The sequence below is a fragment of the Grampus griseus genome (assembly GCF_964374135.1).
Source record: "Grampus griseus genome assembly, chromosome: 10".
Lineage (NCBI taxonomy): Eukaryota > Metazoa > Chordata > Mammalia > Artiodactyla > Delphinidae > Grampus > Grampus griseus.
In genome coordinates, this window is record NC_139004.1 from 17518037 (window position 1) to 17590125 (window position 72089).

At 37.3% G+C, this 72089-nt stretch overlaps 1 protein-coding gene across 2 annotated transcripts; it reads right to left on the minus strand.

Moving 5' to 3' along the window:
• Nucleotides 1–7628: 7628 nt before the first annotated feature.
• On the minus strand, nucleotides 7629–17945 carry PRL (prolactin; the record flags this gene model as incomplete). 2 transcript variants are annotated; one of them, XM_082664382.1, is made up of 5 exons in its annotated part: nucleotides 7629–7820; nucleotides 9952–10131; nucleotides 13517–13624; nucleotides 15414–15595; nucleotides 17918–17945. In XM_082664382.1, 5 exons carry the CDS (start codon nucleotides 17943–17945, stop codon nucleotides 7629–7631), a joined length of 690 nt encoding a protein of 229 aa, XP_082520508.1. The 2 variants fall into 2 exon arrangements, with proteins under 2 accessions (XP_082520508.1, XP_082520507.1); XM_082664381.1 differs by having other exon boundaries at nucleotides 15414–15598.
• Between the last annotated feature and the right edge of the window lie 54144 nt (nucleotides 17946–72089).

Genomic DNA, 72089 nt, shown 5'->3' on the forward strand with positions numbered 1-72089 from the left:
CAAGACAATATGGTACTGGCACCAAAACAGAAATATAGGTCAATGGAACAGGATAGAAAGCCCAGAGATAAACCCATGCACCTGTGGTCAACTAATCTATGACAAATGAGGCAAAGATATACAATGGAGAAAAGACCGTCTCTTCAATAAGTGGTGCTGGGAAAACTGGACAGCTACATGTAAAAGAATGAAATTAGAACGCTCCCTAACACCATACACAAAAATAAACTCAAAATGGAGACCAGACACTGTAAAACTCTTAGAGGAAAACATAGGAAGAACACTCTTTGACACAGCAAGATCTTTTTTGATCCACCTCCTAGAGTAATGGAAATAAAAACAAAAATAAACAAATGGGACCTAATGGAACGTTAAAGCTTTTGCACAGCAAAGGAAACTGTAAACAAGATGAAGAGACAACTCTTAGAATGGGAGAAAATATTTACAAGTGAATCAACGGACAAAGGATTAATCTCCAAAATACACAAACAGCTCATGCAGCTCAATATTAAAAAAACCCACCCAATCCAAAAATGGGCAGAAGACCTAAATAGACATTTCTCTAAGAAGACATACGGATGGCCAAGAGGCACATGAAAAGCTGCTCAACATCACTAATTATTGGAGAAATGCAAATCAAAAGTACAATGAGGTATCACCTCACACCAGTTAGAATGGACATCATCAGAAAATTTAGAAACAACCAATGCTGGAGAGGTTGTGGAGAAAAGGGAACCCTCTTGCACTGTTGGTGGGAATGTAAATTGATACAACCACTATGGAGAATAGTATGGAGGACCTTAAAAAACTAAAAATAGAATTACTATATGACCCAGCAATCCTACTACTGGCCATATACCCAGAGAAAACCATAATTGAAAAAGACACATGCTCATTGCAGCGCTATTTACAATAGCCAGTTCACGGAAGCAACCTAAATGCCGATCGGCAGATGAATGGATAATGAAGATGTGGTACGTGTATACAATGGAATAGTACTCAGCCATAAAAAGGAACGAAATTGGGTCATTTGTAGAGCCGTGGATAGACCAAGAGACTGTCATACAGAGTGAAGTAAGTCAGAAAGAGAAAAACAAATATCGTATATTACATATATGTGGAATCCAGAAAAATGGTACAGATGAACTGGTTTGCAAGGCAGGAATAGAGACACAGATGTAGAGAGCAAACATATGGACACTTAGGGGGGAAAACGGGTGGGGGGTGGTAGTGGTGGGATGAATTGGGAGATTGGGATTGACATGTATACACTGATGTGTATAAAACAGGTAACTAATAAGAACCTGCTGTATAAAAAAATTAACTTGAAAAAGAAGTGAGTGTCCTCATCCTTTGGGAAGAAGATATTAGTATTTCTATTTCTATTTATTTTTATGTTTATTTTATTTAATTTATATTTTGTGTATATTTTTTAAAAGTCACAGTAAATTAGAAGAGCAGTACATATATAATATTTTTACATTATATAATTTTTGGCACTGATAGTTGTAAAATGAAAATAATTTAGAGATTAGTTGTTCAGGAAACAGAAAATTATCAAAATCTGTTGCATGTTACTTAGTTTGGGGGAGTTTCCTCCAAATTACTTTTAAAATCTTTCAGTTCAAGTGACGAGAGGCAGAACGTTCAGAATATTCATGTTTGCATAGAGCCTCAAAGATGGAAACCTTTCTGAAGTTGTGCAGAAGAAGAAGAAGTCTGACTGGATGAGGCAAAACTTGGATCTGGAATGCAGGGGAGCACGTTTGCATGATTTAACAGAGGAAATGCTGCTGCTCGCAATGCATTCTAAGTTGTCTTTTTAAATCACTTCCCTTTCTTCACCATTACTCCCTAAAACCCTTCCTCTGCTTTACTATTTCTCTTTCCATAGTACAGATCACCTGTTAACCTACTATATAATGTATTTGTATTCATGTTTATTGTGTGTTGTCGGTCTTCCCCCCCCAGCGAGAATATAAGTTCTGTGAGGACAAGCGTCTGCCTGCTTTGTTTATTGTTGTAAACCAAGCACCAACAATAGTGCCTGAGTCAAGTGGGAATTAAGTAAATATTTGTTCAGTGATCAATAGCGGAGTACTCGGCTGGCCTATAGGTTTTAGGATTTAGTGGTTTTTATTAACTATTGTAACTGAACTCATCTGCAGTTAATGTTACAGGGTTAGGACACTTTTCTGTTTTCTTTATCAGCATAAACATAAACAACATTTGGAGATAAGGTTTTAGACCCAATATGCTAGCTAGAATGTACTTTTGAAAAAAACCCAAAAAATATTAGTTGATTTGCTTTCTTTATTCAATATATAAAGTATATTTCTTTAAAAAACTTTACATATATATTGATGTGTATACACACGCACATATAAGTTTTAGGTATACAGCATAATGATTATATAATCATTATGCATATGTAACATTGACATATAACATTATATTAGTTTCAGGGGTACAGTGTAATGATTTGACGTATGTATATATTGCAAAGTGATACCACAATAAGTCTATATATAGTTACTGTCTGTCACTATATATAGTTACAAATTTTTTTTCTTGTGATGAGAACTTTTCAGATCTCTTAGCAACTTTCAAATATGCAATAAGTATATTCCTTTTTTGACTTAGTGCAGTTAAGTGGGACGAGTGGCTCTGAGTCTTAGAATCAAAGAATCATATTTAAACAGTTGAGCTGAATAAGACTTCTCAGTGCTAATTGATATAGAGCTTTCTTGCAAACTCCACCCCCGATTAGGCCCACCTGGCTCCCATCACACTGGTATGGTGTGCAAGCATGGATCTGTGTTTAAAACATATGGTATCTTTTCCACTTGTCCATGCATTTCTTTCTAAATGCCTTTCATTGCCTCATTTGTCTTTCCTGTCTTTACTATCCAAATAGGTTATAATTACAGCAGAAGATTTCTAAGTAGCTAGAGTCACATCTGGCTGCCTACTGGGCATTTTGGGAAGAGGCTGGGGAGGAGTCATTCCAATATTAGAGTTTTATTTTCAGAGGATTAGAAAGCTTTTCAGTTTCAAGACTCCTTCAATATGAATATTAGGAGTGAGCACTTTTTAATTATTTATGTGATTAGTGATTAGCTGACCATCTGCTGAGAGGAAGAGAACAAAAGGACAGTAAACAAGGGTGGATTCAGGAGAAAGGAATGAGAAACTCTTGGAGAAAGTGGGCACATGTTGAAAGAGAACATTACTTACGTTTTGTTTAGGTTTTGGGTCGGGCTGGCTCTGTGAAGGAGTGGATTGTTTTCATTTTATTTCCATTCATCCACTATGCTTTACAATGCATGTCTTATTTAAGTGTTGAAAGTGACTAGTGACTTACTACCTGTTATCACTGGGCAGTGATGCTTTGGTTCTGGTATTTGATAGAGTCTAGCAGGGGCTCTTGAGTGTACTTACTTCTGTGATATGCTATAGTAAGTTAACATTTTTGATGAATTCTTGTACAGAGTTGATGAAATACAGGAAAATAAAGTTCAGATGCTTTTGGACAGAACCTCAATTTATCTCCTGTCTTCTCTCTGACTTCCCAATCATTTATTTACTCATCCAGTCCCATGTTCTTGGATGCCTTTTTGACTCTTAGGCCTGCCTCATTCCCTCTGTGTAGTCAAGCCTATTTCTTTTCCTATCTCTCTCACATCCTCTGCTTCTTTTTGCTTGGCAATTTGATTTTTCTTTGATTTTCTTCTAGTGTCATAATATTACAAGCTGTTTCTGGACTGCTGCTTTTTCTCCATCAGCCCCATACTCCTACTACCCCTCAGACCAGGTTAATGTTTCTATTTTCCAATTCTGGACATACTTCCCTCTTGCACTAAAGTTTCCTGGTTTCCTGTTGCCTTGCTGAATAAATACAAGCTCTCCAAATTGGCATAAATGATCTTCCACAATGCATAAACAATCCTTACAAGATTTTCCCCATAACAGTAATATATGTAGAATAACGTGTATAGCACATAGTGGGAGCATAATAATGAGAGACATTACATGTCTGTTAAAAAAAAGAGCATTTCTTGTGTTTTGGTCAAACTTGATTATCCACTGATACCTTATAATGCTATATGTATTAATATCTCAGTTCCTTTTGCCCAGGATATAGGAGACACTTAGGATTCTAAATGAATTGACAGATATGCTGTCTTCCTGTTTTTCTGTATCAACATCCCATCAACCTTTCAAAACTCCATCATGAAGCCATCACAACTGTGTCACTCCAAAAAGCTTCCTGTTCTCACAACCAGATGTCTCCTAGCTGTACTTCAATTCACTGTAGCACTTTGTTTGGCATCGCCTCTTATACTTACTTTTCTTTACCATATAATATAGTAATTTGCATGTTTATGTCACCCTCTCTTTCTCCACAGCTTGAGAGCCAACTTCTGGAAAATAGAGATTTTTTTTTTTAAACCTCAGTTTAAGTCTTTGTTGTATCCATGACACGTGATTTACTAATCTGTGAGGTCAGTGAACTTCAAGGGTTTTTCATTTGTTTGTTTCCGTTCGGTAACCTCTGCTACTATTCTTGCTGTAGCAGGGTCGTTTCTTCAAATGTAATCTTACATGGAAATCTGTAAAAAGAGGAAAAAAATAGACTCACTCTGGTTGTCAGGGGAGTGACTGTTATATTCTTCCCCAATATCCTCTTTTCAGCTACCCCTTGCTGACTCTACAGGACACCTAGGGCTCTGCTCAGTATTGTCTGAAATCTAGAGTATTCAGTTTATATGTCACGGTCAAGCAGGGAGAGGCCTTTCAATATCACCTCCTCCGTTGTTTATCTACAGTGTTAAATTTGTGCTTGGAATAAACTTCATAAGAGAAGAATACATGAAGATGTGTGTGGGCTAGTGGTGAATGTATGTTTCATACAATTGCATTGTCGCCCTTATTGCCAAATTTCCCCTCTGATAAATACCATCCTCTCTGTTGGAAATATCTAGACACTGAAAGAAAGAAAGTTAAGTGGGTAACACAATAGAATTAGATGTTTGCAGCAACAAATGACTTAGAAAGAAAGTGCATACGTGTTTTTCCCATAGTCTTCTGCCTTTTGAAAGAAGAAAGTGGAAATACGAGAAAGCTGACATTTTGCATGCATGCAGGAACAAAGGGAGAGATTGATAGATTGGTTTGGGGCAGAGTATTCTGTTGTGTTCTGAAAGGTTTGGGTCATCACAGCTAGAGGCAGGAGCAGGACTCAGACAAAAATAACCCTGGCTATGAGGGAAGAGGTTGGTTTTGCTGGACTGTGTCCCTATACGTGTATGAAAAGTTTCTTTGCATGACAGAAGAAAATTGCCTTGAGTTCTGATCTGAAGAGGTGCCCAGTTTTGTTCATCTCTAGAACTATGGCAACTCATTTGGTAGCAGCAAAAGAATACTCCTCATACAAAGGACAATTTCAGAAAAAGAGGAGAGGAGAGGAAATAGAAATAAAAGGAGAATATGAGGTGATATTTGCTCTTAGGGTATAAAAATTAAAGCATATATGTTTGGGTCTTCGCCAAATACAGTATTCCAATAGCATCTCACCCTGCACGACCCGTCTTTTACTCACTTTCTCTCTCCTGTATTTCCTTCCTTTCATCTTCTCCTTCTTTCATTCCTCTTCATTCTCCTTCCCTTCTACCTTTTTTATTTCGTCTCTATCAGGATGTTGGATGAAATATTTCCCATTGACTGTTGTCTAAGAATTCCTGCTAAAGCCATAAAGATGCTGCAAAACCAGCCTGGCGACACCACCGCCAGGAGAGCTGGCAACGAGATTGGCCCTCATCCCAGGTTGTTTTGAGGCAGTTGAACAAGCTGAGCTACCCTAATCCAGTCATGTCTTTCCAGTCTCACTGGAAACTAAGTCTATGAGGAGGGTTTTGCAATTCAGGCACCTAGTAGGGAATGTTTGTAAGGCCAACTACCTAATTATTGACGAAGATAGTTACTCATGGTTCTGAAAGGAGGAAAGAATGGTATCTCACTCAGATTAATGTCTGTCTATGAATCCAACTTTCTAATCTACTCTGTGTTCACCAGGTGGAGAATTGTCCAGAGACCCCAGGATGGGGTCAGATGCACACCGGTGTTACTGCCATTCAGTTGTTTGGAGTGTCTGTGATGCATGGCTTTCCTATGGGTCAGCTAGTAGGTAGCTGACCTTAAGCCAATTAATTTTCTCCAGTAGGGTGCTTGCAGAGTGAGGGAAACAGACAGACTGTGGAGAATACTGCAGGTGGCTGAGCTGTGGGGTGCCAGAATATTTCCCTTGGTCAAAAAAAGCAACAGCTATGCAGTGGGGTATCCCCAACTTGCAGATGTCCTGGAAAATCACAGGGGTGCCGCACAAGAGAGACACTTGTCATTCAGGGGAATTCCAGATTGGTCCCTCTTGGCCATGGGACAGCTACAATAGCACCACGTAAGTCAGTGATGTCAGAGGTTTTCCATCTCGTTATCCTCTACCCCCTTCCAACATGGCCGGAGGAATGAAGATCCAGAGAGTAAGGGAGAAGAATCCTTGCAGAAACGGTCATATCTGCTTTCCCTGGTAGGTTCCCTGGGCCTCAGTATGGTAGGGGGAAACAGTAAGTAGGCTGAACATGAGGTGGAGTTGAAACTTGACCGGACTGAACTTGTTAAACCCAGCGTGACCAGAACGTATGGCATGTGTGCAAGATGATGCCAAGGAGATGGGGATGCAGTTGAGCACGGCTGAAGACAGCCAGTGGAGGAGGATGAAGCCAGTTCACGTTTCTATCAGCTATGGCCTCAACCTTTGTGTCCCCCAGAAATTTCATATGTCGAAATCCTAACTCCCAAAGGTGATGGTGTTCATGGGTGGAGCCTTTGGGAGGTGATTAAGTTATAAGGATGGAGCCTCATGAATGAGATTAGTGCTTTTATATATGAGAGCTCCCTAGTCCCTCCCCCCATGTGAGGATCCAGTAAGAAGTGTGTGACCGGAAGAGGGCCCCACCTGACCACGCTGTGGAAATCGATTTCTGTTGTTTACAAATCTGTGATATTTTGTAATAGCAGCCTAGAAGGACTAAGATGGTATCCTAATAATTTTTAGACTGTTCGGTAAACCTCACGCTATTTGGGTACATCACAGTTTCATAGCACTTAATTGTCTGTTGTAACACTGTGAAAATTGGCTGACAGTACGTGGCTGGCTTTCATAAAGAATCCCGAGAATTCAGTCTTCTCGGTAGCATGACCAGCACGATAAATAATTATCTAATTCTTTGATTCTAATAACCTGACCCAGAATAATTTGCTGTGATGCTAAAGTAAGCTGTTAATGGTCTTCTTTGTAATGCCAGATTCTGCTATCTGTGACAGATTTTAATACGAACTTTTCTCAACGGTAGGGATGGATTTTCTTTTGATTTTCTGTTAAAATGAAGATAAGAAACTTTGACAAATTGCCTTCTTAGATTTTGACATCTCTGTGGAGTCTGTTTTTATTTTTTAAGATGAGACCCATTACACCCAAGCATGCATTCAAAAGCTATAAAACTAAAAGAAGACTGCTATGGGATGGATCATTAAGAACCATCTCAGAAATGAAAGGAATGGCTGTGGGCTTAGCAGTTGCTGTCGTAGATGATTCGGCACTTCAGGAGCTTGAGATAACTGTCAATCTTATGTGAATCCCTGCGTAGGCAGTGGAGCAGGTTATAAAAAGCAAAAAGGCGCGTATCTTCATCGGCCATCTGCAGGGATGGAAGTCCCGACCACACCGAGTAGACCTCATTCTCCTTGACTCCAGGATGAACCTAAGCACCCAAAGATAATGACTTATTATGAGTTTTATTAGTATTTGCTTATCTTCGTTCCTTCTAATTATCAAATTAAGTTTTGGGGAGGACACATGAATATAAAACTCTGTAGACATAGGTTTTGGAGCCAGCGTATCAGAAATCTGTTAGTAATTTACAAACTAGAAGCAGAACTCAAGTGTAAGTTTTCTTACATGTATGTGATCACAGATTAAGGATATTTGTGCAGGAGTAAAACGATGGAGAAACAAAGCTGCTGTTTGAATATTCATATGAATGTGATCAAGGGACACTGTTGTATCACTTGAACTGTTTGATGTCCTGAATCTGTTCTCTGAAATGTACTTTTTACCTTATTTCTTCTGAAGGTCACCATCATTACATTTATGTTTCCCCTGCTTTGAACTGATTCTCTTCTCCATAGAGCATGTGTTTAAAGACCTTAGAAACGATGCGGATTGTACTAGATGGTTTAAGGGGCAGATAATCTAGCGATGGCTGTGACTGACAAGATCTTCTGAAATAGTCAGGAGGCATTCACATTCCACCCAGGACAGATAACCCCCTGATGTCCATGAGAAATATCTGCTTTCTCTTGATGTCTCTTAAGTGGAAGGTACTGGGAAAACTGCCTATAAAAAGGGGGTGCTGACAGCAACCCCCCAGTGGTGAGAGGTGGGTGGTAGGGTGGGGACTGTGAGCAACTGAGCACCTTGCATCTTCATGCTTGTTACCCTCTGTGGGCTGGGAACCCCCGGAGAACCAAGAGACCAAGTAACCAGCTTGGCAACTAGGGATGTCATCTAGTTTGGAGAGCTTCTAGGTATAAACGTGGGATAACTGTAGACCCTGCCACACTAACTTTCTGCTGCAGAGTAAGACCATTTTTTAAACCTGGGATTCCTTATTGGAATTTGTGTGTGTTGCCTTGCTTTTATTTTAGTGCTTGAGCCCTAAGACAAAATTTACTGTGCAAAGGGCAATGATATGAATAAGAATAAATAAGTAAGCGGTAAAAAAGAACAAAATGAAGTATTATAGAACAAATTAGTGACCTCAGAAAATAGACCCACAGGAATGAGGACAATAACCTGAAAATCTAGGTGTTTATTTCATATGTCCCAGGGTTAAAATGTGCTTTGTATTTGTGATGGATATATTCTTCTCCCCTGAAAATGACAAAAATGTCACAGGATTAACATGTACTTTGTACACAATAAGAGAAATATAAAATTGCTCCTATTATTAGGTCTATAATCATATATTTTTATTTAGATTATATATTATTTCTGAGAACTTCAGGAAGCTGCTTAGATGTTCCCTCCCTCATGTTGAAATTATCCCATCTAAATGGAGATTTATTTATCCCATTTATTTATCCCATCTAAATGCATATATCAATCTAAATATGATAAATTATTTGGGGAGATTAAATGCAATGATTAGAGTTTTTATTTTTGGAGCCCCCTCCCAAAGCAAATTTCAGATGGGAAAACTTTGTGTAAATTACAAAATAAAAAAACATTCCAGAAAAGGAGCATCTCCATCTTTTGTGACCCACTGAAACCTAGTGCTTGTGGGACAGCATTCATGCTGTGGCCTCCTCTTTTCAATCTCCTTCCTTCCCTGACAGATATCTCCAGAAGAGCAGGGAGGAGTGGGGACAAACACCATCCAATCTGGTTTTGACTTTCTCTTTTCTTCCTTCCCACTCTCATCCTTTGGTTTGAGGAGGACAGAGAAAGAATACAAGCAGAATTTCAGTAGCAGATGTCCTGGGATACTTTGAAGAAAACATTTATTTTGCAAATTCTATTCTGTAGTTCTCTTACCCTTGAAAATATTTCAACCACCTGTGCCCAGGAAAAGGCAAGCTTTTGGTGGAATTGTGTGCAATGCAGGGAAGGCTGCACCTGTCAAAAATCGTAGTAGAATTCTGCTTCACTTACAATAGAATCTATCACTATGATGAATGACTAGGCTCTTGCTTTATTTAATAGCAGTCTAGAATATAGGAGGCCTGCATCTTGTTCTTGCAAAGTGAGATATTTCAAAACTCATTCCTCATCACAGAGGTCACTTCTTTCATTCATGAGAAAACCAAGGAAGCCTTCAAGAGGCTGCTCACCTGGCCAACTATCTTCTCCATGCCTTCTAGAAGTCGTTTGTTCTGTTCCTCAATCTCTATGGCTCTTGATAGGATAGACTCTGGGGCTTCTTGCATACCCCGCACCTCAGTGACCAGGTGGTACAGAGGGTCATTCCAGGAGCGCAGCACGCCAAGGATCATGCTCAGAAGGACTTCATGCTAAGCGACCATCGGAAGCAATTTCATTAAAATAAGCATAATACAGTGGGTTTAGTCACATGTGATTTTTGTGCAGAGAGGCTGACCTAAAAAAACCTCTTTGTTATTCCTGTGTGTATACAAAATTTTTTGAAGGTGGTAAAAGTTGTAAAAGTATAAAATGTAAGCTATTTGTTTACATTTTGCTAAAATTTAAAAATATCTGGCTTATTTTTTTCAATGCTTTTATTTTTACTTACTTGAATTTTTGAATTTAATTTTATTTTTTTATATAGCAGGTTCTAATTAGTTATCTATTTTATACATATTACTATGTATATGTCAGTCCCAATCCCCCAATTCATCCCACCCCCCACCACCACTTTCCCCTCTTGGTGTCCATATGTTTGTTCTCTACTTCTGTGTCTCTATTTCTACCCTGCAAACCGGTTCATCTGTACCATTTTTTCTAGGTTCCACATATATGCCTTAATACACGATATTTGTTTTTCTCTTTCTGACTTACTTCACTCTGTAGGACAGTCTCTAGATCCATCCACGTCTCTACAAATGACCCAATTTCATTCCTTTTTATGGCTGAGTAATGTTCCATTGTATATATGTACCACACCGTCTTTATCCATTCGTCTTTTCGATGGGCACTTAGGTTACTTCCATGACCTGGCTGTTGTAAACAGTGCTGCAGTGAACATTGGGGTGCATGTGTCTTTTTGAATTATGGTTTTCTCTGGGTATATGCCCAGTAGTGGGATTGCTGAGTCATATGGTAATTCTATTTTTACTTTTTTAAGGAACCTCCATACTGTTCTCCATAGTGGCTGTATCAATTTACATTCCCACCAACAGTGCAAGAGGGTTCCCTTTTCTCCACACCCTCTCCAGCATTTGTTGTTTGTAAATTTTCTGATGACGGCCATTCTGACCCGTGTGAGGTGATACCTCATTGTACTTTTGATTTGCATTTCTCTAATAATTAGTGATGTTGAGCAGCTTTTCATGTGCTTCTTGGCCATCTGTATGTCTTCTTTGGAGAAATGTCTATTTAGGTCTTCTGCCCATTTTTGGATTGGGTTGTTTGTTTTTTTTAATATTGAGCTGCATGAGCTGTTTATACGTTTTGGAGATTAATTCTTTGTTGATTCATTTGCAAATATTTTCTCCCATTCTGAGGGTTATCTTTTCATCTTGTTTGTAGTTTCCTTTGCTTTGCAAAAGCTTTTAAGTTTCATTAGGTCCCATTTGTTTACTTTTGTTTTTATTTCCATTACTCTAGGAGGTGGATCAAAAAAGATCTTGCTGTGATTTATGTCAAAGAGTGTTCTTCCTATGTTTTCCTCTAAGAGGTTTATAGTGTCCGGTCTTACATTTAGGTCTCTAATCCATTTTGAGTTTATTTTTGTGTATGGTGTTAGGGAGTGTTCTAATTTCATTCTTTTACATGTAGCTGTCCAGTTTTCCCAGCACCATTTATGGAAGAGACTGTCTTTTCTCCATTATATATCCTTGCCTCCTTTGTCATAGATTAGTTGACCATAGGTGCATGGGTTTATCTCTGGGTCTGCCTTATGCAAATAACTAATTCTTCTAACGAGTTCTAATTTATAATGTAAAGAATTTTGTTTTTACCTCGGAAATTCGACCATCTACTTAGTGAGTTCTTTATATTTGAATACTTTGCTTGTCCAGGGAAAGAAACCTAAGTATTTTGTTGGAACTCAGTATGTGCCTGGAGTATCTACCCAAGAAAGATTCCACCCATGCCCACATCATTTTCACCCAAAGATTCATTTGTATTAATGAATCAAATCATGTATTAATATATTCATTTTTTGATTGGTAATTTTATTTTATGATATTGGAACAAAGAGGCAGTGAAGAAGACGTGGCATTTAAAAACATGCTTTCCTTAATCTATCCCAACACCAAGCCCCATGCTGCTATCAGAGCAGTCTATTTTGTTGACACGTGTAGGTGCAGAAAATGGCGCAGTACTGTCTTTAGTAACAGCATCAATGGGATTCACAATGGAGGGTGTTGCCCCCTAGTTTGCTACTACCAGGATCAGGCATGAAACTCCAAGGGGCTGAGCATCTCTGATTTAAAATGCTTACTTTCTTGATGTCCATGAACTAATCTACTGGTAAAGGAAATGAAGAGTGGAGAAGAATCAAATAGACGTTGCAATGGAAGCATGACTAGAATGTGAGAGAAGGAGTTGTAAAGAAATACAGGCTATATGGTGAGTGGCACATATGCACTGGGCCATTGTAGCTCAGTGGTTAAAAGTGAGAGCTCTGAGTTGGATGAAACCCAGACTCACTGCTTCCTAGCTGTGTGACAGGTGCAAATTCCATAACTTCTCTGAGCCTCGGTTTCCTTATCTCAGGAAGTGTAATAGCAGTACCCGTGTTACAGGATTTTTTGTGATGACTGAGTATAATAACGCACATAAAGTGCTTTGTAAAATGTATGGCAATGTAGTCGCTCTCAATAAATTTTAAATTTATAAAAAATTCCTTCTCCTCCTTCTTCACCTTCTTCCTTCATTTTATCATCATCGTTATTAATGAGCTTACTAGACTGAAAGAATGCTGGTATCATTAACCAAGTTGTAGAGAGAGAACAGATTGTATTTAAGAGGGTATATATGTGAAAGTATTTAAAATCATGTGAGGACAGTGGTTCGGGCCGGGAATCAGAAGGGAGAGATTATGATGATAAAAAAATGGAGCTGGGATAAATGAACAGGACTTGATGTACAGACTTTGTTGTCATCAGAACAGAGGCAATAGTTAAGGTCATGAGAAGCAAACCATTTTATAGGACCTGATTTGGGGAGAGACCTGTAATTAAGAATGAGAGGTGACAGAGGAGTCAGTGAAGAATGAAGTAGGTGTCAGAGAAGTAGAAGCAGAATCAGGAGAGCCTTGAAAGTCAGAAGCAATGGCTCGAATGGTACAGTGGTCCGTCATGGTAAATGCTGCCCATGTAAGAGTCGCTAGTAATGGGGGATACATCAACTGGGTTTGCGTTTCTTAAGTACCCATGAATTTTGCAAATTTAATATTTTACACATGGAAGTCCCATTCAGTTCATGCTTTCATGAAGTAAAGTATATGCAATCCTAGGTCTAATGCATTGGTTGAAGTAATGTTGTCTGCATGGACAATTTATAGATCATTTATTTTGCTGCTATCGATCTTTAGTCAGCACTTGATTTTACTCATACTTCATCAAGTGCAGAATGTAATTTCTCTTCGATAGCTTGCTCTTCCTCCACCTTCCTTTGCATGTGCCGTTACCATTACTTCTAATAATCTGCAGCCTGGTAACACCCGTGGACTATCTCATTTGTTTAGGTGAAAAACCTGGATAAAAGACTCACATGGACCTGTTGGGCTTGTTCTTTGTCTTCAGGGGTGGAGAGGGAGGAGGTGTGGCAGCTGTTGATAGCCTTGGTAATGAACCCTCTGCCCTGGGCGTACCGTTTATCCTGGAAGTGATCAAGCAGATTTACTGAGTTAGTGTTGTTTGGGCATTGAATAAATGAACCCATTACCAGAATAGTAACACATTTGATAGATGTATCATTTTTTTAATGAAAGCCACGTAAAAGTCATTCTTTGTCCTACTTTTTCTTTCCATTATCTCTGTAAAAATTTTTTTTTTCATCTAACTTTTCTAAATTCCAAGCTCTTCCCTTTGCTATTCCCTTGTTTAATTTCACCCTTCCCACAAGTTATTATCTGGAGAGCAAACACTAAAAATACCTCAAATATGAAATATTAAATGTTTTATTAAGTATCATCTTTTTTAAAAGTATTTGAACCAAATATAGTGCATATGTACCTGTATTTAGCCATTTAATCTTTTGTTCACTGTGGGTCGGAACCAATATACTTCCTTAATAGGAGTTATAAAATGATAACTTTTCTTTGACTAATCTCTGAATCCACATGCCTATAGCTTAGTGTTCATCATAGATGCAGACTACAATTTTGCTGATGGTGACAAAATGGTAAGTCAGAGAAACGTGGCATAAAATTCTAAGGAATACTAAGCAATGGACTGAGAATGAGAATAGAAAAAACTAGCTAACACGTTGATAGAGAAAAACTAATCTTTAGTAAAACTTGTGAACATTTAAAGGGATTATTTGTAAGGTTTGGAAAAAAGGTGGCCAGTTAAAAATGGAGAAGGAAAGAGAAACTGATGAGTAAAAAGAACTACATGAATTTAATACAAACATTGAATACCATTTTTTATCAGCTGTTTGCTCTACTATGTGCTCCTTGATTGTCCTAAAAGAGTTAACATACAACTTTCAAAGTACCTTCATCAGAAAGAGAATAATTGTTTCCAGTTCTAAACCAACCCTTCTAGTTGGTTCTAAACCTATTCACTGCAAATCTTAGAACAATAATTTGTAGCATTTAAGAAACTATCATTATTTGTTTTCCTGACATGGATTCAGCTTCATTTACCATGTTCCATCCACCCAATTCACTGCAGTGCAGTTATTTATCGGGTATCTACTGTGTGCTAGGTGAAGAATGCCCAGAGAGACCCTTAAGGACAAAAAAGTCAACATACTTCCTTTTCCTCAGCCCCACCTAAAAGTGCTTTAGGTCAGGTGCTGTTATGGACTGAAGGTTTGTGTCTCCCCCAGATTCCTGTGTTGAAGCCCCAACCCTCAATGTACTGTATTTGGAGAAGGACCTTTATGAAGGTAATTAACGTTCAATGGGCTCATAGGCTAGAACCCTGATCCAATGTGATTAGTGTCTTTATAAGAGAGTTTTCTTTTTTCTCTGTATCTCTGTCTCTTTCTCCCCCGCTTACCATGTGAGGACACATGGAGGAACCAGACTGGGAAGAGAGATCCCTTACAAGAACCTGACCGTGCTGGCACCCTGATCTGGGACTTCCAGACCCCAGAACTGTGAGGAAATAAACTTCTGCTATTTAATCCACCTAGTCTGTGGTATTCTGTTATGGCACTCCAAGCTGACTAATACAGGTGCTTTAAAAGTTATTTTGGAAATTAAAACAATAAAATGAAGTAAAGGAAATTGAAAAAAAATTATTACACTCTTTAAGAATCTTCGAGATTTCCTGAAACTGACCCTTTCTCCTACATCTTACGAGCTGATGCCTTCTTTGACCCAGAAAGTGTATCATTTGAAATTTGGCTGGTGCAGCTTTCTTGTTTGCAGTGTGGTTTAGCCCAGTCACTTACGTGAAGGCTCTTTCTGGAAAGAGGCATGAAGTGCAGTACTTACAAATTCGTTGAACATTTCCGAGGAGAGGTTATGGATGTAGTGGGACAGGATGACTGCGCGGTCAAACAGGTCTCGAAGGGACACCTGGCAGTTGACAGCCCCGCTGGGACAGATGGGAAGGGAGGCCACACTCTTGCACAAGAGCAGATTTGACACCAGCAACAGCAGGAGCAGGAGTGACCCTGCTTAAATAAAAAAATGAGCCACTCTGAGATGATCTATTCAACTGAGGTTATCAAAAGCCATCCTGTCAAGGGAAGCCTTATCTCTCCCCATTGCCCTCTGCATGATTTGGTACTGAAATAGCTGGGGTGGGAAAGAATCAACACCTTCCACTGTGTAAATTTGGATGTATAATCATATTTGCACAGATAGGTAGTTTGAGAAGTAGGTTACTCCCTGCATTTTTGTATTGCTCCCAGAAGCGCTTCTGTGCTTTGCAAACATTTGGAGCTGAAATTAATTCTGAGCTGGAGTGTTTAGGTCATTCTCTTAAGATAGTTTAATGTGTTGGAACTTTCTGCAGATTCTCAGCAGCCAGGCTCTCTAGGAGTTTGTAATTTTTTTAACTCTATGTTGACGAATGCTTGCATTCTAGACACTGAAATGTCAAGAATAGCACAGTTGATCTCTCTGGTTTACTGTCGTGCCTGATAATAATAAACACATGACCGACTGATTGCTAATATTGAGCACTAAGATAAAAAGGATACTGTAGCCTGGGTCTGCTAACTCACCTTAATAACCCCATGCATTTCCTTGATGCTTTGCCCAAAGCTTTAAAAATTTTTTTAAATTTGTGTTTCACAATAACCCTGTGAGGTAGCCTTGACTTTATCTTCAAATTATATTAATGAAACAAGAAGACTTAGAGAGGGTGAGTAATTTTCCCCAAGTCCCATTATTAGCAGATGGAGGCGGCTGGGTGCCAGTGTCATCTTTTCACTTCCTCATGTCACATCACACACGCGTGTGGCCTCTCGGTCTGTGTGTAACAGGGACCACATCGGTAGCTATGATGACTCAGAGCTAGCAGAGGTCATCGCCGTTACTAGTAGAGAAAAATACTTTGATTGCATGACAATAGTGAACCTAGAAAGTTGATTTTATCAATTTGTTCTGCTCTATCTAAAAAACACTCTCTTTAAAAATATTTGACAATTATCAGAGATGATTTACTCACCAATTTACTATCTCAGAAGATGGACAAATAAGAACCACTAACATATCAATAATTTACACTTCCAAAAGGAAAGAAACAATATATTAAAATCACTTTTAACTTCAAACTACTCCAAAAGACTATAAAGAATATAAAATATAAAAATGTGTTTATCAGAAAACTCATTTGCTATGGAATCTTCAATAAATGTAACTGGAAATGTCCAAGATAAAGCTAGGCAAGTGCTAAAAAGATTTATGGTGAAAAAATACCTAGCCCCAAATACCTGAAAATATATAAAAGAATATTTAGCATAGAATGTAGCTAAACAACCTTTTAGCTGCAAAATAAAAAATATTAATGTTGTGAGATGATTCATGTAACAGACGTTTAATTTTTCAAAAACATGTTTCCAAAGAGTTTGTTTTAGGTACATTACAGTCATGTAACATAGCTGATTAGATGTTTTATCTACAAGTATAAATAAAAAGTAGAGGTAGAGGCATTGGAATAGTATTGGTTCTAGGAAATTCATGACTGGACAGATATTCTTTAATTCTTTCTACATTTGTCTGTACCTTTATCATCTGAAGGATTTTCATAGTCTAAGATGAGATAAAAGAGATAAATGTTTCTGTTGTTTCATGAAATAAATTTTGTTACTAATTTCCTTGTCTTGCAATTTCTTTTTCTTGCAAATGTCAACCAAGAAAGTAAAGGTAATTAGTTATTACTAGCCTGTTTTTTCTTTTATAATGTCATTTGGCTTAAACCCAGTCGACAAAGTATTGTAGGAGACAACTCTGCTATCATTGTCTATATTATGGCTTCAGAGTTAAAAGTTTCATCAGGCTGACTCATCTTGGCCAAACCACAAAAGAGGCCTGGGAACTAGAAAATGTTTGTTTCTACCTTCTGGAGTTGTGATGACTTGGACTCAGAGACACTTTTGGTCTTATTCCAGTCCAGGGTTTCTCACCTTTGGCTGATTGACATTTTGAGCTGGATAATTCCTTGTTCTGGGGGCTGTCCTGTGTATTGTAGTATATTTAGCAACATCTCTGACCTCTACCCACTAGAGACCAGTAGCGCCCCTGCCCCAAATTAAGACAACCAAAACCATCTCCAGACATTAACCAAATGTCTCTGGAAGACACTCCCCCATTTGGGAACCACTTTCCTAGTCCCTTAAACAATTGATTTCTAGAGCAGTGATTAGATAGCTCTTCTAAACTCTGTAATGCTGAAACCTCTGAATGAGAGAATATTAGCTACAATTTCAAATTAATACCGCCACAGGAGTGTTGATAAAGCTAGCAGCTCCGTGAGTTGCTGCACATACCTTTCTGTGATGAACCTTTGTTGTCCATGGTGGTGATGATTTCGAAAAACACACTTCACCAGAGAAGATCTGGTAGTCCTACAGCTTTCTCTTTCCCAGATATTGGCTTTATAAGCCTTTGACATCTTCATGAATATATTTAATCAGGCATTCCCTTCCCTTTTGCCAGTCATCTATTTCCGTCATCGAGATTACCCCCATAATTTCAAACATCAAATGGTATTCTATTTCTTATTCATATTCAGGAAGACATACTGGCCAGAAATGAACATCTAGGAAGGATTTTGATTAATTAGACCAAAAGGAAATGAGAGAGATAATGAAGGTGAGATCTGGAGACTAGTTTGGGTTAGAGGACCTGTAAAATTACAGCAGTCATTTACTTTAACATTTACCTTTATTTCTTTGCAGTTTCTTGAACATAGCATTATCTTTCACTAAGGTGTCGCATGTATTATCAAAGGTTATTTTTTTTTCATTCAGAATTGCTGGGTGAAGTCAAAATTTCAAAACTTACACACTAAATACCAAGAAATATAGAATAAGGATGAGTAAGATTTTCAGTTCCTGTTACACTCAATACATTTCCCTCATTTTTTCTTGATTTTTACACATTCTGTTTTGTTCTTTTAAAAATGACATACCTCTGTGGTAAAATGTACATTTTCATTTATCTCTTTTGATTTTAACATTTAGGTAAAGTTATATTTTCATCCCCAGTTTACAGATTGAAAAACAGAGGATTGGAGATATTAAATGTCAAGGATATAGAAGAAGTAATTAGTCAAGTTAGATGCTGAAAGGATTGTCGTTTCAAGAGGAATCAGGAGGGATGTGAAGAAGGCTGGAAAATGAATCCTTTAACACACGTTGCCCCTCTTCTAACATGAAGAAAAAAGCCACTCCCTGCTTCCCTGGTGGCGCAGTGGTTTAGAGTCCGCCTGCCGATGCAGGGGACAGGGGTTTGTGCCCCAGTCCGGGAAGATCCTACATGCTGGGCCCGTGAGCCACGGCCACTGAGCCCGCGCGTCCGGAGACTGTGCTCTGCAACGGGAGAGGCCATGGCAGTGAGAGGCCCGCGTACCGCAAAAAAAAAAAAAACCCAAAAAAACAAAAACAAACAAAAAGTCACCCCTGACCTTAGGGGGTATTCTGGGGAAGTGACACAGTGATTTTCAAGGGCAAACACACACACACACACACACACACACACACACACACACACACACACACAGAGCCTGGTATGTAATGCAGTAAAACAAAATTCTAGACAGTCATGTCCACTTTCAAGGATAGGGGTGGACAAACTGTTACTAACTTATGGTGGCTTTAGTTCTCTGACCTCGAGCTACTCTGGAGGCAAGGTGACAAAAATTCATCTTTCATGGGCTCAAAAGTTCCACTTGCCTTTTAGAGATTTCCTGAATGAAATGATTGTAATGAATATGAACTAAGTTGTTGACGACATTCTCTAATTTTTAAGTCCATGCATCTAAAGCAGCCTGTGACCTTTAGTTTCAATTTTACCATATGTCTCTCATAGTAAATTGACAGGTGAGGTAATTAAAAAAAAATAATGTCTTTCTATGGCATTCACTTTTTCTATAGTTGCTCCTGCCGTATTTATGCTTTAGCAATTATCTAAGTGCTCTTATGGGGACTTAGAAATCTCCACAAAGACTAACGTCACTTAAAAACTATCTTCCTAATTGCCTTAGCTTAGGCAATACTAGATTTTGAAATCACATGAATTAAGTATGATGACATATAGGCTCTATCAACGTAAAGCTGGGTCAGGATTCCATACGCTCATACTAGGTATCCATTTTTTTTCCCCTGGACAGTGAAAGTCTGAATTGTTAAGAGAGCAGTGCCATGTGGTAGAGAAATTAATGCTGCCCTGCCTTTCCCTCCTCTCCTGGAAACTTAAGGGTAGGAAAATCTGCCGTAAGAAGTGACAACTTAATCTTAAAATTTAAAGGTGTTGCAACGTTTGTAGATAGCCAGGAAAAGAGTAATCTAAGAAAACCCGATTTGTGTTTATTCAGTGGAGGCCAGTTGATTTATTTGACTCCAAAGAGGAACGTGTTTCTCCGTAAAGTTTCTTGTGTGCTTTCTTACTGCTTCGCAGACCCATGTTTCCTGCTAAAGGGATATTGCAGTATCTAAATAACGCAAAAGGCATATTTTATGTAAAAAGTCATAGTTGTCTTATTTTTCTTTCCTGTAGTGTCAGCCCCTTCCCACCTTAATTTTTGTATGCGTTCTTTTGCAAGTTTTTCTCTTTGTGAAAACCTGCCCTTACTTTAGAGCAGTCAAGAAGTTCACTAAGAATGGACTTGTCTGTTTCTAAATATTTACAAAAATTCATTCGTTGCCATTTTTGGTCTGAGGGTTTAGAATTAAACCTGCTGATTGATTTCTGTCAAGTAGCTGAATAAATAGCTCAAATGATGTTAAATGCTCCATGATATTTTTAGTACCTGAAACTAATAAACAAATTTGCCATCCTTTCTAAACGACTCTAATTTTTAATACTAAGTAACATCAAGTTGGATTTCATTCCTAGTTAGGAACTGAGCTTGTATGTTCTTTATATTTTCTTTTGGTCATGTATTTTTAAGTTTGGAATAATATTATTTTTTTCTTCTGTCCTTAATGATGCAAAAATATTTAAAATAATTCACATAACTTGAAAGCTGTCTACTGCAGGATATAGTAGGGAATATTAAAGAGCGAAAGAAATTAAGAGGTTTAAAAATCTGAATAAATGGATCACAAGGATGTTTCAACTTACATTAGTAATGAATTGTCTTTTTATTGTTATTATTTTTTGATTGAAGTACAGTTGACTTACAAAATTAGTTTTAGGTGTACAACATAGTTGATTAGACATTTTTTAAGTTATGCTCCATACAAAGTTATTATAATATTATTGGCTATATTCCCTGTGCCGTACATTACGTCCCTGTGACTTATTTATTTTATAACTGACATAAATAATGTTCTGAGTTTGTACCTCTGAATCCCCTTCACCTATTTTGCTCATCTCCCCTACCCCCTCCCCTCTGGTAACCACTAGTTTATTCTCTGTATCTGTGAGTCTGTTTCTGTTTTGCTATATTTGTTCTGTATGTTTTCACTTATATGTGGAGTGATGATCTTTAATAAAGTGAAATCTGCAAATGACTAAAGGCATAGTGTTCATGGGTTTAAAAATTCCAAAACTTGGACTAAAAGGTCAGATAGGAAGTTGAATCTGGAATATGCTCATTGTAATACATTAACATGCTAAGTGACACACCCACTGATGCCATGACAGTTCTGAGGCCAACCATAAAAGGCCAAAAGGGGGCGATGGCGCAATTCCTGGAAATCTCTGCCCCTTCTCCAAAATAGTTGGAATAATCCTCCCACTCCTTAGCCTATGAAATTACCCAGCCCAGAAAAAGTAACCACCCCATATTTTGGGGCCTCTCGTCTTCTGAGATGGCCTACACTCTGTGGAGTGTGTTTCTCTCTAAATAAATCCACTTCTTACCTAAAAAAAAAAAAAATCGCATAGGCTATGTATCGTGTTTTTTTGTTTGTTTTGGCTGTGCCCCCAGGCTTGCGGAATCTTAGTTCCCTGACCAGGGATTGAACCCGCGCCCCCTGCGTTGGAAGTGCGGCCTCCTAACCACTGGACCCAGGGAATTCCTAGGATATGTGTTTTTTGTTTGTGTGTTTTTTAAATTTTTATTGGAGTATACTTGATTTACGATGTTGTGTTTCAGGTGTACAGCAAAGTGAATCAGTTATACATATACATATATCCACTATTTTTTTAGATTCTTTTCCCATATAGACCATTACAGAGTATTGAGTAGAGTTCCCTGTGTCGTTTTTGATATAAAACATCAGAAAATGTAAAGGGTACATTGGAGACAAGATGAATCACAATGGGGCTTTCTTGAATTACACTGTTTTCAGGATAAGCAAAAGTAATGATTTGATTACATCCTATTATTTACATTAACCCCATTTGTATTAAGACATACAGTTTTTCCTCCCAAGTTCAATGCTTATCTCTTTGCTAGGGCTTTGCAAATCATCAGCTTCCCTAAATAACTCCAGAACCCAAGTTCTTAATCTGTCAACAGTGTCTTGAGGGCATTTGCTCCTTAAATAAGAAAGCAATAGTGTAAGCGTTTGGAAATTTCCCCTGTAATTCCTTTTTTCTTTTTCTTTTTTTCACTGACAGGATATTCATATCCTCTGATCTAGTTCCGTGAATTCTTTTGTGTTAGCTCATTCTATGAGTTTCTTATCACATGTTTGTTTTGAACCATCTGTACCTTCGGACAAGTTTTAATGCCTGATATAAGACAATGCCAGATCCAAGGATGATGTGTCTAGAGACTTCACAGATTCTCTCCTTGAGATTACATTTTTTCAGGTAGAAGTGTCAAATATTTGGCTGTATGCTAATGCTAAGTGGGGTGGATAATAACTTACCTCATGAAAGTTTCTTCGTATTTCGATATGTGCGTGTGTGTGTTTGTATGTGTGTGTGTATTCCTTGTCTAATGGGAAGTGGATCTGAAGCATGCCCACTTCCAGTGAGAGAGGGAGAGAGAGATTATCTAATAGGAAGTGGGACTCTGAGCCATGTCTTCTTCCAGGGATAATTTTAAATTTTATAATTAGCATGGGCACCACCAAGCAGAACAGAAACCTATAGCAATAGATCAGGGTCCTTGAGGCTCCCTGAACTGACAGACTTCAGTTCTTTAATTGTTCCATTGTGGTGAGACAATGGGGGTCCCAGAGGAGGGGCTGAAACCTTCAAGAGGAGTCAGGATGTGTGGGAAGACACGGCAACAAATCCGTGCTGATCTCAAGAGAAGTATTTTTATATTGTAATAACTCAATAGAGCCGTACATGTGTTGATGTGCTATCACCCCTGCCTTTCTCCACTGTACATCTTTTTCAATATATTGAAAGAATTCGGATTGGGAAATAGGGTTGGTTCTTCACAGGAAATAATATCCTCCAGTTTCAGTCTGCACCCCCCATCATCCTCTAATACATTTTTCTATTAAAATTTGTCTCCAGTATCTTAGCTGTGACCTGTCTCTATCTTTTTGTCTTATTCACTAAATGCAACACATCTTGCTAGTGTAATATATGCTTTGATATTCAGGAATTAACTGAAGTGACAATTGTTTGCAAAGCTTTTTTTTTTATCATTTGGGGTTGAAATATAAATAAGAATGAACTCTTTGATGGAATACTCTATTGACCCAAAGAAATATATATGTATATATATACACATATTTATATATGTATATATTTATATACACACATATATTTATATACTTATATAAAGTATGTTTATCTGTATATACGTAATTTATACTCTCTCCCTATCTATCTATCTCTATGTAAACAGATGATAGGTAGATATGTACTAGTGTATATACTAGTATATATGTTATATATATATTTTTTTAAACTACAAGGGGGAAGTAAAGGTACAAGGTGCTGATGAGGATTTCTGAGATAAGGATACCACACAATCTTGACTCTCCCTAATTCTAATAAAATGAGCAACAAAATAAGCTTTAAAAAAAACTAGCAAAATTGCATGTCAGTCAAAGATGGAAGAAAGTATGAGCATGTTAATTTTTTCATGGTTCAGTGCGGGGAATCAATAGATATTGTCAAGGTGATTTTTTTAAAAAAAGATGTCAACAGATGGTGCAGAGTTATCATCACAACCACTGGAAAATGGAGAACAGATTATAAACCTTTTAGCTTCTCAGAAGAAAGGAAATATCACACAAACACTCACAAGCACACACAAAATGTATTTTCTGCTTATCAAAAGATAGAAAACAAAGGAAATGTAAGCAACAAAAAATATAAAATTAGAGATCAGAATAGAATCAAACACATTATGGGATAAGTTTACTCATTAAAGAAAAAAAAGACTTAATTTCTTTAAAAGTGGCAAATCCCAATAGATGGTATTTCCAAAACAAAATAAGTGATATGTCCAAAACAGTTGTTTTCAAAGGACAAAGAGTTAGCGGTTCATTTTGAGCCCCCCCCCCCCCCCGCCCAAGAGGACATTTGCCAATGTCCGAAGACATTTCTTTTTTTAAAAAAAAATTTTTATTTATTTATTTATTTATTTTTGGCTGTGTTGGGTCTTTGTTTCTGTGTGAGGGCTTTCTCTAGTTGCGGCGAGCGGGAGCCACTCTTCATCGCGGTGCGCGGGCCTCTTCACTATCGCAGCCTCTCTTGTTGCAGAGCATAGGCTCCAGACCTGCAGGCTCAGTAGTTGTGGCTCACGGGCCCAGTTGCTCCGTGGCATGTGGGAACTTCCCAGACCAGGGCTCGAACCCGTGTCCCCTGCATTGGCAGGCAGATTCTCAACCACTGCGCCACTAGGGAAGCCCCTGAAGACATTTCTGATTGTCATAACTGAAGATGGCAGTGCTCCTGGCATGCTTTACTGGGTAGAGGCCAGAGTTGCTGCTAAATAACCTACAACACACGAAAAGCCCCCAAACCAAACTGGTATGGCATCCAAAATGTCAGTAGCTCCAATGTTGAGAAACCTAATGTTGAGATCTAAAATGAAGTGGCTAAGTAAAGTTAAAGTGTAAGTATAAAAAAACCCACAGCAAGCAAATTATTTAAAATTGCTGGACAGCGTTCCCTGGGCTATACAGTAGGTCCTGGTTGGTTATCTCTTTTAAATATAGCAGTGTGTACATGTCAATCCCAAACTCCTTATTCTTTTATTGTAGCCTGTTAATTCTTTATATAAACTTCTGTTTAATCCACACAAAAAATATAAAATTGCTGGATTAGTAAAATTACTAATAGGCAAGTTTAAATGTAAGGCAAAAAGTGTTAAAGCAAAGGGCCATCCTTTGTGATATTGTTGTATGCAGTCAACGGTGGAAACAAGGCTATCAACAATCTTTATGCATTTAATAATAGGATCCAAAACAGAAAGCATATACTAAGAAAATGCGAGGGGAAATTAACAAAGACTTAGGAGTAGGAGTTGATATGTATGTGTGTATTTCAAACACCCCTGAAACATCTACAATAAATGACATTATACTTGGCCATAATGAAAATGTAACAATTTCCTAAAAGTTAGAACACAGGGCAATAAGAATATATAAGTAGGGGGCTTCCATGGTGGCGCAGTGGTTGAGAGTCCACCTGCTGATGCAGGGGACATGGGTTTGTGCCCTGGTCCGGGAAGATCCCACATGCCGTGGAGCAGCTGGGCCCGTGAGCCATGGCCACTGAGCCTGTGCGTCTGGAGCCAGTGCTTTGCAACGGGAGAGGCCACAACAGTGAGAGGCCCGCGTACCGCAGAAAAAAAAAAAAAAAAAAAAAAAAAAAGAATATATAAGTAGTTCAGTTTGTTTTGTTTTATTTTCCTTTACTAGTCACCAGTGATTATTTAACTGCTGAATCTAAATAACTCCCTGAGTCCTTTGCAATGTCAAACCTTTTTTCTGGCATTCAACCCTCATTCTCCCCAGTGGCTGTCATATTCAGTGTCAGGATCTTACCTGTCATATCCATAAAGATGATCCAAACTCTATTTTTCTCTCCCTGACTCTCTTCTGAGCTGTCATCTACTTGCTAGACATTTCAACCTATATGTCTTCAACCAAGATATGCTGACTTATTAAAAGAAAATCTTTAACTACTCATCTTTTCTCTTAACCTACTCTCTTCTCAGTCACCCACACTTAACCTCTCAGAGCTGTGTTTCTTTCCTTTTCTTTTGTCTCCCTTGACTCACACTCAACCAGTTGGTATGGTATGTTGCAATTATTCTGCCTCTCTAACATCCATAAAATTTTCTTTTCTCCTCTCTCTAGGTTATCTTGACCTGAATATTTATAATAGCTTCTTTTCCATTTTCTCCTGATTATGTCCATTTCAGTTTCAATCTGTTTATCCATTAGGAAGATTAATCATCCTGAAGGGCAACTTCTGAACAATCTCTAATTTGTCTAAGTCATAGTATTTGAGATCAGAGGAACCACAGAGTAAATCTAACCAAATACCTCATTTTACAGGTGAAGAAAATGTGTTGAACATGTGTAATTATTGACAGAACTGGCACTGGAACTCCAGATTTTTTTGTCATACCGTTAATATTTCTTTTTACTTTCTATAATCACACTTGTACCCACTGAGCTTCTTATGCAGCTGATGGTGAGTCTTGGTGAGGAGGTACGGATGTGACCTTGAAGACAAATGGAGAAACACATTACTTCAAGGAAAAATGCCACAGTAATTGGGTTCCCAAAGAGAGAGGTGAGGGAAGTAGCATGTTTTAAACGCTTTGGAGCCTTTAAGGAAACGTTGCCACTGCCAAAGAGAACTTAAGTATGATTCTAAATTATGTTATAAAACAATACATTTGTTGAAATATTTCTTGATGAGTTATGTAGATAAGCGATGAAGAGCTATTAATTTTATTTCTTCTTCAAATTGGTCTTTGGTTTATCTGCCATTTTGGTCTCTAAGAATTCTTTTACTAATATGTGTCTTGCATATGTCATAAAATCTTCATTTAACTTTTTCACTTGTCCATTGTACATCATTAGTAGAATGAAAGTCAAAGAATTCTTGTAGATTAAAAAAAATAAAAGGTTATCTGTCGACCACTGAGAGAAGCAATATTATTATTACCTTCAGAGGTGATGTGGCATTTGAATGTTCTCTCTTTTACAGGCCATTTTGTATTCAGACCTTATAAATTAACTTAATAGATGAGAGATAGGGTATTTCTTCCAGGGCATTCATTTCATAGAGAAATAAAGAAAATGAATGTAAGTTTCCGTTAATAACTGCAGAATAAGATCTAGACAGTACTTTCAGCTGCACCTGAAAACAGGGATAATGTCCATTTGGATAAATAGAAAATCATACACGTGTATATTGGAAACAGCTACGAAACTGTGAGAACATTTTCAAGTTCAGTTTATATAAAGCTTTCTCATTAAGGTCACATCAAGTATATAGGAGCACATATTTTATCATTTAAGAACATTTTTGAAGATAAGTCTGTGAAATAACTATGTCTTCCAAACTCCTGTCTACATAAATGAAGTTTAAAAACTGAAGTAATATTCATATGATTCAATCTAAAGAGAACTTTAAGCTCAAATATCAGGACAGAAGGTTTGTTGCTGTTATTTTTTCAAGCAGTTTCAACAAGTACAGTTGTCCCTTGGTTTATCCAGGGGGCATTGGTTCCAGGACCCCATTGGATACAAGATCCATAGATGCTGAAGTCCCTATATAAAATGGTGTTGTGATATAATTGACCCTCCAAATCTGCAGGTTCTGCATCCCCAAATATGGAGGGCTGACTAAATTTGTTGCATTTGCTTGTCCAGAACTGTATCTTATTTTCATTCAGAAGCTTTTAAATTTTTGTTTGCACGTGAGCAAATTAGATAGTTAAAAACAACCAATCAAATTGTTCAGTAGGCTTTGTAGACTCTAAGCAACCGTTAGTGAAATCATTAATAATTTTTACTTTTCAAATATCTTGATGACCTAAACAATGATGATTAAAAGAGTGAAACCTGTTTTTTTTAGTGCTCTGGTCAGAATCCTATAACATACACACTGATGGGTAGATTTTATCAATGTTACTTGAATATTGTAACTTTAAAAATTCAGTAAGTCACTTTTACTCACTGTATTTAGGGGGCGAGCCATAGATGTGTGTCTGTTCTGAATTACTCAGATAATTGTCATCATCTCACCGTCTACCACAAAAATATATTACATGCAAAATGTATTTTAATTCCTTATCAGTGTTTTAAAGTTTTTAGAAAAATGTATCTTTAAAAAATTATGTGTAGCTTTCCCATTATATGAAGTATTTCTAGCAATACAACTCAAAATAAAAATTCCATAAAAATGGTGCCATTGGAGCTTTCAGTGACTCCGCAGAAAAGTCAAGGGTATGAAAGTAGAAATAAGGCAGCTTTTGATGGATTTAAAATTTTTATATAACATATATGTAAAATAAAAGGTGAAAACTTAGGTCTAGATAGCATCTTATCACCCAGGCCCATTTCCACAGATAACCACTGCTTCCTTCAAAGGTTAATTAAATTATAAACGCACACCTGCAGAATATTTGCGTATTTAAAAAAGTCATTAAAAATGGAATATAACTTCCTGTTTGGCCAATTCCTTAATGACTATATTTGCATTTAATGATAGCAGCCCACCTTTAGAGCTTTCTTGCTCATTTTCTCTGCCTTTATCCTAAGCAGCCAGCTTTCCAAGGTTAAGACCAAAGGCTTTGTGAAAATGTCATGGGTTTTTCCTTGTCCAAAAAAAACCCCCAAAACCTCAAAAGTCTTTTCTTGTCGTTTACTTCAGTGTCATCCCAAACATAGGAAACTTTATCATCCCAAACATAAACCCCCCCAAAATTTTTTTTGTAATGTTATGAAAGACTTTATTATATATATTCTCCCTTTTGACTGACACATTTTAGCACAGTTCATAAAAAATGACATTAAAACTGTTTTATTTTCATTACAATCCCAAATTACAAGTTTACATCTTAAGCCTTATTTTTTAGAAAGGGTTATTTCATAGCAAACTCCAAGACTTAGGATGAAAAAATGCTTATTCCGTGGATCAAATTGTATGTGATTGTTAAGAAATTATATAGACTTATGCATAAATCATTGACTATGAAAAAGGAGTTTTGAATTACACTGCTGACTCCTTTACTAGCTTACTGAGGCTGTACCTATATGATTGTGATAAAATAGTTACTTTAGTACCAAATTTAAGGAATGCGATTTGTCAGGTTTATGATAGTTCCTGATTCTTGCCAGCAACTTCCAGTTATATCCAGTTCTGCCCAGGCATCATGAAATAAGATAGGTCAGGTAACTCATTTGGAACAGTGACCTCTCTGCACAGGACTGATTTCATGATATGCCGAATAATGTTAAGAATATTCTTTGAGTGTTTCATAAAAGATGAATAGTTCTGATTATCTATTGTTGCAACCCCCCCCCCCCACCACCAATTTAGTGGCTTTCAACACAGTTTCTTATTTCGGATGGTTCTTGCTTAGGGTCTTTCGTGCAGGTTGCAGGCAGGTGGTAGCTGGGGTTCAGGCATCTGAAAAGCTTCCTCACTCAGATATCTGCTGGTTAATGTTGGCTGTCTGCAGGGACCTCAGCTGGGGCTGTCCAGCAAAACACCTTCTCATGGGCTCTTCATGTGGTCTGGGCTTCTTTACAGCATGGAGGCTGGGTTCCAAGGGCTACCATCCCAAGCCTGAGAAGTTATGCAGCATCACTTTCTTCATGGTCACCAGCATGCACAAATTCAAGGGGACAGACTAGATCCCGTCTATCAATAGGAGGGGTGTCAACAGTTCACTGTAAGAAAAGTGTGTGGAATGGAAAATTCTGTCATATCCATCTTGGAAAACATAATCTGCAGTAATCATTATACTTTAGTGCTGATATTATGTTTATTCCATAAATTATTCTGCAAAGGATCTTAGATATCTACCATCTAATTAATAGTTTTATACAACCAGCAGCATTATTTCCCCATATTCTACTGAGGGGTTGCCAGACAATGAAGATTCTTCCTTTGTTCCCCCAACTGTTTCTGTAGCTCTTTCTTATAACCTGAGATACAAGTCATGAAAAGGAAAGAATATCAGAAATATTTTTTTGGTCTTTCCAGACTAGATCAGGGGTTGGAAAACTTTTTCTTAAAGAGCTTGAGAGTAAATGTTTTTGACTTTGCTAGCCAAGAGGCAATATCAAGGATGCTATGTAGGTACTTATAAAATGATATTAAAATGTAAATAATATTCTTAGCTCATGAGCTGTACAAAAACAGCTTGCTCTGCTGGAGTTGGTATGCAAGCTATAGTTTGTCAACTTCTGGCCTAGATCATTTGTACCACTGTACTAATCAAATTTTGAAAACCCAGTGAATTACTTTTCATTTGGTTTTAGGGATGTGTAGATGCTGAAAACCTGACTTTACATCTACACTGGTCACTGCAAATATTCTGCCTAATGCTTTCAATTTTAATTGCTAAGAATTACTGTAACAGTAGTTTGATGTTTGATGACAAGTTTTCATAAAACTTGTTTGATGTTTGATGACAAGTTTTCATAAAACTTGTCAATCAGTTTAAGTTATAAAACTAGTGTGAAAGTGAATCCTAGCTATCCAGAACAGAAAAATAAAGAAGAGAAAAAAAAAGTGATGTTCAGAAAATGCAGTTCCTTTTCTTTTTTCTTTCCTTTTTTGAATAGACCTAGTTAGATACAAAGGTGGATTATTCATTCTCTTCATTTCATGATACATCATCGTTATTGTTCAATGCATAGCTACTCCCTTTATTTTTTCATCTATCTACCTATCCATCCATCCATCTTTTTCTATCCTCTTCTGCACTCCCTTCGTTTCCTTTCCCCAGAAATAGCCATTCTGACATGTTTATATGAATTACTTTGTATGTGTTCCTGTAAGATGTGCAGTGTTGTTGAGTTAGCACACATTTTAATTTACCTAAAAGATACGGTCTTAGAGATTTCAGTCTGATCTTTGTCTTGGTTTTTATTTACTCAGTTATGTTTAGAAGATGCATTCATCTTACTATGTGTACATCTAGTCTGTTGTTTCTAACTCTTTTATAATACATCATTGAATGCTTCCATGTTTGACTTATCTGCTTTTCCAGATTACATCTACTCCCTCTCCCACTATAAACAATACCATGATAAATATTTGCCTTTACATGCCTTTATGTGAACTAGTGATAGGAAATTCTTTTCACAATTGAATTGAAATTAGGAATCTAATTACTCTTGTAAGTCAGTGCTTTACAGATCCCTTTGAGCTAAATATTATAATTTCTGTTCTGTCATACAACACAGTTGTAACACACACTCAATATATTGAAAAGAAACAGTGTAAACAAAATTTCATTAAGAATTGTAATGCCAATTCTTGGTGGCCAAGATGGCAGAGTAGGAGGATCCTGAGCTCACCTCCTCCCTGGGGGAACACCAAAATTACAACTATTTGTAGAGCAGCTATATATGAGAATGACCTGAAGACTAGCAGAAAAAAAAAATTTTTTTTTACAACTAAAGATACAAAGAAGGAACTGCAACAAGAAGGGTAGGAGGGACAGACTGTGGTATAGGCAAGACTTACAGCCCTGGGTAGGTGACCCACAAGTGGGTCCTCCCCAAGGAATGAGGGGTATGAGCCCCACATTCATCTCCCCAGCTCAGCGGTCATGCACTGGCAAGACAAGCCCCAGAATGGCTTTGAAGGTCAGCAGGGCTTGCATATGGGAGAGCCAGAGGGCTGTAGGAAACAGAGGCTCCACTCTCAAAGGGCATGCAGACAATCTCACATACTCCGAGACCTAGCATGGAGGAAATCATATGAAAGGAGCCTGGGTCAGACCCACTTGCTGATCTTGGAAACCTCCTGGAGAAGCAGGAGGCAATTGAGACTCCTCCTGGGTATGGAGATGCTGACAGCAGCCGTTTGGGGGAGCTTGTTCTACCATGAGGACACTGGTGATGGCAGGCACCATTGTGGAATCCTCTCTTTAGCCTATTAGTGCTGAGGGCTTACCCACTCACCAGCAGGGTGGCGCCAGTCCTGGGACCCCCTCTACGCTGCAGCCAGCAACCCCAGGTATGTATGGTGAGAGATGGTAACTAGACTTATTGTGATCATTTTGTAATGTGTAAAAATAATGAATCATTATATTGTACACCTGAAACTAATATAATTGCAATATAATTATAATATAATTGTAAGTCAATTATACTTCAATTAAAATAAAGTGCAATGCCAATGATTATTCTATTGGAACTAAATTTATTCACTACCTTAGATTTGGTTGAGGTGATAGTCACTCTCTTGAAAATGAGTTATTATGGTATTTGAGCTCTCTTAATATTTTAGTAGTTGCTCTAGAGATTATAATATATACCTATAACTTTTTACAACTAGGTAGATTAATAATGTTTTATTCCACATAAAATATAGAAACCTTATAACCATATAGGTCCCTTTCTTCCCTCTCCGTCTTTTATGCAATAGTTGTCATATGTGTTATATGTACATACATTTTATAACTCAAAACAGTGTTACATTTTTTGCTTTAAATAGTTATATGTGTTACATAGAAATCAAGAGAGTAAATATTATTATATATTTATCTAGAAACTTACCATTTCTGGTGTTCTCCCTTGCTCCCTAGAGGTCCAGTTTTACCTCTGGTATTGTTTTCCATTAGATTGAGAAACTTTCTTTAGCATTTCTTATATTACAGGTTTGCTCATGACAAATCCTCTCATTTAAAAAATCTAAAATGTCTCTCTATTGCCTTTATTTTTGAGGAATAGCCTTGCTTAATATGAAGTTCTTAGTTTATATTTTTTTCTCTTCAGCACTTTGAATATGTCATTCAAATGTCTTCTGGCATTCGTATTTTTAGATGAGAAGTCATTTGTTAACTAATCACTGTTCCCCTACATTTAATGCATTTTTTTTTTCTTATTGCTTTCAGGGATTTTTCTATTTTTGGTTTAAAATAGTTTGACTATGATGTGCTTAGATATGATAGTCTTTGAATTTGTACTGCTTGTGTTTCATTCAGATTCTTGTATCCTTATTATTTTCACTGATTTGAAAACATTTTGGTTGTCATTTATTCAAGTACTTTTGCCCCATATTCTCTCCTGAGACACCAGTTAAATGTAAATTGGACCTTTTAAAATTACGCCATAGGTACCTGATGCTCTGTTTATTTTAGTTTTTCCTTGTTCTTCAGATTAGATAATTTCTATTATTCTACCTTCAAGTTCACCGACTCTTTATTTTGTCATCTTCATTCTGTGATTTTTAAAAAAAATATTTAGATATTGTAATTTTCTGGAATTTTTGTTTGGTTGTTTTTCTTTCAGTTTCTCTGCTGCGATTCCTACCTTTTCATTTATTATGAACATACTTATTTTCATATCATTGATCATAGTTACAAGAATTGTTTTAAAATTCTTGTTTGTTCAGATACCTCAGTCATCTCAAGATTGAACTCTGCTAATTGTCTTTTGAAAAGATGATCAGTGGCATTTTCCTGTTTCCTCATATGTCAAGTAATTTTGTATTGCACTCTTGTCATTGTAAATGACATATTGTGTTTGGATTTTGTTATAATCTATTGAAGAGAATTGCTTTTTGTTTGTTTGTTTTAGCTGGCGAGTAATTTAACAAGATTCAAACTTCAAACTCCAGTTCTTGGGTGGCAACTGAAACCTTTGATCAGTTCTTTAATCCTTAGCTGTGCTGCATGGAGTCTGCCACACACACAGAGGTCAGCCAGAAACTTGCACAGAATTTGTACATAAAACTGGGGACTCCTCTTCTCTGGAGAAGAGAGTCTCCCCTCCCTTTCAAGTGGCTACAGTTGCCCACAGTAACTGTGGGGCTTCTAACAGAGTTTTAGCCACTCAACGGAACATTACTGCACTCTTCTCTGAGGTTAAAAGCCATACGATACAGAAAAATCATTGTCATTTTCTTCTTCTTGATATTAACCGTCTTCTAGAAATCCACTGCATTTGTTGTTCATCTTCAATGTGTTCAAGTATGGTTTCGCTTGTTTTTTTTTTTTTTCTTTCTCCTTCTTCCTTCTTTCCTGTCTCTCCTCCTTCCTCCCTTTCCCCCTTCCTCCCTCCTTCCCTCTCTCCTTCTTCCTTGCTTCCTATCTTCCTCTCTCTCTTTCTCTTTCTTCTTTTCCCAGAGCTCATAATTGTTCTCAGCAGAAGGAAAAGGTATAGAAGATTCAAGTACATGTAAATTTGAGCATGATAGTAAATCCTCCTTTGAAGTTCAACAAAACACAAATCTTTTGATATCCTACACTGAAAAATATAAACAGTCCATGGTAATCTGTTTTATATAAAGCAGTGTTATTGCAGTTGGCTAAAAAATAATTCACAATAGTATTTTCAAAAATGTTTACTCATTTTCCTTTTTATAAAAAGGATATCAGGGGACAAGCAAATGTCCTTTTAAGCTAAAGTATTTTCATATTGTTTTAAATAATTTTATTTTAAATATCTCATCATAAAAATGTTTATGAGAAGGGAATTTAAAAAATATGTCTACAAACTCTGCCATAGTCAGGTCTGCTCTAACTTTCATGCTGCCATCAAATTTTAATAAAACTTGATTTACTTTTTGCCCGTGACACTGAAAAAATATATATATATTTATACACACACACACACACACACACACATATACACACACACACACACACATATCTATGTAGAACCTGACTTTAGAAGAATAATATAGCTAGTGACCTTTGTAAGTAAGCAGAATTTAAGACTGAAGTGAGCGAGAATTTAGCCTGGACAAGGACTGATAAATGAGAGAGATTTTATCATCCTGAATAAGATCTGAAGATGATTGTTTTTCCAATTTATCAGAAGTGGTCATTTAGTTAAGGATAAGGTATCAGCACTTACTAGGTTTTCTCTGCTCTTATTCAATTGTAAATGGGCATGGTATCTAAGTATAAAATGGTTATTTAAAATTAGGTGATGAAAACAAAAGAAGTAGCCCTTAAAAAGAAGAAATAAGTTGGAGAAATTTGGGAATATACCTCTCAACATACTAAGGGCTTATTGTGACAAGCACAGGGGAATAATAGCTCATATAACATAGACATGTTTATGTACATATATTTCTGTGTATGTATACATGTGTTATGCATAAATATAAATTCCTACATGGTACTTTGGGCCTTATCAAAATTACATTCTATAGGAGGCAGTTAAGTATAGTGGAATATCCTAAGTCCTAGTGTAATTGATCATTTTCTGGTAGATGGATAACTGTATGATCTTTTTCTGTTAAAATGTTATTTGGTGATCATATAACATATCCAGGTATCTAATATATCACCAAAGAGGATCTCAATGAGTCATCCAGACTGTAAACTGAAGGCCTCGATCATCATTGAATAACTATGCGTTAACTTTATAGTTTAATGAGAAAAATAAACACTGTTATCTTTGACTCAGTGTCACAGGAAGATATAATCCCTGCCTACTTTCACTTTTAGGTGCTATAGTGTCCAAGCATTAAAATTGGGGTTGCTCCCAGAAATGCACAGACATGAGCCCTCTCCCAGAGTTTTTGATCTTGATGCTGGAGTCTTCCATTCTCTGGTCCATCTAGTCCCAAGCTTTCACTCCTGAGCATCCTCTGGTTCTACCATTTGTGCAAGTCTTTGTATTTTGTTTTCCAATTTGATTCTCTTGTTCTTTTGATCAGACTTCCAAGCCTCTTGAGGATTTCCTTTTCAGACCCTTCTGTGCTTTGGTTTTCCTGATACTCATTAGTATATTTGCTTTCATATCTACCTCTATTCCTGAATTTCAGTATCTACGTATACCCTACTCAGCTTCTCTTACTGTCTAAATTTTGGCTTTTTAGCGTTGTCATATTTTTATGAACTTAATTTTCCTTCTGGTGCAGTTTCTGGTATACAACTTAAGCTGGTTCCTCACATCTGGCTTGCTCTTGGTGTCTCAAGCAACTTTGAGAACTTTGCTTTCTCTCTAGGCAATACTGCCCCTTACTTTGATACCATTGTTGACTTCCCTAATTTCACTTCCTGCCTCATATTCAGTCTTTGTCTTTCTCTATCCACTATAATTTCAGTACCATGTGTCTCTATGTTAGTATTAATATTCATAATATATTATTAACCTGATGTACCAGAGAATTAAAAGAAATAAAATTGCAATAGTAATGATAAATCCTCCCCAAATTATAATCCATAAATGCTCCCATTTTAAAATAATCTTCTATCCATATATTATTGAGATTCTCTAGCTCATTTTTCCTTACTAGGTGGTTCAATTTTGACATAGAATCTAGAGAAAAATGGATTGTTAAACTCTAGAAATTACCTTGCTTTTTATATGCCTCATTAGTAAGTATATAAATATTAGTTTTTGCCCAGTGGGGCTATTCTGGGGTCCATATTATAGCTCACTGTGGGGTGATTGCTATTGAGTGAAGGATGTACACTGTGGACTGCAATAGCCAAACAGATGGGTGGAGGTGAAAGAAAGCAATGCCAGGAAGACACAGGCTTTTGTTGCTCTGGAAGGAAAAGCTTGCTGTGTCTATCATCTGCAGTCTCATCTTCAGATTTATCAAAGCCCTTACTCTTCCTTTGCTCATTTAAAAAAGTGGATTCTTTGTTTTTTTGCTATTGATTTGTATGAGTCACTTATATATTTTGGATATTAAGCCCTTATTGAATATGTGGTTTGCAAATATTTTCTCTCATTCTATAGGTTGCCATTTCATTTTGTTGATGGTTTCCTTTGCTGTGCAGAAGCTTTTGAGTTTGATGTAGTCCCACTTGTTTAGTTTTGCATTTGTTGCCTTTGCTTTTGGTGTCAAACCCCAAACCTCAGTGCAAAGACCATTGTCAAAGAGATTACCCCCAATCTTTTCGTCTAGGAGTTTTATGGTTTAAGCTCTTATGTTCAAGTCTTTAATCCATTTTGAGTTGATTTTTGTGTATGCTATAAGATGGGGGTACAACTTCATTCTTTTGTATATGACTATCCAGTTTTACCAATACCATTTATTGAAGAGACTGCCCTTTCCCCATTGGATATTCTTGGCTCCTTTGTTGTAAGTTAATTGACCATACATACATGTGTGTATTTCTGGCCTCTCTATTCTGGCCTGTTGATCTATGTGTCTGTTTTTATGATACTACGATACTGTTTTGATTACTATATCTTTGTAATATAATTTGAAATCAGGAACTGTGATGCCTCCAGCTTTGTTGTTGTTTCTCAAGATCACTTTGGCTATTTTGTGTCTTTTGTATTTTTTTCTATTCCTGTGAAAAATGCCTTGGAATTTTGATAGGGATTGCATTGAATCTGTAGCTAGCTTTGGGTAGTATGGATATTTTAACAATATTAATTATTCCAGTCCATAAGCATGAAATATATCTCCTTTTATTTGTGTCTTTTTAAAAATTTCTTTCATCAATGTCTTAAAGTTTTTAGTATATAGATCTTCCAACTCCTTGCTTAAATTTATTCCTGAGTATTTTATTCTTTTTGATGCAATTGTAAATGGGATTGTTTTCTTTATTTCTCATTCTGATAGACTGTTGTTGGTATATGGATATGCACCAACGATTGAATTTTGTATATTGGGATACAATATACAAAACAGTATCCTGCAGCTTTACTGAATAGACATTTTTTTTTCCCCAAAGAAGACATACAGATGGCCAAGAGATATGTGACAAGATGCTCAACATCACTAATTATCAGGGAATGGCTGTTACCAAAAAAATAAGAAATAACAAGTGTTGGTGAGGTTGTGGAGAAAAGGGAGCTCTTGTGCATTGTTGGTAGGATTGTATATTGGTACAGCTACTGTGGAAAACCTGTGGAGGTTCATCAAGAAATTTAAAATAGAACTACAATATGATCCAGCAATCCCACTTCTGGATATATATTCAAAGAAAATGAAATCAGTATCCCAAAGAGATATCTTTAGCCCCATGTTCACTGCAGCATTATTCACAGTTGCCAAGGTATAGAAACAACCTAAGTGTCTGTCAACAGATTAAAAAAATGTGATATATATATATAATACATATATATATTTATATATATAAATATATAATATTAGCCATTAAAAAAAGAAATCCTGCCATTTGTGGCAATATGGATGAAGGCATTATGCTAAGTGAAATAAGTCAGACAGAGAAAGACAAATACTGTATGATCTCAGTTATCTGGAATTCAAAAAAAGTTGAACTCAGAAACAGAAAGTAGAAAAGTGATTGCCAAGGGCAGGAGGGTGGGAGAAATAGGGAGAGGTTTGTAAAAGGTTACACATTTTTCACTTGTAAGATTAATAAGGTCTGAGGATCTAATGTATAACGTGGTGACTATAATTGATAAGATTGTGCTATGTAATTGAAATTGTCTAAGAGAATGGAACTTAAATGTGTTCTCTTCAGAAAATAAAAGGTAAATATGTGAGGTGATGAATATGTTACTTAACTCAATAGAAAGGGGAATTCTTTTACAATATATACATATATCAAATTATCATGTTATACACTTTAAGTAATTACAGTTTTATCAGCTACACCTCAAAAATACTTTTACTCTTCCTGCTAGTCACTATTTGTGACATTTGATATATTTGTGTTGGTGTCTACGTAGGGAAAAAAAAAGAACTTGTTCTTTGCAGTATCTTCTGAGAAAGGCAGAATGGAGAAGATTTTCAATGGCTAAATACCATTTAAGCAAAAGGGTTAATATTTAAGTAGTTACCAGTGGATGAAAAACCCCTCAGCCACCTGCCTCAGTTTCAGCTGGACCCTCTTTTTTGTCTTTCTAGTATCTTTGTAGGTTCCATCACTTTCAGGACCAATTAACAGGCCAGGCTCCATAAAGATGGTCATTGGTATGACTGGGTACTTGGTCTCCAGAGGTGCCAAAGTCCCTTATCATTTGAAACAGCTTGTGTGGAATAAAAGCCTCTCCCTCTATTACTTGTGTTTTTGAGGAGTTCAAGAAGGCTGAAGTGACACAGAGGGAGGGGTTTTGTTTTCCAAGCTGGACGACTCCTGTCAGGACTAGATCGGTGGTGCATGAAATTTTTCAGGCTACTAGAGCACTGGTGGCCCTCTTATGCATGTATACATATGCCCCTCTCCAACACATACCACAACATAAAGCTATTGGCATGCAACCAAAAGTCAGGATCCCACCTTCCAGTGTGCGAAGATCAAAAATTTAGACTTCTTGTTACCTTAATTCTCTTCTTTTCAGAATAAAGTCTGGATGAAAGAAGTGAAAATGCCACACCACAAAATGTTGATATCAGAAGAGAATTTTAATTTTCTCCCTTCATTTTTTTAGAATGAATATTAAAAATATTAAAAATAGTAAAATACACATACATGCACATCAACATATACATACAGATATACAAAATTGTAGATGAAAGACCTTGTAACAAGGATGCCATTAACTTTTGTTTGGAAGGTCAGTGACAGTGTTTATGATGACCAGTCACTGAAAGGATGAACATTTTTGATGTGACCAAAATATTTTTTTTTCCTGGACACTTCAGATCATAAAGGTTTTATGGGGCTGCAAACAAAAACAGAGAAACTTGGTCTTGTGTTTCTACTACCACCTCTGTGATACAATTTTGAACCTCTTGGAGTGTCTTAGAAGTTTCATCTGAAGTGGCTGCTCTTAAAGTTTTCATTTATTGTGTAGTGCATGTTTTATTTAAAAAATATTTTTATTATTTGTTAGCATCATAGCTGGAATTTTAAATTGATTTTCCAATCTGTAGGAGATTTTACTTTTTTTTTTTTTTTTTTGCGGTACGCAGGCCTCTCACTGTTGTGGCCTCTCCCGCTGCGGAGCACAGGCTCCGGACGCACAGGCTCAGCGGCCATGGCTCACGGGCCCAGCCGCTCCGCGGCATGTGGGATCCTCCCGGACAGGGGCACAAACCCACGCCCCCTGCATCGGCAGGCGGACTCTCAACCACCGCGCCACCAGGGAAGCCCGAGATTTTACTTTTTTAAATGTGGATGTGTGTATTAAAGTTATAGGGACTTTGCATGAGGTCTTTTAAAAAATTAATACTTTGACCATTTTGGAGCTGGAAAACATGATTGGGGTGACCTAATCTACTCACTCCTTTTGCTTGGTTACAAAGTATGAACCACATCAGATGGTGATCATTCTGCTCCTTATGTAATTCCTAGGAAATCAAACCACAGTCTTCTTTAATGATTCATCCATCCCAGGACTCAACAACCCAGACAGCTGGAATTTTTTTTTATGTATACCTTGAAGCTTGAAGTCATTCCACATTTTTTTTTCCCGTTTTCCACAGAGTTTGAAAGCTCCTTAGTCTAATAATCCCTAATATACTTGAATGTAATTATTAAATGATCTTGAACCTAATTTTTTTAAAGGTAAGCAATCTTAAACATTTAGCATTTCTCATGTTTTCCTTTCCACTCTATCTTTTGTGTATTTCAGTATATGAATTAATAATCATAATTGAAATTATTACAAAGCTTCATAGTTTACAAAACAGTTTTACATCCATTATGTCTTGTATTTGGTCCTCCCAAGAACATTGTGATAAACAGGGAGACGAGGGTTTCATACGTTTACATGGGGAAGGAAGAAATCTATGGGGAGGAAGTTATGCTAATGTGCAATGAAGGGTCAGACAGAACAGGAGAGGAATGTGAGGGCATGAAATATGTGATGTCTACGTATTTCAGTGGCCAAGCTATGTAAGATAGATGGATCTGCCTAGAATACTTTACGTTATCTGATTCACGAATTTTCCTAGCAAAGTCAAAACCTCTCATTTTTTGCAGACTCTTGCCTGGTCGAATCCCATCCTGACCAAGTTGGCACACAGATACTCAACATACCAGGTGTGCACACAGGCTTTTACAAATGAAATCAGTGGGTTATTCACACTGTGGCTACCAATTGCTCTTTGGTCATCCCCTCTTTCCCTCCAGTTTTCTGTACTCTTCTTGACTGTCTGCTTCATTGCCCACTTGGTAGGCAGTGGAAAACGGAGAGCTCAAACACAGCCGTCCATTAAAAGCTTGGGGATAGAGTTGGCTCCGTTAAAAGTTAAAGTAGACCTCAGAGAAGTCATTCCCCCATCACTCCCTCTTTTCTCTGGCCACTGCTGAATATGACTTAAAAGCTGGAGATTTGGGGTTGCAATTGAAAATCAGAATTATTTGTAAAGTTTCTGACTGAAGAATGAGTCGATTAACTCAGCCCCAGAATGTTTAAAGTCTTGGAACTTCCTTAAGCTGTGATGGCCGTTGTGAGACAGTCAGGGCTGAGAAATAGAAGCTCAGGGCTTCTCTCCCCAGTGAGGTGGCTGCCAGATGACACTGTGCTCTGAGCTTGTCCTCTTTGCCTCTGTTCTGCTTGTCTCCAGCATGTAGAGCAAGAAAACTTAGAAGGCTATTAGGGTTTCATGAGTCAGATACCCAATGGCAACAATTTTCCCCACTCCCCAATCCCACAAAGAAAACAGCCTCTTTTTGAAATTGGAAACTTTAAGGGAAGATTTATGAACCTTCCGGTTTATGAAACCATCTGGTGCTTTGGAGTTTGCAGGCTGGTTGCTTTGACAGTTCAAAGTATGGAATGGCCCCCCACTCCCCCTTCTCGAATAGTTCAATTTAGTCTTTACATTGATACCTAAGAGGCTAGTCTTTTAAATTTATTGGACAACTTGTAAAAATCAGTAAGATTTAGAAGAATATACCTGTGACTTTTTAAGGGCATTTTTACTGTTTGTTACATGCTGCATTAAGGAGTCCAGTTGGTGAACTCTGAGTTTCCCCTCTGCTTAGCTTCGTTGCAGGAGCACTGTGTAATTTTGGTTTTGTTTTGACAGTTGGTGACCTTTGACTCCTCTCAGCAAAATGTTTAGGCTGAGGAGGACTGAAAAGAGCTTTCAGATGGGATATTTCCAACCTCTTTCAAGCTAGAGCAATCTTCCCCTTAGCATAGCAAACCCTTATATAGAAATGGTTTTCAGCCTCTATAGAGTGTTCTGGTGGAACAAATTAGATCAAAGCCTCGCTTAATATGTTTGAAAAATGCACATCCGCATTGCAGAGCAAAAAACATGTTATGGAAATCAATAATATCATATTCAAGCAGCTCTAACTTCAAAGTAACTCCTATGTGTGTTCTCAATTTCAAAAGAAAATGGAGAAAATGAGAACAGGGTGCATACGTTTTCTCTGCTTAATTCTATTTGTAACTGAGCTGAGATCTCAACTGTCTCTCTACTGTTATTTGACGGCCCCCCAAGGACTCTGGGCGTAGGGCAATCTGCTCATTAATTGCCTGCACCTGTGATAATCTTGCACACGTAGGTTACAAGAGTGACAAACTTTCTTCCACCCCATGCTTTTGGAATGCAAATTATTTATACTTTATTGGAGCAATAGCAATTTAGGGAAGAAAACAGAAACAGGGGTAATGTGAATTGGCCCTTTAGATTCTTTTATTCCCAGAAAATTGGTTGTATTGATAGTTTTTTTTTTCTGTTGTTACAGTATTTGTTGAATACCCATTGTATGGCTGGCTGCCATTCTCTTAGGTACAATATAATTATATCTTTAAATTGTACAACTTTTTAGGGATAGGACTTTTTTGCATGTTGACATGCTTTATAGTAACATTAGAACATGTAGTCTTATGTGTGCATCTATGCATGCATGTAAATGATTTAGTGTATTATATCAATACTTACTTGACACATGTATCATGTGTACATTATCTGATTGCTAGAAACTAAATATTAAACATATTGTGATGGAAGGGTTGTATAAAATGAACTCTGCTGACAACTTTTTTTCTTCCTGTGTTCTTTCCTGAAGTGGTGATGGTGAACTATAATATTGTGGAAGTCCATGTTCAGGATGTAAAGCTCAAAACAAGAGACTCAGAAATCTTAAATCTTGAGGTGTGATCTGTTCCTTAACTTTGCCTTAACCTGTTGGACATCATGTCAGAGGTTAGGCAAGGCAGTATTTTTCCTTCCATAACAGTAGCTCTTACTTTGCTTCTAAACCTCTGGTAAATCTACTTGTTTGCATCCTTTTTCCAGCACAGTGTTAACATGTCAAAGTTCATATGACAGACTGAGATGAAAACTGAATTGTGGGTCTTAAATAATACTACACAGTCATTTATTTAGAAAATGGAGAGACTCCAGATTGACCAGATACGATACACTGATCTTTGTCTAAATTGGTTCTGGACGTGACTCATCTGTGACTGAATCTTGGTTACCAGACCTGCATTTCATTTCTACTTAGACTCCAAAAGTGCTTCAAAGATTTTGATCAGGTACTTTTGAATTTACTTTTAGATAATCCCCTTAGTTATAGTTTATAGACTAAGGGGTGCCTCCCAACTCTTTGCAGAATGAAATTGCATCCCCTATGATGGTTCCTTCTTATACTGCTCAGTAACTGGTTTAGAAAAGCAGGCTGACTTGGGCTGCTTTCTTTCCTACTGTTTTGTAGTTGGTAGAAGAGAAAAGGGCCCTGTAAGCGTTGTTGAGTGAATACACAGATAGAGGCTCAAGATTTTAGAGTCACCTTTCACTCACTCACTCCTCCTTTACCATCTTCATATCCCATCTCTTGCCAGTTCTCTCAGGCATTTCCTCCAGAGAGCAGGTATTTCCACCCAACTCTCATGTCAAGTGCACTGAAAATATTTTTGAGTTTTGACAGATGTATCAACTTCAGTTTTTCTAACTAGCAGCATGAAATAAACTCTGTTCTGGGGATTACTGACTTTAAGTCTGCCGACTGGGTTTGATCAATGGTTGCCATCACTTTTTAGAAAAGCACATTTGAAAACATCACATGATGTGAGTCTCAATTGCAAAGTTTGGGGAACCCTCAGAATCCAGCTGTTGTCCTAACTCAGAGATTTAGAAAATCTCTGAAACTATATATATATATACAATTTTATTTACTGTTTTATATAGATACATCTAATTTATATATATAACCTGTTATATATGTGTATATATATATATATAAATTGCAAAGGTTATTTGTGTTAAAAACTTTTTATCAAGAAAGAACAAAAGAAATTCTGTTCAGTCTTTCATGTTAGTATGTTTGGTCTTTCCTCTTAAGCTTCTGACTCAAGTTCTAGTTTTCACCCTAAATTGAGTAAAATCCAGACAAAGTTTGTTACTCTTCCCCAGCTTACTAAATACATCATCATGGAGTCTTCTTCATGTGTTTTCTGACCTCTAAATTTCACCAGAGCAAACCCACAGTTTGCCTCAAAACCATCACAAGCGTCTGCCAGCCTTGACCTCTTGATCATTTGTTTGGGATTTTTATACTAACCACGCATTTCTGCGTAAGTGAGCACACATATCCATGCTCTTCTGCAATATTATGGTAAAAGCCTCGGTCAGTGGTTTTCACAGGGGTTGGGGAAGCTGTATTTTTAGTATTAGAGTGACCCCTGGGTCCTGGGTAAAATGCAGATTGCAGAAAAGAAGACATGACCAACCCAGGAACTTTGGACTTTGGCCCAGAAATATATCTTGATGGGTCTCTGGCTGAATTTCCACAGCGATTCTTAGCACAATAAAACTGACAACCGTTTCTCAAATGTTTACACTGTAGTTTCTTAACAACATGTGAACACAATTGAAGCATTGAGAGATAATCTTTGGATTCTCAAAGTTCACAGACATTTGTCTGACCTTGAAAAATGCTATAGGCAAGGAATTTGGAATTCTGAACCTGGAATAACTGAATTAAATGAGATAATGTATGTGAAGATTTTCTGTTAACTTGTAACTGCCAGACTGATGTTGGTCATTGGTATTTACAGTTTGATTATTTTCTTTAGCTTCTATGGAATAAGATTCAGTTTAGGTCAGGTTATTTGGTTTATGTGTGTGTCACAGTGAACCATAAATCGAATAGGGCTCAGAATAACTGATTCTGTTCTTGCTTCGGTATACCAGATATCTGTTGGTTCTACATTCCTTTCACCCCTACTTCTGGGGAGCATTTCTCTCTCTCCCTCTCTTTGTCTCTCTCTCTCACTCTCTTTTTCTTTTAGAAATTATCTATTCCCCACCCAAGTGTATGCTTTGGGGGTGGGGCTGGCCCTATTATCTTATTCCATGGATGGCCAGCTGTCTTGATCTGACCAATCAGAATTCACTATGATCCACTGATGGTGGGTTTGTGAGTAGTGCTAGCTTAACTATACTCAACTTTGGAACTTTGCTAGAACTCCTGGGGGGAGTAATCTTATAGCTTCTAGTAGTTGTATTTTCTATCCTGTGGGGACAGCCTGTCTGAGAATGAGGTCAACCTGGAGGAAAGCAGAGGGATGGAGAAAAGAGATACATTCCTGTTGACGAAGGTCAGACTCCTGCATCCAGTGCTCCAGCTCAGTTCCATTGAACTTCTAGCTATGCGGTCCAAAGAACATCTCCATCTTTTTGTCTGTTTAATTTGTTTCAGAGAAGCTTCTGTTACTAGCAACGGAATGTTCTGGTTTATTCCCACTAAGTAGTTGTGTTACCTTGAACTTGCCACATGACTTTTCTCAGGTTCAGTGTTTCCATGTGTAAAGTTAAATTGTATCATTTAGAGATCAAACAGAAAGCAAAGAGCACACTGAAATGAGAATACTTCAGGAGTGTTTGTTTATCAAGTTATGGGTGTTGGGTAGTATTAGATGAGCTGTTATCACCCTAGGTCCAAAAAGATAAGAGGAGGGGGAATCTCTGGAACCTGAATGGAGCCTTGCAGAGGAGGATACCTTGAAGAAGCTGTGACTTGTATCTGGGGCAAACTTAAGAGGGGGGAGCTGGGGGAATAAGTTCACTGCTCTCATTCTCCTTCCTTCCATCCATCTCCTGCCAGGGCTTCCCTTTCGTTGATCCTAACAGGAAGACAGAGGGTAAGGGGGACTGTTGATGTGGTCCATAGGAGTCGCCCCACACAGGCCGAAAGCAGGATGGAGAAGGCAGAGAGTGTATCCGGAGGGGGCAAAGAGAAGGCATCTGTCATGGCAGACAATCTTGGACTTGTCTTCCAGTTCTAAAATTCAATGAGAATCGATGAAAGTTTCGAATGAGGTGACCTTGGGATCAGTTTGGATTTATGTACATGTATGAATGAGAAAAGAAGAGTGAAATCTTAAAATTTGTTTTCCCCCCCTTTTTTCTGCACATTTAACATTCTGGTTCGTTAAGAACATGAATAATTTGGCCAATGCCTTTTTACTGTTTCAAATGACATGGCACAAAGGGTTAGCTAATTTACTAGTTAAATTAGATAATGCATTTATTCAAATTATTCTTGAAAGCTTCTTTCAGTAATTAGAGTGAGACTTTATCTGAGTGTCAATTTTGAAAATAAAAAGTACTTTTGTATGCAATGGAGCTATATGGCTTTAACTTACTCAACAAGCATGTACTTGGGGAAAAAAAAGGCAGACTCACAGATGTGGAGAACAAACTAGTGGTTACTGGTGGGTGGGTAGGGCTATATGGGATGGGGGAGTGGGGTGTACAAACTATTGGATGTAAGATAGGCTCAAGGATGTATTGTACAGCATGGGGAATGTAGCCAATATTTTGTAATGGCTATAAATAGAAAGTAACCTTTAAAAGTTGTATAAAATTTTTTTTAAAAAGCAGAAAGCAGACAAAAAAAGTATTTTTTGCAAAATAGTCACTAAACTCAGGCCTGGCGTCTCATTTGGTTTCTCCACTGAAGAAATAGCAATTTGTTTCAATCCTGGATGAAAAGCTGACCCTGTGAGACTTCTTGCAAGACCATAAAGTATGTATAAAACCACGTATACCATTCTTTGTGGGTGATTTAAGGAATGTTCAAGAGTAACTTTTTTCTCTATGTAATTTTTTCCCCACTGATTTAATTGCTGAGTAAGATGTGACTCCATTGTAATGGCACAATAGTATATTCAGAGAGAAAATAATAATTTTGCATAATGATATGCAGGTCTTACAAATTTAGAAGATGCCTGTTCGATTCCTGATAAATACGGAGTGTAAATGTACGCATGTTAACCTGTAATATAGAAAGGCCACCCTCCTCTCTGGTGGTAGTGGTGGTCTGTCTCTAGTGAAAGAAATAGGACAGGCTCTTTCTGTCCTGGGATGGTTCTCCTGTGCCCTGTCCTCCAAGGGGGTCAGCATGTGGCCAACTCCACCTGCAGGTACCTTGTGCGTGGGTCAACCGCAGTTCTACAGCCTGCCCAAGAACTTTGTCTTGGCCACTGTGCAAACTGTGCAGTGTCTCAAGACTTTATTCAATCCCAAAGGGTTTCACCATGAAGGTTTAACCCACAGCAGTAAAAATGGACTCACTGGAAAAGAACGCAAGCCCATGGCCTTGATTGTCCTCATAAATTTAAGTGACAAATCTCACCAAACTGATTGAGATATAGTCTCAAGTAACACTTTTTTATTGGCTGCCAACATGTAAAGGCAGACCATTCATGATCTGGAGGACTCACTGTAGGCTCTTTCCACGTAGTGCCAGTGCTCTGTCACACCACATTCATTTCCGTTTGCATTGGTGGGCCACAGTCTTTGCTCACAATGGAAGAGTTCAGAGATAAGAGATTTGACCCAGAAAAAAATTCAACTCGCATCACTTGTGAGAAGCATGAAATTTCATTTGACTCTAAAATTGGCCGTTTTCATTTTTTTGAGTTTCTGTTATGCTCTAGGCAGTGTTAAGAGATGTGTAATGTAATATACGTTGTCACACTTACATTTTTATTCACACGACCATACATGGCAGGGATGAATATCCTTATTTTATAGCTAGAGAACTTCTTTCTCTCTTGCTTTCCTTATCCCTCCTCTCTCTCCCTCTCTCTCTCTCTCTCTCTCTCTCTCTGTCTCTCTGTATCTCTCTCTCTCTCTCTATCAATATATATGGTTGTAAATTTTAACCATTCTTTTTCCTAAATCTTTTACAGATTTGTCCATTTCTTTCCTGACCCTCTACCACAGATTGACCCATCATTCTCCTGGATAATCAGCAGTCCCCTAACTAACATCCCTGGGATCTCCTTTTGCCCCCTCTAATACAGGCTCTGTTCCTCCCTAGACTTTGCTTTAAAAATACGAGTATAATGTGTTTCTGCTCCTTAAACCCTTGGATGGCTTCCCCTTGTCCTTAGAATAAAGTCCACTCTCCTGGCGCAGTGTTCCTGGGTCTCTCCTAGATCTGACCCTTGCCTGGGCTTCGGCCTCACTCTTGCCCTGTCCTCACTCTTCTCTCTCCAGTCCAGCTGCACCAAACCTTATCAGTTCCCTGAGTGCACCATGATCCTCCACTGTTTTGCCGGCTCTTGTTTTCCTTTGCCTAGAATGCTTCTTCCTGTAATTTCCTCAGCTTTCTCCCACGTATCCCTTAGATTTTTAGCTTCTGTGTCAATTCCTTGGATAGTGACTCCTAACCCTTCAGACTAGGTTCCCTGCTGTCTGCTCCCACAGTGCCCATCCTTCCCCTTTCAGCGTCTCTTCAAGATTGCAATTACTTGTTCAAATATCTGTCTTTTCCTCTAGAATATAATCTCAGTGAAATCATTGACCTTACCTGTCTTACTTATCAAGGTATTTTCATCCTATAATGGCAGACCTGGCACTGAGTAAACATTCAGTAAACAGCTGTTGAATACATAAAATTTTTTAAGAAAACAGAAAACCTGAGATGTTGAATCACCTACCTGTGGTGGCACCCGGATTAGAACCCATGTGTGTTTAACAAGATAGTTCAGCTTTCCCTCCATTTTTCTGCTACCCAGTGGAAGGGCCAATGTGACTGGAAAAGTTCATTCATGCTGTTTCCTGTTTTCTGCCCTAGGAACAGTATTTTGGATTTAGTTTTAAATATCGGAAGGTTCTAAGTTCTTTGCGATAATAGAACATATACTTTAAAATAGTATTTTGAAAACTACAGATAACTGCTTAGTGATATATCTGCGTGTTTTGAAAAGTTATATAATCTAGACCCCTCCTGTGAAACCCATCATAAACTACTTTTAATTTTCATCTTGGATTTTATGTTAAAATTTAAAGGACATTTTTTATCGTCTTCTAATCTTTCTTAAGTAAAGTTTTCCCTGAAAGACTGCTTATAACTCACAGTATTACTTGGGTATTTACTTTTGCATATGCAATACCAAGAGGAAAGAGGTCAGATGCTGCCACAAAGCTGTGTTTGTTTCTGTCTATAAGGAGGAGAACTTCATTTGTTGGCAAGCATTTGGCATGTGGAAGGTGAGTCTGGTTCCTGTTTGTCAGTAGTTAGTTAATCTGTGAACTTTATTAATTCCCAGTCCAAACAGTGGTGAGTAATAGAAGTGCAAACCTTGGCTCTGGTTTTGTTTAGCTTATTTCTACTGATACTTATAAACACCTCTTTGGTTGTTAGCAATTTACAAAGATTACAGATTGCCTGAAACCAAAGGTAATGAGCAATGTAGACACATCCCTTCATTCCTCCTTCCAGGCATCTCTAATGAGATGAGAATTTACTGAAGACAGAAACAAATATCTATGGCTGGCTTGTGGTGGGAGAATAGGCATCTACGTTTACTTTCAATATTAAGGAGTCATTGGTATTTGGTATGTGCTGCCTGGCAGTTACCTGCTTCTAACTGGTGCCAGTTCTACCCTGGAGGGAGGTTTGGGGACAGAGAGGCTTTCTGGAATCCCATGAACCCTGCTTTCTTATTGATGAAAGTTTGAAAAACAGTAGATCGTTGCAGAGATCTTTGCTTTCCAACGTAACTTGAATATTAGTGGAATTTATTTATTTTTCTTGTTACCTGCATCCATTTTGTAACTTTCCATGGATACTCCAGGATTTCCAAATTAATTTAGTCACCCGTGCTGTAGAATTTGTGGTGTCTGTTGTGGAACGGTAGCAGTGACAATCTTTGAAGGTTTGTTTGTTGTTTGAGAGTGAAGAATATTCAGCCCAATGTCACTGTTCTTTGTTTGCTTAAAAAACCGACCAGTTATGGTTGCATTTGGTTTGTAAACATGAGTGAGCTTAGAGCTATCTTCAAGCTCTCCCTAACTCATAGGGAAGAGTTAGGTAATGACTGCAGAACTAGGCATTGGGAAATACAGCAAAGTTTCAAATGACTCATAAATGTAGAAGAAAATTTTCTGTTGTAGTTCACCTGAAAGATGAACTTGGTTTTGAGTACTAAAATGGAATATTAAACTTTTGAGGTACTCAGTGAGATTTTCTAAAACAAAAAAAAACTTTGTAAGATATTTTTTCTTCCATTAATTTATGTCTTTTGCAATTTTAGAACTTTTGCAATTTTAGAATTCTTCGGGGGAAAAAACCCCACTGGAAGTGACAATTTCACTAAGCAGTCAAGAATTCGTTTTCAAATGAATAAAATATTGCATGTGATGCTCTTTACCGAGACTCTTGGTATGTTTCACAATTCAGTTCTCAAAAAAGTGAAATTGCTTTTCTAAACCAGGTGAAAATTCTAAGTTGTGAATCCCAATTGCCTGGAACAAGGTCCCACTGTGTTTCTACTGCATTGGGATTCTTCACATTCTTAATTTGTTTGGTGGACAAAATGATGTTCATCATATATGTTACTCGTAAGAATAATCAGATGAGTGCTCCCTGCAATAGACAACTTTGTTTTTGAACCAAATCTGCCCCTTGTGGAAATCTGACAGTGAAGAGGCAGAAGAACAAAGGGGGTGTGTGAGTTGACTGGGAAGAGTATAACTGGAGCAGTAAAGTTACTCGTTTCTCATTTTTTATGACAGTGATTGTAGTGAGGTGCTCTCAGTATATTCTCCCGTGGATTTAGAAATGAGGAATTTGTATGCTGCCACATCCGGGGCAACTTTTTATTGCTTACTACCACCATCTGAAACAGAAGATCTACAATTCTTAGGCAGGAGTGGCAATAAAAGTCACCACTAGATTCCTGAATATTATTTAGGTTCTAATTAGATAGCATATTTTCTGCCATAGCTTTGTAAATGCCTCATTGGTTGCAAATTTATTTTGAGCTCAGGTGGACATTTTATCAAGAAATCATTCATTTCTGCCTAAATGCTTTTGTATGACAGATCAGTGCTTCAAATGAAATCACAAGCAGCACTTTTAACAAATCCTAATGGTCAGCTTACATTTAATGATAAATGGGACAGTGCCTTAAACTTTTCCAAACCATTCCATTTCGTGCTAATTGGTAGAAAGCAAAGTGAATTTGGGATAACTGAGAACAGCCTTTGGATGGCTCAGACACTGAGAAAATACTGTGGCTGGGATCATCTTATTTTAAAGACATTTTTGTCTACATCACTCGTGCTGTAATGCATTAATTTGTTATGTTTAAATATATGCTTGTAAATACTTTTTCTTCATACAACATTGCAGTATTTAGTCCATGGGATACAAATAAGTGGAACACATATTTTCTACCCTAACAGGCTCTGTAGTCTTCTTGAGAAAACAGGACATACAATGAGAAAACAAACAAACAAAAAACTTCACAGAATGTTCTTAATGATCTTAGATTTGAAAGAGACTTTATGGCCTTTCAAATCAAGGTCCTCTGCAATGTCTTTCATGGAATGGGTGGCACACATGGACCTTTATGTAAGTGATCCTCACTTAGTTAACTCCCCTCCTGTAGGGATGCCCTCTGTTCTCCTCTAAACATATGTCTTGGTGTCCCCAGGTGGCTGAATAGTGACCCCAGGACAGGGGGCCCTCGGCAGCCAGCCCATCACAGCTCCCTCCAAGTGAGTTAACGCTCACCCAGAGACAGTTTTGTTGGTCCTCATACCTGTTAATGCCCATGGTGTGTGCTATTATAATTATATAATGTAATGAAGTACTATACAAGTCAATGACGTGATAAGAGAGCTATTTCAATAAAAATGAAAATCAATTACTTTGGTATAACCCTTAAGTCTAAAAACATTACTATCCAATGAGGAATGAACTACAAAATGTAAACAGTTAAAAAATTAAAGCTTAGGCATCTGTACTCAGATTTTTTTCCAACGTCTTTATACTATTTTACCTTAAAGAAATTGAATCTAGTAATTACGGGTGATGTGTAAAAAGCTTGATTTTTGGAAAAAAAGGGGGGAGATATTGGAAACTCTACTCACTGAGCATAGCCAGTAGAGGCCACAGTCACATATGAAGAGAAGCATTAGAAAATAAATGTGTTTGAAGGACTTTTTCATTTAACAAAGAAACTACCAGTGTTGATCCTTTGGTTAAGAGGGATTCTACCACTGACTGTAGCTTCCTCTCGGATAACCATAACGTTCATTTGCAAAGTTAAGGCTCTGATAACTTCTGCAGAAAAGAAAGTCTCAATTGCTTGACTCAGTGTTTCACAGACTTTTTGGAATTCATAGCTCTTTTCTGATTCACATTTTGGGGAATTATAATTCCAAAGTAAAAATTTCAGTTCTCTACTATTCTGTACTATTTGTGAAATATCAGCAGTGTTAAAAGCTATGCTGTGCTCTGTGGGGAAGAAAAGGACAAATCAGACATAACCTTCACTCTCAGGGAGCTTACTATCTAATGTGAAAAAAACACATGCATCATTAATTGTAAATATACTGAGGCTGATACAAATATGATAAGATACATACAAAAACATTAATTGTATATGTAGAGAAACTGGAGTACAGAGAGGTTTAAATATTTTACCCAAATTTAGGCAGTGTAGCATGGACTAGAAGCCTGATACATCTGAGTCCAAATCTAATATTCTTTGCAGTTTAATAGCATAGTACCAAACATACTCATAAAGTCTTACAAATAGAAAGTAAGCTTCCATAGTTTCCAGCTAAATTTGTTATTTTTAACTCTGAAATGAATTATAAAAATAATTTTATCACTGACTTGGATCCCCTATTTTGTTTTCTGGAGTATGGAATAATAACGTATAAGAAGTGATGTGTACCCTTTTAAAATATGCTTCATTTTAAGTACTTAATTTTTTTAGCGTTCTTCAATAAGCCAGACTCCCCCCGCTCCTCCCTATATTGGGATAGATTTCCACCCACCTGGCCTGGAGAGATGGCCAGTTTGTTGGGGTCTCACTGAAATACACAGAATGCCATATATTACTAAGACAGATAAAGCCTCATCTCCCATTTTATAATATCAAGGAGTAGCACAAGTGAGTTTTTACTGAAAAAACATATTTCTGGAAAACCTTCTAATAGTTTGTTCCAATTTATTAGATTAAAAGACCAGAGAAGAGAATACAGATAGTTTTTTTAACCCTCTATCTAATATGTTTAGAGAACATACTTTATTGAAATGGTATTCTTAGATAATAAGCATAATGGTTATTTGCTGAAATGGCTAATCTTGGACAATAAACTTATACTGTATCACAATATCAGTTTTTCCTTTTTCCTTACCATGGTAAGATTCCTTACAAGAGACAGAAACAGAACGATTAAAGAAAAAAACATCTAAAACATTTTTTACAGCAGATACTAAAGTAATCCTTTCTTTCTTTTTAAATTTATTTCTACTTATTTTTATTATTTAAAAATTTTTATGAATCGTTAAGTCTTTTATATCTGGCTTAGATTTTTATTTATTTATTTTTGAAATGTTAGCTCAGAGCAAACAGATAATAACGTATATTTTAAATCAGTGTTTTTATTTTCTAAAACTGGAGGATACAAAAGTCCCTTTAAAGTTTTGAAATGACACACTTGAATATTTCAGTATTTCATAACTTTTCCTTTTGACCTTTTTTCTGTTTATCTGACAATGGTGCTTTATTTTGCAGATCTGTTTGGTTTTAAAATATAATCCCAGTGCCTGAAGCATAAAGCATATCTCCTTATTTCCTGGAAGTGAAATCTGAGAAATGCCTGAATAATGGGCAGTTTTAGAGTAGTAGGCTTGGTGTGTCAAAAGCATGGCTTTGAGTGAGTGAGCTCGTTCAGAGAGCAGCTGAAAGCTGAATGTTCCTAACAGTCCATTTTGCCTGGAGTAATAGGTATGTAGTTGAGGGTGTGTAAAATAATTTAGGGTCACATTGTGAAGGGACTTGTGTGACATGTTGATAAATTTGGATTGTATCCTTAAGGAATGGTGAACGTTGAAGGAAGTGTGAAGTTAGAGAAAATTTTTGGAAGAATATTAAAGCAAAAGATTTTTTTTTCTACTATATCTGCCAGGCAAGCACAGTCTAACGTATTATCTACAGACTATGAAGTTTTTGGTTGTAAACCAGACATCTAAACTACCGTTGCCTTAGGTGTATCTACTGTGCCTGCTGAGAATAAAAAAGGAGAAAAGAAAACTGCGTATAGCTTTTCTTGTATTTTAATTGTTCATTTTAAAAGTAAAGCAACTGCTTTAAAGTGGTACATTTGGAGAGTTATTTCACTGAAGCAGATTGTTATGCTCTGAGACATTTCTCCTCCTTTCAAAGATTTCCGTTGCTTTCTCTGCATGAGAGCCCAAGAGAGTATTAAGAAGATTAAGAAGAAGGTTTAAAACAACCTGTTAAGTGGGTTTAAAATATTATATAATACAACCTGGAGAAAAGCAAAGACCAGGAGGCTGCTTGCAGTGCAAGTGTGGAGAGTCAGGGAGGCTGGAAGTGAGGGATCAATACAGGGAGGCCACATGGAGAGGTTCAAAAGATGTTTGGGTAGAACTGGCAGATTTGGATGGTTGTAAACTGATTCCAGTTTGTGATTTGGGCAACAAACTGGATGGTGAGAGAAGACGACTAGTCAGATGAAAGAGACGTGAGGTCAGTGACTTGAAAGTAGACTGCTCGGGTTTCTGTTACCAGCCTAAGTAGTCTAAAGCGTTTCTGTCTTTCAAAGGGAGTTTGAAAGTTTCAAAGGGAGAAAAGATCTCCATACTTACCAAGACTATGGGTCCAGCAAGGGTTATAATTCCTGCTTTCTGCTGAAGCTGCCTAATGGGAGTTGTAGTGTAGTACATGCCAACAAATGAGCGAATGAATGCTCACTCTTCCACTCTTATTTGGCCAAGGTAAAGCAACCCAGGAGTATACTTGTGTTTTATTGTCATGTGTTTGGTTATTTACTGGTATTTATTATTTTGGTGGCTTTTAATATATATAGTATAATATAAGAGATATGGTTACCCTATAGGTGTATTCAAATCCATGTAGTAATATGCCTGATATATTGCGTTTTTACCAAAGAAAGTAATTATGTATCTAATTCTGGCTTTCTTACAAAGGCAAATTCCTGTATCTCACTGTAAGAAATGTTTCTCTGAAGGATGTTGAAGACACATATATGTCTATATAGTTGGTTGTGAGTGATGGAAGAAATGAAGTTAGTAAATATCCATAATATCATCTACCAGAAATTCGGCATTCATTGTAAATTGGACAATATTATTATACATTATTATTGAAATGAAATGAAACATGTGAGATGAATGAGTTATGTTTATAAGGCACAACCACTTCGTAGGTGATACATTTGTAACAGTATTTTATTATGTGTTTCCTGATGTGAGGAAATATAAATTGAGATGTAGTGTTCGGAGGTGGTTTAAATTTCAGAAGGATAAGTGAAATAGAATTTTTGATTGAGATGAATACATTAAATTGTTTGGTTTTACATTTGAATTTTCTCTATATATAGACTTCATAATAGGACTTCAAATACATAAAGGGAACCATTCAATAAGCTAGAGTTAGGAATTCATTTTAAATATTTAATGATTTAATTAAGTTTTATTAGTGTGATGTTCTTTGCAGATTAAAAATTGACAAGGGTCTCATATGTTTTCTTTTTTTTTCCATTTTGGATACTATCTTGGCTAGGTTTGTTCTGTATTTTTATAAACAGTGATAAATGCTGATTTCTTAAAATAATTTTTTTCACAGCGACTGAAATTGCCAAGAAAAAAATAGTAAACAATTGTGAAGCGTTAAAATCCACAAAATTTACTTATTGCATTGCTCTTTTGATTTAAAAAACGTTACGTTATACTGTCTGTCTAGAGAAAATTTGATTTGCTTTGCTCTTTATAGTAAGAGTTTTTGCCAAAGTACAACAACCGCTCATAGCCTACCTCTCAGGCCAGGTGCAAATGATACTTGATATTGCACTGGATCTTGGGGCATGGGTGAGAGTAAGGCAAAATGGTGGTCGAGCAAACAACAGTGAAGAAGAGGAAAGAGTAAATTACATGAGTTATACCACTGTCAACAGTGTGTTCACTATGGGAGGTGGGTAGGGAGTGGAGGTACCCCAAGTTTATATCTCAGAATTATGCAGGTACTCTTAGTGTATTGGTTATGGATTTATCATAAAAAGTAGAGGGAGACTTTGGCCATATGCATTTCTACGGTCCTTCTTATTCCTATTTCACCTATATTAATTGACCTAAGAATCTATGCCAATGTAGCTCGGGATAACGTAATGGCTTGAGAAATTTTACTGACAAGAGGAGGGAAAAGGAAGGGAGTCTAGGTTGTAATATTCATGCAGCAGGCAGTTGACCCTGGGTAACAGAAAACAGGATTCTCCTGACTTTCCTGATAAACTCCCTGCCCTTTGTCCCAGTTGTGATCAATAGTAAAAAGTTACCTTCAAATGTGCTTCTGAAGGAAAAATAAAATATGTTTTAGAGGTAATAGATGTAGATAGTTGTTAACTATCCTCTTTCCTTTTAGAGAAACGAACACCATTATCCAAATTCACACTTACTTTTGTCAGACTTTTCAAAAATTCAGGACCACAGGCTACAAGTAGGTAGAAAGTTATGCTGAAAACAGTCTTGTGTCCTGTTGAAAGTTAGAATGCTTATTACTAAAGGTAAGAACTGAGCTTCCCATTATGGCAGTCACTAGCCACATGTGGTTATTAACATTTAAGTTTAATTAAAGTTAAATAACTAAAATGTTCATCCTTTCGATAGCCACATGTGGCTTGTGGCTGCCATACTGGACAGTGCAAAAACACTTCCATCATCACAGAAAGTTCTTTGTACAGAGTGATAAAATCAACTTTCCCTCAAAATCCATTGGTGAGAACTAGTGATATGGGCCACCTAGAGGCAAGGCTTTCTAATAGCAACTATATCTTACAGAAGAAGAAGGCATTGAGAAAATGCAACAGTTTTTCAGTAGTTGAGAAACTGCGAAATAAATATGAATTTTATAGGGAAAAATTACCAAATGGTCAAGGGACACTTTTGTGAATTATTAAACTAATTGCATTTCCTCATCTTGAGCGTACGTATATTGTTTTCTACCTTTTTTTAGGAATTGGTTTTCACAATGTAATTTGATAATCTCTAAGAACCAATTAATATGTTTATCTTCATGTCATACTTTGAACCTCTTTATGCTTTACAAATTAAAAACCATCCAATAGGACAACCTCATTTTTACTGACTTTACATAAAATATTTTAGATTCATGGGAAATTTAAATAAAAATGATTACATATTTTTGTGTAGGCTTTTTATTTTATAGATGAAATAGTGATACTCTTTGTTACTAGAAATTTTTTCCTGTGGTTTTAAGTATGATTTAATTTAGAAGAATAGAATTTATATAAAATTAGGATCACATGTAGTACATAGAGTGAAGTACACTTGCAAAGGAGTATCCCTTATAGTTATATACAAAGAGCTGTTGGCAGAACTCTCATAGAATTATCTCTTGTATATCAGCTCGCAAGTTAAAAGATAAACCCCAATGATCCATACTCAAAAGCTGCATGTTATATGCATATGAATATTGTAATTGGATATCCAGTGCATATACATACAAGCATACTTTCCCTTATTAAACCTGGTACTTGGGAACACAAAAAATGATGGTCCAGGGTTACCACTATGTCTAAATTCATTTTGACTACTTTCTTCTATTACTCTCTATATAGCTCCATTTCGATCTGTATCTCATCTCATCTCTACTTGTACATCCATCTATCTGTCTATCATCATCTATCATCTATTATCATCTATCTATACTTATTGACAATCTTCACTTTGCACAGTAGTGTGGGATTGTAAAAATGACTTTGAAAACTGAACATGAAGAAAGGAATTTTAATAATAAGAAAACTCATGTTTCTTGGTGATCTGTATAATTTATTGTTAAAATATTAAAAACTCTCTTACTTTTAGTCATAAATGTGTGATGAAAAAGCATTAAAATGTTTGTTTATTTAGTGTTTTATAATTTAAAAGAGAAATATTGATAATTAAAGTGCTTTATTTCTTTGTGAAAACGTATCAAGAATAGTTTGAACCTTCTTAGTTCACATTGTCTTGTTCTCATTATGTAACTTAGGGTAGGGAGTGAGTATCTTCTAGGCCATAGCAAATTGCCCTACTGCTTTCTAAGTTTGGATCATCTTCCAACATTTTATCCTTTGTGCTTTCAATGTCGTGAAACTGAGAGTTCTTTTCATATGAATTTATTTTTACTGATGTCACTTTCTCTGGAACATCTTCATCCCAACCATTTTCCTTGTTTATGTTGGTAAGTTCTCTTTTACTAAGTTTTTATGGCTGCATGTCCAGAGTCTCTTGAATGGTGGCAGAGTCAACATTCCCATGGTCAGCTATTTATGTAAGATTCTAATTTAACCTCCAGTGTTAGCCCTTTTCATTTCTTTGCTGTACTTTCATCTTTGTTGGCCATTTCCCTCTTGATTATCCTTTCTGTAAAATGTTATGTGGGATTTTCACTGGAAGACAAGGCAGCAACACAATGACATGTCTTTCTGTTTGTGCATGCACTGAATCAGAGATGCACAGTGACCAATCAATCACCAACAGACTTTGAAAGAAGTGCCCTGATTGGTCCTGGGATAGGATGCACACCCATTCTTTACATCGAGGTTTGTGGACTGAAGAGCTAGCAGCGAAGTTTATACTCTAAGCAATTGCTCTCATTTGATAGATTGTGGTAACTGAAATTTGAACCATGTTGTTGGAGACTGATATAATTTCACTTAACCATAATAACTGAAGTTTGTGTATATTGGAATCATGCAGACAAGGACTGCTTCTGTGTGTGTTTTCCTTTTATGGAATCCTCTCTCTGGTCCTCAGATCATTTCCCATTCTCTGCTGTCCTTGCTACTGCTACATTCCACATAAAAAACACTTGGAGGCCTTTATTTACTCTCCTATAATGCGTCTATGATATAAGTTGGGGAAAGTTCAAAGAAAATAAATATCATCATTGAGATAAATCCATAAAACATTTACCTCTGGAAATTGGATGTTGCATTGAATTAGAGGAAGATAAAGAATACTGCTCGTTGCAGGGAGAGCCACACTCAAGTGAATCTATACAATCTGTTGACGTGAAAGCATTCAAATTTTAGAGTAAATTGTTCATTACTTGAGATAGAAAGTAAACTTGAGACTAGTTAATTACTAGGTTTGTGAAAGAGCAACGCTGATGTTTACAAATAAATTAGATGTGACTTTGGTGTGCACACAAAACAAACTAAAATGATTTTAATCTATACTGTAATGGATAAGGTTTTCCCTTGAGTTATCTTTAGTAGAATCTAGATTCGTGCTTTTCAAACTTTAAAATGCATTCGAATCACCGGGTTTTTTTTTTTTGTTTTGTTTTTAAATTAAAACACTGATTCTTTGGTGAAGTGGGGTCTGAGATTTTGTATTTGTAACTAACTCCCACGAAATGCTAATGCTGCTACCAAACACTGAGTATCAAAGATCCAGAGCTACCTAGATTCTGCTGAAAGCCAATGGCTTGAGCAAATAAAAGTTTCCCTTATTTAAAATTGCTTTATTTGGCTATTTTCCACTTCCATGAAAGGAAAATATGTGCTTGTTAAAAACAACTTTGGACCCTCTCTATCTCTCAAACTTCTGTCTTGTGTTTCCCCCTTTCTTCTAGTATCCTCTGTAAGATTCATCTTTCTTTACTCCTGTATCATCACCTTCCATTCATTCACCAGCTCACCAAATTTGGCTTTAACCTGGATCTAAACTGTCTGAAAAAGACTTTTTAAATACAGTAGGGACCTGTGTATGTTCAACTGTATGATGTGTGCGTAAGGTCTGGTAATGTTGAGCTACTTCATGAAATTCTCCCCTCCTCTGGTTTCTGGAACATCACTTCTCTTATTTCTTCTGCAGCTTTTCTGATGCTACCTTCTCTGTCTCTTGCATGAGCGCCTCTGTTTGTCCAGTTCTTCAATGTTGGTCTCCCTACGGATCCATCTTTCTTCGAACTGACCAGCTGTTCCTTGCTCATCACTTCCCCCATGGCTCTGATTCCCATGTATAAATAGTGACTCCTAAGTTTCAGTCTTTCTACCTCCAAGACTGTCATTGTTCCTCTCCCATAATGACCTTGGGCAAGTTTCTTAACTATTCTTATCCTTATTTTCTACCTCCTAATGTTCTTGTGGGGATTAAAAAATTTACTACTTGTAAACTGCCTGAAAGAGTGCCTAACATCTTGTAAGGGTGTAAAAAAATATAAGCTATTATGCATTTTTTGAGATTTTGAGAAAAAAGAGACTTTCTCTTCTTTTACACGGTATGTCACAGAATTTAGGAATATACCTAACTGCTTTGAATAATAATCATCATGAGATTGCTCTGATAATATTTCCCGTTTCTCTGCATTGCAGAGGAGCAGGCTACAGTAAATATATCAATTTGAATTTCTCCAGGATGGGACTTTCTGTTTTGACCCTAATGCACTTAGTGACAGTTGATTTAATGGAGGCATCCAGTGTATGGATAGGACATATTTCCTTGTTCACGTTTTTGGTTGTCAATATCTCTCTCCATTTAAAGCCATGCTAAGTACAACCGTAAGTTTTTTTCAAGGATTGCATTATCTGTCAAGAATTTGCCTTTATAGGTGGAATTTTTGAAACTTACTCACCTTTGGAATATATTTGAACTGATTTTGAGTTTACTATTCTATTCGCTGACATTAATAAAAATTTAACATTATCCTAAGACGTAGCCTAAAGAATTTTGGCATGAGAAATGACCTTGATAACCAATTTATAAATAAATAATGTATTTTGTGCATTTAATTCAACATACATTTATGAAATATTTATGAAGGATCACTATTTGAATTTAAGTCTTGCTGGTCCCAAATTTTTCATGAGAAGGAGATAAATATGTGTATAAATAGTTATGGTCAGTTGTGTTAATTTCTATGGTAAATGTAAGTAAAAGCTACTCTAGTAACCCAAAGGAGAGAACAGCTAATTTGTCATGAGAAAAGTCATGAGAATTTTCAAAAAGTAAGTGAAATTGCATCTGGAGAAGCTCTCCAGGAGTGGAAGGAGGAAAGAACTCCAGGTTGGAGAAGAGAAAATACAAAGAAAGGCATTTAAACCTAAAAGGGCACTGCAGTTTGGGGGAAAGATGATAGATTCTGTAGGCTCACTCCTATCTTAGTGGGGTCCAGGCAGAAGCAGCAAAGGAGCCCTAGCCACACCTTTTCACTTGCTACCTATAGTCGTGTCCCTACTATGAGTGGACTTCTAGGAAGACACATGGACACTTGAGCCTAGGAGTGAACCCTCCACTGCCCATCTGTCCCAGAGAAGCCTCCTCACATGGCCTTGGGAGAGGGCTTAGGGCCCTTTAGTCAGAAAATTTCAGGGTTTCAGGGGTTCAGGTCTAGAAAGATGAAGGCAAATATCCTGAGAAGGAACATCCTCTTGGTCCTAGGGAAGAAGGCCAGACCAGGGCTTTCTACAGCCACATCCAGGTCAGAGGTCCTGTGCCAGGTCTGAGGATGGAGCTCAAGTTCCTTATGGCTCATAGACAGGTTGCTTGGAGGTGGCTGAGTATGGAGGATGAAACTGGACATTCGGATTAGAAGCAACTGAGATTAGATTTTTTAAAAATCTAATGGCCATTGTCTCTGAGAATGTAATTTGTGTATCAGATTTTATTATGTAGGATCAAAAAGTTAAACCAGAAGAATAATAATAGAGTTTATGACATGGTTGTGAATGAATTTTGATTGGTAGTATTACTTATTTTCTTTTTGTTTTACATCTTTATTAGAGATGTAAATGTATAATTGCTTTACAGTGGTGTGTTAGTTTCTGCTTTATAACAAAGTGAATCAGTTATACATATACATATGTTCCCATATCTCTTCCCTCTTGCGTCTCCCTCCCTCCCACCCTCCCTATCCCACCCCTCCAGGCTGTCACAAAGCACCGAGCTGATCTCCCTGTGCCAGAAACTATACTTAAGCCAGAAGTTATGTTAGGTATAATTAAATCTTTTTTCTCTCCAAATTTGATTGTTGCTAACAGTTTTAAGCTCACAGTGATTCCAAAAAAAAAAGTAAGCATAGCCTATTAGATACTGATAATAACAGCAAATCAAAGAATTGTGATTACATTGGGCCTTTTAATTGTGCTGGGAGTAGCCTTTATTATAACTCATATATACTGAAGCTATTCTATATGTGTAATGTAAGAGTGCTTATATTTCCTAAATATTAAACTTCATACTCACAAGTAAGGCCTACCAAATACCTAACTAAAACTTTCCATCAAGGTTAATGTTGTGATTAAAGAAATATATAGCCTTAGGGTAACCACATTCCAAGAGTTTTTCTTTTCTTTCTTTCTTTCTCTCTCTTTTTTTTTTTTACCGATTACAATGTTTCATTTAATAATTCTGATTTATATCTCAAAGTATTCTTTATCATAGAACATGATTCAGATTTACAATGAATCTACTATGTCTGCTAAGAAATCCTGTGACTAATGACACAATAAGGGAATGAAATGGAAAAAAAATAAAGTGGGTAAAGCTGGAACTGGAGAAAAAGAAGAGAACAAAAAGAAATGTAAAAGCTGTATGTGTTGGATAAAGTGCTGGGTGGTAAGGTGATAACTGTCAGTTGCCTCTTTATGAACATTTGCCGTATGTGTACACCTCTCTACATTTTACAGATGGGCCTAATATTAAGACAGGGTACCAATTTTTCTATAAAGCTTCCACTTCCTGGGGACAGTGGGTATTAAGAAATTAATAATTAGAACCCATTTATTTTGCTAGAGGAAATTTAGTGGAGAAGAGATACATGGGGTGTGGCAGGAAAAAAGTCACTTTTCTCAGCAAAAGACATTTTAATCTCAGGGCATTTTCTAGAATAATCAATGCTATTAAAAAGCAGGCAGCTGTAGCATCCTATAAAAACAAAATGAAATGAGTTTAATTGATCAGTAGAGATTCAAAATCTTTAGTGTTAGGTAGATGAAACATCCAGATGCCGGATAAAAACCAGCTTTGTTAAATTGGCCAGCTATTTTGGCATTATGTAAGATAAAAGTCTTAATTGTATAAAGATTGTTAGACAACATCAGATTTTTTTTTCTGCTAAATTGATGAATACTACCTAGATGACTGGCTGAAACATTAAAACTTCAGTTAAAAAAAGTAGTGATTTTGCTTTTCAAGTATACAAAAAGTTTAAATTATTTTCTATTGGGGTCATTCTGTTTTTAATTGGTTGGGAGATATTATATAAAAACTAAAGAAAAAAAAAAAAGAAAAAAGCCACCGAGAACAACACAGATTTCTCTAGCAATGTGTTAATATTTTACAATTATAGAGTTCTCTGCATTTTTCAATGCTTCCATATATATTTTCTCATTTAATTCCCCAAATATTTTGAAATTCAAATTATTATGTTTTCCGATTTAGGGATGAAGAAAATGAGTCCCTGAGAGGTTAATTGGCAGATTGTTACGATAATCCCCACCCCCCATTGTTCACACCTCCCTGTGTTATTCCCTTATGGCATCCCCTTCTACTCTGACTGAGCTTAGTCATATGATTGCTTTGGCCAAGGGAACCATAGCAAATGTGGCGCAAACAGAGGCTTGGCAAGTGCTCGTGCATTGCATTTGCCCCTTCTTCCTGCTGGGAATCCATCTGCCACGAGGTGAAGAGGCCTGGGCTGGCCTCCTGGAGGCCCGGATGAGGCCGTCAACCAGCCCCAGCAAGCCAGCCAAAGGGGTAAAACCAACCAGTTAACCCACAGAATCATGTACTACTCAGCGATTGTTGTTTTAAGGCACTACATTTGGGGGTAATTTGTCAAACAGCAAACACTAACTTGTAAACCTAGCATCGGAAGGTGGTAGAGGCAGGACCAAAAACCCAGATTTTGGTGGTTCAATTTCAGTGCTCTTGGGGAATGCCACGAAGAAGTGGGTATTTTACTCAGATGTTGGAAAAAATGGGTCTAAAGGATCTTAAAAATTGAAAAGGGAGAAATGAAATCCTTTTACAGTGCTAACAGAGGCTTTACTTTTAGTTTATTTTTACAGAATTCTTTTATCTTTTCAGCTAAATGCTATTATCTACAAGCACTTTTTTTTTTCTCCCCTACTCTTAGTTGCTCTGAAGTCTCTGGCATCATAGTACGCGCCTTTTATTATGGGTTAAATTTTCTAGTGAAAATGTAAGATAAAACCATTCAGGTTTATTCATTTATTGTCTTGACATATTTATAATTCATGGCATATGTATTTTACCTTATACAGGCCTATGGAGTTGAATAAAATAACCAAGGTAGTATGAAGTAACGTTTTTTATTTTCAGAACTTCCTCTGCAGTGGTTTTGCGCACTCACATCAGGAGTTCACAACTGCTTAACAAGAAAACATTATTTTTGCTGCTGTTGTTTTACACGACACCCACATATTGTGCAGTGTAGAGTATCCCAATGAAAACAAACGTCCATTTTTACAACATTTATTGTCTTTGTAGTTGCTTTGTATTGTCTTTGAATTTCCTTTAACTCTTCATCAGGTTTCTTCTGTTTTTTTGGTACCAAGGTTGATCATTTTCAGGCCCAAAATGATTTTTAAAAAATTAAGATTTCATTTGAAACGGGGATGGTGCAGGGGGTAAGACAATGGCTTTTCAAGGGAGGCGGGCAGCAACTTTGAAGTGCAGAGCTGTAGCCATGGCTTTAGAATGCCCCACTTGGAAAAAAAAAATCCAGCAGAAAAGTAAACATTTTGACAAGGATCTAGACATCAATTGGACCTTATCCAATATTAAACAGAAACACATGCTTTGTTCAAGGCATTTGCAGAAACAAAACCATCCTGCCTTCTTTAATTAATTTTTTTTTGTTTAAAGTTCAGTCTTCTATTTATGCTATGTCATGGCTAAAGGAGGCCATGAAACTGGAAACAAAGGCAAATTCTTTCAACTAAAGCTGAAACCCTCCCACTCTCCCCTCCCCAGAGCCTTTATTCATGACCTCAAGACCTGTTCTCCCACCCTGCCCTAACTTACCCCTCCACGTGATACTGTAAACGCACTTTACTCAAGTATTAATTATAAGTGCCAATAAAAAGGAAGCTAAACATACACCCATTCCTTTGAGGAAAATGCTATGAGTCAATCCTTTTTTTGTTTGTTTTATTTCCCACCTTATCTGAGCTGTACCTGCTGGTGCTGGATGTTTCCACTTCTGGAAACGGGAGTCAGCTTCTTCCTCTGAACTAAAACTTTGAAACGTTACCTCACATAACAGTACCAGGAGAGGGTGTCCATGCTGCTTCTGGACCATACAGTCCACGAATTTGAAGGACTGGGATATATTAAGTAGCATAGACAACAACGTAAAACCAGATAGTCACGAGGCTTTGTCAATCCAGTGGGATAAACTAGCAGCAAACCAAAGCAAATGGCCCCCCAAATCCAGAATATTTTTGGTTTTTTAGTAGGAATGGTACAATTGGTTAATTAAGTAAAACTTTCACTTTTCCACTCATTATACTGATGTGAATTCAGTGCCTTTCTTGTTTTATTAAAAACACAACTTCGGAGCATTTGTAGAGTGTAGGTACGATGAAGCGCAGACAGTGTTTTGGCCAGATTTCTTTAAAGGTCATTTATTTTCTAATCACTGTAAAATAATCCTCTGAGTAAGGCGGTTTTACATATTAAATTTTGCAACTACCTTTTTATAAAATTTAAAGGCAGTACAATAGAAGAACATCTGTATTTAATATTTCTTTAAAATCACAATTGTAACTGCTGTTTCCAAGGCCACCCACCTGAGGGGTAGGGAGGCACAGTGTAGTCATAAAAGCGTCTCTAGACCTGAATGGTCACTCCACGGCTTATGCTCACCAGTTGGCTTCCTGGAAGGGGTTTGAGCTCCTATCCTTCTTCTTCCAGGAAATGGTCTCTCAGATGAAGGTAGAACTAAGAAAGGTGGGAGGCGGGGGTCATAAATATTCTCCCACTAAGAACACCTTTTGTTGCTTAGGACTGGTCTGTGTTGCTCCTTCATTGCTGTGTCATTTGTATTGCTATTGTTGATATCATCTGTTGGATACCATTGGCTACAGTGGAGAGCCCACTCTATCATTAACACAGGGCTGTGGGCTGAAACACTCCTTCATCGTGTTACCTGAGCTTACACTCCATCATTTTCCGTGTCCTCTGTTGTTCGGTTGGGGGGGGGGGGCTCTTTCTCACAGCACCTTGAGGGCCACATCTCACCAATCACCATTCCTCAGAAAAATTAAAACTTCATTCTCCCTCTGTGTATCAGACTTAGACTTCAGCTTAAATTCCTCATCCATTCACTCCATTTTCAGGACTCCCATTCCAATTTATTAATTGCCGCGTATGGCAAGTTAATGGAAGCTTTACCCAAAATTAAGAAAATCCTGAAAATATTGGATCATTCAGACTAGTTGTTACCAAACCAAGCTATTCTGGGGTGCACAAAGATTTCCGTGGAGTATGCTCACGTGGAGAGTTTTAAGGGGAACAATTTTCAGACTCTCAACATCCATGTGTTCTCTTTTCTAAATTGTTCTCTCTGAGAAAGCATTTGTATTTGAAGACTCAAATACAAGTCTTCTTTCCCACCTCCCCTTTCAGAATTGCCCTTATCCTGTTTTATAAAGAAAAGCATGCCTTTCACTTACCTGGAATCTTACTTTTGTGTGATGCCCCAGGATGTACAGACCTCTGGGATGCCAGACAAAAAGACCATTTGAAATACTCTTGTCGACTAAGCCTTCTTTGATCAAGGCACCATGAGCTCATGGTGTCTTCATGTCTTTCTGCCTTATGTTTATTTCTGTTAAATGTATAGCAAGAAGTGTTTCATGCTGTAACATTCTTAATTCATATATATTGTGGAACAGAATGGCAGGACTGGACAGTATTCATTCAACAGCCTTGCTTCTTTGGCCATGCACTTGCCTGTGAACATCTACTTCAAATGGAAATGGTGGTATGTTTGCAATACAGTGATTATAAGTATGAACTCTGGACTCCTGCTGCCCTTGTTCATAGTCCTTCTTCACCACTCACTAGCTCTGAATTTAGGCAAGCCTCAATTTCCTCTTCTCCATAATGCCATTAAAAATCATGTCTACCTCCTGGGGCTACAGTAAAGATCAATGGAGACAATACAGGAAAAACATTTCAGAGGAAGACCAGAAGAAAATAAATGCTTGACAAACGTTTATTGCATGTAGAACCACACTTTCGGATTTTCTAATTGGGAAGTTACAACAGGAGAGCATCCTCAGGCAAAACCAGCTATCCAGCTGTGGAGTAAAGGACTCAGCCTCATCCAAAGAGAAGTCTGGACCTTGCCCTTGTCTCCTAGGAGCTAATCTCTAAGCCCTTAGAGTGTTTTCTCTGAGAAAAGTTGACAAAAGTTGTCGAAAGTTGACATTGAGAAAAGCGCTTTTGTTTACCTGGAGGCCTTGGGCCAGCCAGATAGTGACCTAAACAGTGTGATTCATAGTGAAAGCTTTGGGCCACACCAACAGTGTGATTTAGGGTGGGTGTTCGGGTCAATGCAGTATCCGCTGGACCTCTGGAGGAGTTAGAGCCTGAGATTAGCTGTATGGACAGTCAATCGTGCTAGGTGATGGAGCCCCAATAAAACCTCTGGACACTGAGGCCTGAGTGAGCTCCCCTGTTTGGAAATGCTCTGTGCCTGTACATCAGTGCTGGGAACATAAAGCTCTTCGTGACTCCCAGGGAAGAGGACAACCGGAAGCTCCACATTTCACATTTTCTTTGACTCTGCCCTGTATGCCTTTTTACTTGGCCAATTTTAATCTGTAGCTTTTAAAGAGCTGCAATATCCTGGGCATATACCTGGAGAAAACCATAATTCGAAAAGATACACGTACTCCAATGTTCATTGCAGCACTATTCACAATAGCCGGGACATGGAAGCCACCTAAATGTCCATTGACGGAGGAATGGGTAAAGAAGATGTGGTACATATATACAATGAAATACTACTCAGCCATAAAAAATGAAATAATGCCATTTGCAGCAACATGGGTGGATCTAGAGATTGTCATACTGAGTGAAGTAGGTCAGACAAAGACAAATATCACTTATATGTGGAATCTAAAAAAATGGTACAAATGAACTTATTTACAAAGCAGACATTGTCACAGATGTAGAAAACAATTTTATGGTTACTGGGGGGAATGGGGGGTACTGGGGGGAATGGGGGGAGGGATAAATTGGGAGATTGGGATTGACATATACACACTCCTATATATAAAATAGGTAACTAATAAGGACCTACTATATAGCACAGGGAACTCAATACTCCATAATGACCTATATGGAAAAAAGAATCTAAAAAAGTGGATATATGTATATGTATAGCTGATTCACTGTACAGCAGAAACTAACAACATTGTAAATGAAGTATACTCCAATCAATATTAGTAAAATAAAATTTTAAAAAAGCCGCAATAAACCATAACCATAAGTTTAACAGCTTTCAGTGAGTTCTTGGAGTTCTAGCTGATTATCAAACCATAAGAGGGGTCTTGGGGATCCCTGAACGTGCAGTTGCTGTCAGAAGTGGGTAAAGTCATGTGGACTTTTCTCTATGAACTTTGTACCTGCAAAAGGCCTTTTTCTGTGTATCCATAAGGCTTGCTGTTTTCATGTTGGTCAGCTGGGATTTTGTGTTACTTTGTCTAGGAACTCAGTAATCAACTCATATTCCAGATAAGAGCATGTATGGGGGAGAATTACTCAATGACTAATAACCAAGGAAGAACCTGGAAATATATAGTGTTGTGGAGTCCGTCAAGGAATTTGCCGTCTCAGAACCTCCTCCCGGGGCTGTTGGTCCCTTACGCAGCTTTCTTAGGACTTGACTTCCACTCAGCACCACAGGGCACCCAGTATGGATGGGGAATTTGGTTACCTTAGACGATTGAGTCTCCTTCCTGGATGCTATGATCTGAATGTTTGTGTTCTCCCAAAATTCATATGTTGAAAACCTAATGCCCCAGGTGATGGTATTAGGAGGTGGGATCTTTGGGAAATGATTAGGTTGTGGGGGAAAAGCCCACATGAATGAGATTCGTGCCCTTTTGAAAGAGGCCTGAAAGAGCTAGCTCATCATGTGAGGATAGAAAAGAGATGTCTGTTTCCTGAGAAGAAGACCGTCACCCTACCATGCTGGCACCCTGATATTGGACTTCCAGCCTCCAGAACTGTGAGAAATAAATGTTGTTTATAAACCACCCAGCCTCTGGTATTTTGTTACAGCGGCCTGAATGGACTAAGACACTGGGCATGATTAAATGGGAAAAAATTTGTCAATTTCTCTTTCCCTTCCACAGTAATGAAGGTGGAACAGGTAGCATAGATATCCATTTCCAAATAAAATGGCATGTGGGTGGTAACATACTCTATAGAGCTGTAAATTTCCTTCTCTAAATCTCTGACGTGCTCTAACGTGTATCTACACATGCGTCCTTCCTGCTTGCACTTACCAGACACTCACTAAGTTCGGGGTCGTAATGGTTAATTTATGTGTCAACATGATTTGCTCAAACACCAGTCTAGATGTTGCTGGGAAGGTTTTTTTTTTTTTTTTTGATGTAATTAACATTTAAACCAATAGATGGTGAATAAAACAAATTACCTTCTATCAGTATAACGTGGGTGGGCTTTATCCAATCAGTTGAGGGCCTTTAGAACAAAGACGGAGATTTCCCAAAGTAAAAGCAATTCAGCCTCAAGACTGTACCCGAACTTCCAGCCTGTCAGCCTAGTCCACAGAGATGGAGCAACTGGACCCTAAGGCCAGATGCTGGGCTCTCACCTGAGTCCTAACATAACTGCTCTTTGATTTGGGAAACTCATTTTCAAGGTCTACGTTTTCTCAAGGAAATTAGATTAGAAAATCCTTTACATTTCCAAAGATAGTGCAAATCTCTGTATGAAACATGATCCCAAGCTGAGTTTTTGTTTGTGGCTTTCTCGAAAAGAAAATTATCGATTTGTTGTGCAGCTTCCCTGTTTGAATCTCTTATTCTCCTCATTAATGTGTTTCAACTCACAGTGTATTTGTCTAGCTTAGCTTTAGGGAAAAAATCCTTGATAGAAATAATAACTCGACTGTTATGGAATACTATTTTTATTTCTTTGGTCTTCCATTTAAAAGCCTGAGTTGTAGTCAGTGCACTCTAGTGAGAGAAACTATTTCAAAATGTCAGTGTGTCACCTTGAAGAAGTTTACTAGTTTAAAAATAGGTCTTGAAGTATACAGAAGAGGCACGATTTGCATAGTTTTGTTTTCTGCAACAGTGTTTTTCCAAATAACATATCTGTCCTGTTGCTATTTGCCTGAAGCTATATAGAATGCATCCTCTCTTTGAAAGAGAAAATTAACAGAAAGGCAACTTTTATCTGGAATAGCAGTTAAGATTTTGTCCAGTCGTCATCTAATCCAAAATTTTAATATCGTTTTGGGATTGTAGTCCCTAGGAGGATGGAATTCCCATGTAAATTGTCACTAACATCAATTTGATCATCACTCATTTAATATTTGGTATGTGCAAGGGCCCATGCTACATGAGGAATATAAAGAAAAATCTCTTCTCTGAGATTCAGTTTCCTCATCTCTGAAATACTTATAATATTTACCTCAGAACTAATTAAGATGGTATGTGTAAAATACCAGTTTCTGGCGTGGTTGAGATAATAAATAGTAACTTCAGTGCAGCTAGTGAGTGTAGCCTTTGTTACCCTAAGGGAACTGAATTTAAGTAGTGGGAATTGGTGCTGTTCAAATAATTAACTATAAGTCAGAATGTGGTCAGTGAGATAAAAATGGTGAGAATGAAATTAGGAAGTAGCAAGGAGGAAGATGGTACTTCTGTCTAGAAAAATTAGGTAACAGTTCATCAAGGAGGTGAATTTCTTTTGGACCTTAGAAGAGAGATTAGGTATTCGTATGCAGTGTAAGGGGTTTTGATTTGTAGACTCTCCTTAAAGTATCAGCCATGATCAGGATAGTACAACTAAGGAATTGAACTTCTATGGTAAAGTATCATAATCCTGTGGTAAGAAGTAGGTGCAAGTGGCGGATTTGGAACTCCTTCTCTAGTTCTGTCCTATTCAGCCTTTTTGTCAATGACTCGATTATCACATTATCATAGGACATGAAAGTGGGAGGGGTAGCGCATGTTGAATAACAGACTGCAAACCCAATGGTTTCCATCTAATAAGGTGGTGATTAAAAGCAAATTCATTTACTATTTTGTAATTATGCCCAAATAATCAGGCATAAATGTTTGGATGGGGGAAAAAGAATCTCAGTGATTTTAGTCCACTGTAAGTTGTGGCAGGTAGCATCTAAAAATTCATTGATGTTTTACTCTGTAGGAGAAAAATTATTGAATTCAACAGACACCTAACGAAGACCTGCTGGATACAAAGAACAGACAGCAGTGAAGAGCACACATATGGACATTGTAACTCAGGACTTAGATTTTTAACAGAAAAACAGAAATAAGATACATTTCAGTTAAATGTTGCACTACAGTTGTGACAAATGTCGAGAGGGAAAAGCACGGGGTGCCATATGTCCACCTAACAAGGAGACCTGAGCTGTGTCAGAGTCAGGAAAGGCTTCTTTGTGGAAGTGATTTTTACCGAGACCTGAAAGATGTCTGGGGATTATTCAGGTAAAAGAGAGAGAGTCTTCCTGGTAGAGGAAACAGCATTTTAAAAAGAGCTTTAGCCAAAAATGAGAATATAGAGTGAGAAGAAACGACATTCGAGGATTGAACCTTAAAGGAATTTAGTTTAATTGGTACAACTTGTGATAACTAGACAACTAATATTAGGTGGAATGTGGTCAGTGCTGGGAAAGAGATAAGAATAAGGTTTTGCAGAGCATAGGAGACATTTCCATTTGCTAGGGGAATTCGGTAAAGATTCATCAAGAAAATGACATTTCAGTTGGGTCTCTAAAGAAAGATCGAGTTTTGGCAGGCAGAGTTAGGGTGTTCTCAATATACAAACACTGGTAGGAGGATAAG